The sequence below is a fragment of the Taudactylus pleione genome, unplaced genomic scaffold (assembly GCF_031769625.1).
Source record: "Taudactylus pleione unplaced genomic scaffold, aTauple2 ptg000085l, whole genome shotgun sequence".
NCBI classification, from domain to species: domain Eukaryota; kingdom Metazoa; phylum Chordata; class Amphibia; order Anura; family Myobatrachidae; genus Taudactylus; species Taudactylus pleione.
This window is the reverse complement of record NW_028284487.1, coordinates 14,576,755-14,648,843: the sequence shown is the minus strand read 5'-3', so window position 1 is coordinate 14,648,843 and position 72,089 is coordinate 14,576,755. Positions and strand designations below refer to the sequence as shown.

General features: G+C 44.4%; 1 protein-coding gene across 2 annotated transcripts; it reads left to right on the top strand.

The window, feature by feature from the left end:
• The first annotated feature begins 22,560 nt into the window (after nucleotides 1–22,560).
• LOC148532064 (uncharacterized) lies at nucleotides 22,561–46,484 on the top strand. 2 transcript variants are annotated; one of them, XM_088468439.1, is made up of 3 exons: nucleotides 22,561–23,043; nucleotides 27,801–27,946; nucleotides 46,016–46,484. In XM_088468439.1, exons 1-3 carry the CDS (start codon nucleotides 22,957–22,959, stop codon nucleotides 46,038–46,040), a joined length of 258 nt encoding a protein of 85 aa, XP_088324565.1. In that variant the 5' UTR covers nucleotides 22,561–22,956; the 3' UTR covers nucleotides 46,041–46,484. The 2 variants fall into 2 exon arrangements, with proteins under 2 accessions (XP_088324565.1, XP_088324564.1); XM_088468438.1 differs by lacking the exon at nucleotides 46,016–46,484 and adding an exon at nucleotides 35,819–35,952.
• Nucleotides 46,485–72,089: the final 25,605 nt, after the last annotated feature.

Genomic DNA, 72,089 nt, shown 5'->3' with positions numbered 1-72,089 from the left:
GTAAATATATTCAACTCCTACTCTCTTCCTGCACAGTCATCAACAAATAAAGTTGCAATATCTAAATATCCACTTACTCTCCTGATACTCCAGGAAAAGTTTACAACATAGAAAATCCTTTAAGGTGTAGTACACTATGTAGATGAAGCCCTGATAGACCATCACTTCATATGGGCATTGAATTATCCGCTACTGATAAAATGTTTAAAATAAAATATCGAAAAAAATATTAGTTCATTAATAATATAAATGTATTTTTAATAAATAGTTTCTTATATTGGGAACTGTGGTATATTATATTGGAACGGGGAAGTATGCATATATCTGTATATATATTTATATGTAATGTGTGTATATATTGTGCAGAAGTTAGTGCTGAAGCGCGAGCACCCAGGGTAGGGGCTCGTGCTCTATAGTCGCGGGAAGGACCGGGTCTCGAGGGGCGGGATCCGGTCTAAAGATCCACAGTAAAAAGTGTGTCAACCTTTTGTCCCTGTCGACCTATTGCCTGTCTAACGGAATCGGTATGTTATACCGCCGGATGTCAGCTCGGCGGATAAAATACCGACACCGGAAGGCCAGCAGATGAAGATCCCGACAGTAGAGGTAAGTATAAAGGCTATTCGTAACCCTCCTCCTTCCCCCCTAACCCTCCCTTAGGGGTACCTAACCATAACCTCCCCCCTAGTGCCTAACCCTAACCTCCCCCCAGGAGTGCCTAAACCTAACCCCCCCTCCCCGCACCCTAAACCTAACCCTGACCTCCCCCCCTTCCCTTAGCCTAACCTCCCAGGGGGATGCCTAACCCTAAGTCCCCCCAGGAGACCCTAAACCTAACCCTCCCCCACGGCTATCCGCTCCAGATGCCCGGCTTACCTATGATTGGTATGCCGGGCGTCGGGATTGTGACGTGGGCTAATGATATTTAGACGCCTATCATTAGTCCTATGTCTGGATTTTACTGTTGGGAAGCCGACGGTTGGCATTTCGACCTCCAGCTTGCTGACTACATACCTGTCTAATATCAGGGGCGGGATGCACCAAACGGAAAATGCGGTAAAACCCGTTTACCGCATTTTCCGTATGCAGCAATCTCCTGGCCGCTGGGCTGCGATGCAGAGGGTAACGCCAGCTATTGCTGGCGTTACCCTATAGAAGCCTGTGGGCTTCTACCGCATCGTGCTGGTATGAGGGATCCGATCGGATCCCTGCCAGCATGCCCCGCGGCCGTCCCGTCACTGCACATGCGCAGATGGACTCCCGGGTCATAAACCCGGAAGTCCACTGTGCAGGAGAGATCGCAAAGGACAGCTCTTATCGAAAGAGCTGTCCTTTGCTGTACAGATCGCATATGTTAGTGCATATGCGATCTGTACAATGGCGATGTTCGGTGGTAAGCATTACTGCATCCCGCCCCTGTTGTCTATCTAGACATTGTCTACCATTTTACTGTAGATCTTTCAATCCACATCCTTGAGGGGCTTAGGGAAGGTGCTAGATGTGGCACGAGAAGCTCTGAGGGAGCTCGTGCCACTGGCGGGAGAGGAGAGGGTCCCGAGGCAGGCAGGGGCTATATAAAGGGGGAGCTGCGGTGCTAACTCCAGTCTGCAGTTCCCCTCATCAGTGCCCAGGCTCGGACTGGTCTGCAGGGGATTCGAGTAATTCCCCAGTGAGCCCCTCTGTTTTGGTCACGCTCCTTTCTGTGAGGGGTGGGGCTTAGTTGGCTGCGAACCAGGGGGAAGTGGTTACACTGCCATCAACCTGGCCAGATTAACAATGGGGGCCGGTGGAGCATCACTGCTGCAGACCCCTGCCATTTAGCCCCTGGCCAAATGCCCATATATATATATTTGTCTATGTATATGTGTACATTTGTCTATATAAGTATATGCGTACACACCTACATACAGGGTCAGACTGGCACAATTGGTGGCTGATGTGGACCCTGCTATTTCAGAGCCCAGGCCGGCAACCAGGGATGTCAGTACGATTTTATGTTGGGGGAGCAACATAAAATTATTCCGATGCCCCCTCCCTTCTTCTCTCTTACCTTATCTGTGCGCACAGGGACTGTAGCAGCAACCTTGGACGGTCACGGACTGTGTTTTACAGCAACAGCACAGCCTTCATGCAGGGGCCGTGCAGCCTATTGCTATAAAGCACAGTCCCTGACCGTCCGCGGCCTGCCATGCCTATCAAACGTTCGGGGGGGCAAGCCACCTGCTTGCCTCCCCCATTCCGTCAACACTGACCACTTGTCCATTGCTCACAAAGTATGAATTTGTGCTACAAAGAGCACAGAACCAGCAACAGCCGGCTCTGTCTCTGAAGCGCTGAAAATTCCTGACTTGTGTGTTTGACTACTGTGCGTATTTATTAATTTTCAGGATTGGCTAAAGTTGTGGGATGAACACTTATAGCAATATGGCAATAAACAGTGAACAATTTTCGATTTTTTTCATATAATCTTTTCTAGCACTCAAGGAAAGGCAGACTATACAGTACATACCCGTTCACAAAAAAAAAACATTTTTTTTTTGTTATAGCTTCAGCATGAGGTATATTCAATCATCTGCGGGGTTTACCCTTCGGGTAAAGCTCCATACTGAGCTATTCATATAAGGCTCGCTATTCTGCACATTAAGCCCTGGAGGGTGCACTTAATGCACAAAAAACATGCGTTAAATGCACTCTCTGGGGTTTAACGTGAGGGGTAACCCATAGATTCCAGACACTTAACATGGAATCTATGGGTTAACAACACAAGCCAGCCGGAGGTTTACCTCGTAGGGAAAATGCATAATAATTGAATAGATCCGCCCATTAAATCTGGAGCCTTACCTGCTCTAAACACCGCAGTTAATTGTATCTGCCCTATACATTAAAGTAGTTGAAGGTAGGCGCTAGCTATACCCCCCATGGAACTAGCCACACCCCATGGCACAAACCACACACCCTGTGCTGACCACACCAACACATCACTTGTCACACCCCCTGTAGAGGCACACAATACCCTTAATGAATTTCAGCTCCAGGCCCATGTGGACCTTAATCTGTAAATGATCAGGACAACCCTTTCTCTGGCTTTTTGGTGGTCTATTGCTAGTTAACTCCTCCTTCATCTATTTGCATATATTATTGCCATGCCTTTCTATTCACCAGGTACACCCAATTTGGCAGATGGTTACACCCCTTCAGTGGACCCCTACTATTGCAATCCCCTGATGGACTCTACATGCCCCAGTCCGACACTGTCAGTGTCTGTCACTTGAACTCACCGGCGCTGCTCTAGAGCTACAGTATAGATGTGGCAGCTTCCAAGAGTCAGGTAGACAGAAGTCCACGTTATACAGTATGCGCTGACAGGGTTGGACTGGCCCACAGGGGTACAGGGGAAATCCCTGGTGGGTACCACTGCTTGGGGGCCCACCTCCTCCTCTAGGTGTCATGTTCCAGACTGTGCACTGAATTATACATTGTTACTGTATGAGGGGGTCAGTTACCTTGTGGAACAGAAACACTGATAAACTTTGTTTCTTTGTTTGCTGCTATAGAAACTGCATCAAGGTTTGCCTAATAGTTAGGCAAGCAACTGTGGTGGCTGGCCACACCCCCTCTGGTGGATGGCCAAAACCTTTATGCATGGGCCACTATCACTGCATTCCCCCGGTGGGCCCTTTATGGCTCAGTCCGACACGGGGCCTGATTCAGAGCCGCACGCTATTTGCGCTCGCTCGTTCAGAAAAAGGGGCCGGCTATTTAAATTGAGCGCTTGCTCTTTGCGGTCTGTTGACGCCTCTATGTCTGAGCGAGCGAACGAAACATGCGCTCGCTATTTTGTAAAGACGCCCCCTGGCCGCTCGCATCATACGTCATCTCCGCTATTTATTTGATTAATCGAGTACATCGAAAGGCGTCTGAACTGCTCGCAGTGCTTGTGGTAGGTAATGTATGACCGGCAGTGGCAATGTATGACCGGCAGTGGCGTAACTAGGGTATTTGGAGCCCAGGGCAAATTTGAAAAGGAAGCCCCCCCCCCCGATGTGTGGGAAAAAATGGGCGTGGTCACTTAAAAATGGGGCGTGTCAACATGACACACCCCTTTATTTTCACACTGAACATTCCTATCCATATGCACCTTAACCCCAGGAGTACCCCTTATACAGTACCCCCAGTATGGAGTTGTGGTCCCTCTTATGCAGGCCCATAGTAGTGCCCCTTATACAGTATCACCAGTAGTGGTCCCCCCAAATCCAGTGCCCCATGTAGTGTTCCCCCTTATGCAGTGCCCCCAGTAGCAGTCCCCACAATGCAGTGTGCCCAGTAGTGCCCCATGTAGTCCCCCCCCCTATGCAGTGCCCTTTATATAGTGCCCCCAGCAGTAGTCCCCCCCATGCAGTTTTCCCAGTAGTGGTCCCCTTATGCAGGCACCCAGTAGTGATCCCCCCTATCCAGTGCACCCTGTAGTGGCCCTTCCTATTATTGCCCCCAGTAGTGGTCCACCGAGTGCAGTGCCTCTACTAGTAGGTCCCTTTTATAATGCCCCCAGTGGTAGTTCCCCTCCAAGTAGTAGTCCCCAGTAGAGGTTCCCCCTCCCGATTAAGTGCCCCCAGTAGTAGCCCCCCCCAGTAGAGGTCCTCCCAATAATGGTGCCCCCACCCCCAGTATAGGTCCTCCCAGTAGTAGCCACCCCCCTCCCCCGTTCTGCAGATAGGTTAAAAAAAATAAATATATGTATATATATATATATATATATATATATATATATATAAAAACATACTTACCTGCTGCTCCAGTCCGCGCTGCCGCTCGCCAGTCCTCCCGGGCTGGCGCGCTCAGCATTATGGGACAGACGTCATGACGTCAGTCCCATTACCCACTGCAGGAGCCGGACGGAAGTCCGGCTCTTGCAGTGGGTGCTGCTGCAGTCAATGAGAGTCTATCTGACTCTCATTGGCTGCTGTTTAACACACGCATCGCTGCCAGCGCTGGCGGTGATGCGTGTGTTATGCACAGCCTGAGCCCGCCTCCTGGCGCTATTGGGCAAGCGCTCAGGGGGAGGGAACGGGCTCAGGTGTGCAGCACAGGACCGGTGCTGGAAGCCTAGCGCCGGTCCTGTGTAAATGTGTAGCGCCGACCGCAATCACTGCGGTCGGCGCTACACTTGTGGCTAACTAGGGCGGAGAAGACACGCTATTTGCGAGCGCACGCTCTGAATCAGGGCATTTTTCTTTAAACGGCCTCTAGCCCGCTCGCTAAGCTGTGAGTGACCACCCACAGCTTTAGCGGGCGGCCTGGCGATGGTCGCGATTATCGTGACCATCGGGCTTGCGAGGAGACCCTTGTGGTAGGGTCTCAGCTCTTGCAAGCCCGAGTGGACTTCCTGCTCTAATAGAGCAGGAAGTCCACTACTGACATCACTCGTGATGTCAGTAGGGCCACCCACAAATGGCAGGTGTTCCTTCGGGAACACCTCCGTTTGTCCAGCCACTCCCTCTACCCGCCTACAAAACGGGGCCACCCCGTCTTGTACCGAGCCCCGGAACGAGTGAAGTTCTCACTCGCTCTGGGGCTCGCACGTGCGCAATGGCCCAACATCGACCCACTTGCGAGCGCTATGCGCTTGCGAGCAGGTCTGAATCAGGCCCACAGTCTGTTGTGCACCAGACCAAGTTCAATAGATAATTGGAACTCCAGTGCGAAAATTAACATATATATATATTACTGGTTCGTCGGATTCACCAGCATACGGTTTTGTTTGTGATGATTTTGAGTGCATACAGTCCAAGTCGTCCAGAGCTAATCTCTAGTTGCGCTGTTGCCAATGACCACAGCTGGGCAATTTCAAAGGTGGACCAAGTCCCACACAGTAACGTCACGCCTTGAGGTGGTCCTTGGTGATGCTGTTCCCAGTACACACTGCTGGGTGATTTCAATAATGGACCAAGTCCCACTGTGTGAATCCATAGGTCCCAGACTTGGAGAGATGATTTAAAGATTCAAGCTGTAACCGGTATTCACAACTGGATGGTTTCAATCCCAGTTGTCGCACAAAGGTCAGCGGTGCTGCAATAGATGAGGTGCTGGTGCCTAAGTAGGGTGTCACACCCAGGGCTGGCAACAGAAATCTTGGGGCCCCATTACTTGGATATCTCTGGGGCCCCCACTCCCTTCCCCCCTCAACACGACCCACTCATCCCTCCCAATACATTATATATATATGTATATATATCAAAAAAGGAGATGAAAGGGCGCTCACACATATATATATATATATATATATATAATAATAATATATATATATTATTAGAAAGGTTTATAAAAAGCAAAAGACAAAATAACTAAATGAAGATGGCAATCTTAATAATCAATCAATCAGTCCAGAATGGAAAAGTGGATAACAGAGACTTCTTCAGGATAATTCTTTTGTTGATCTTTCTAGCTTGAAATGGAGTATGAAATGGTGACTACCACGATGTTCACTTATTCCTTGTAGTTTCACTGTAAAATACCCTAACACCAAGAAACACCCAGATATAACCAGGCCACAAGGGCCACTATTAATAATAGATAAAATACTTTAAGTTCACAATTTGTTTAAAAAATATTTATTACATATAAAAACAGTAAATTCTGTCAGAGATTGCTTACATCAAATGTTATTCATATACATTGATGAGACCCAACGTGTTTCGTCCAAAAGAGGACTTCATCAGGGGTACATCATTAGCTCGCTAAGACATAGAGGGCGTCCTTACGCGATGCAGTGCGAGCGCTTAATTTAAATATCCGACTCCTTTTTGCCAGCGAGCGACCGCATCATGCGAGCGGGTCTGAATGAGCTCCTATATGTATAACCCATAAACTAATAGCTGTATAAAATAGGAGTGGTCAGCAATAAAAAAAACAAAAGGAAAGTAGACAAATGTCAACTGGCACACTTTTAACGGAATAGGATGTCCGAAAGCTGTTTTAGCAGTGTTTCATCACATCAGCATCAGTAACAAAAAGGATCTATATAATTTACTGAAATCCTACAGTTATTAAAGTGAGAGGCATATATTAGTTGGAGTTACAATATACAACTTTCAGGAACTGCACTAAAGCCAGAGACTATTTGTCTTACATGTATGATATACTAAACTCATATGTATTTATGTAACAGATTGTATGCAATGTTCTTTTGATACTATGTATGATACCTGTTCCATAACCTTAAAGTATGAGAAGAATATATGTATTGCATGTTAAATTCACCCTATAAAACCTTTAACTGAATAAACCTCAGTGTAGCTTTTCCCAGGTGAGCCTATCACATTTATATATGTACTGTATATTAGATAACCTGGGTGGAGGCACTGTTAGTTAACTCTTTAATGGGGGGTTACCAGTGGTCGAAGTGGAAATTTTGAAGTGGGGGTATGGAGACATGCTGTGTGCGCACGCCGTGCGCAGAAAAATGGACGTGTCTGTGTCACGAGGGGCATTGCTACGTGTTATGAGGGGGCAGCGACCATTGCGACTGATGATTGCGATGGTGATCCAAGGCAGCATCTATGGACGCTACATTGGGATGGCAACTGCATGCAAGAGGAGTCTATTTCCTACAGACGCCTCTTGCTGCTTTTGCATTTTAGCTGGATGGTCCACATCTAAATCAGGCCCTTTGTAATCAGAACAAGCAGAACTTTTTAGAATGATGCTGCTGACCTCTACAGTGGACATCAGAGAAATCTCTTGCTCAGATGGTGAGGAGCTCCTCTTATTAGCTTTGCAAAAGTGGTTCCATGTGAAGGGGCCCCCATTGGTATCCAACCAGCACACCATCCCCTTTCTTCATGTGCAGTGGTGGCAAGGATGTGCTTGCCACTGCGCCGGTGATCTGTTCATCATCATGGATACTAATGGGGGGCCCTGGGAGTGCGGTACGTGTCTCCTGGGTCCTTAGACTACTCATTAATCTGGATTTAGCCATCTGCCTTGTGTGTCATATCAGGGCCAGTTCTAGACCTAGTAGAGCCCAGGGCGAAAATTCTTTTTTGCACCCCACTTAAAAGAACAATAAAATTTTATACTGTTTTGTGTGTACTAAATAAAAATTTACCTTACCTATATGGTAGTTTCTCGGCAATGGGGAACCTCTGAAGAAATTGATCCTCCGTGGGCAGACAGTGTCCTCAATCAGTAGTCATTATTCACGTTGAAGATCACATGGTCCGGAAGATACCTGTTTGTGTAAGAATATAACCAATGTCATCATCATACAATAGAAGTTCTACCAGAAGTGTGCCCCCTGTGTCCCCTCCAGCTTCCTGCCCGCTGTGGTCCCTCCAGCCCCCTGTCATTCCAGAGTCCAGCCCTCTGTGTCCCCTCCAGCCCCCTGTAATTCCAGTCTCCAGCACTCTGTGTCCCCTCCAGCCCCCTGTCATTCCAGAGTCCAGCCCTCTGTGTCCCCTCCAGCCCCCTGTCATTCCAGAGTCCAGCCCTGTGTCCCCTCCAGCCCCCTGTAGTTCCAGCCTCCAGCACTCTGTGTCCCCCCCAGCACCCTGTCATTCTAGCTAACTCTTTCCCCTCCAGTCCATCATTCCAGTCTCCAGCCCCCTGTCATTCCAGTCTTCAGCCCCATGTTCCCTCCAGCCCTCTGTGTACCCTTCAGTGCCCTGTCATTTCAGCCTTCAGCCCCATGTGTACCCTCCACATTCGAGTCCCCTATTTCCCCTCCAGCCCCATCATTTCAGCCTTCAGCACCCTGTGTCCCCTACAGACCAGTGTCATTCCAGCCTCCAGCTCTCTGTCATTCTAGCCTTTTGCCCCCTTTGTCCCCTCCAGCCCCGTCATTCCTGTGTCCCATCCAGCCCCCTGGCATTCCAGCATCCTTTGTTCCATCCAGCCCTGTCACTCATGCATTCTGCCCCCTGTGTCCCCTCCAGCCACCTTTCATTCCAGCCTGCAGCCCCCTGTGTCCCCTCCAGACCCCCAACATTCCATTCCTCCAGTGTCCCCTCCAGCCCCCTTCATTTCCAGCCTCCTGTCTCCCCTCCAGCCCCCCGTCATTCCAGCCCTGTGTCCCCTCATCATTCCCACCTCCTGTCTCCCCTCCAGCCCCCCGTCATTCCAGCCCTGTGTCCAATCAAGACCCTTATCATTCCAGTCTCCTGTCTCCCCTCCAACCCCCATCATTCCAGCCCTGTGTCCCCTCCAGCCCCCATCATTTCAGCCCTGTGTCCCCTCCAGACCCCTCATTCCAGCCTTATACCTCCCCTCCAGCCCCCTGTCATTCCAGCCTCCAGTACTCTGTATCCCATCCAGCCCCCTTCATTCCAGCCCCTTGTGTAACCTAAACAACCAACCCGCTCTCCGCTTTTGTATCCCGTCCAGCCTCCTGCCCAGTGTTTCCCTTTGAGCCACGCCATTCCAGCCTGCAGCCCCCTGTGTTGCCTCCAGACCTCTAACACTCTATTCCTCCTGTGTCTCCTCCAGCCCTGTGTCCCATCCAGCCCCCTTCATTCCAGCCTTCTGTCTTGCCTCCAGGCCCCCAACATTCCAGCCTCCTGTATCCCTTCCAGAACCCCTTAATTCCAGCCTTCTGTCACCCCTCCAGTCCTCCATCAGCCCATCCTCCTGTCTCCCCTCCAGCCCCCATCATTCCAGCCCCCTGTGTCCCCTCTAGCCCCATCATTCAAGCTGTCTCCCCTCCAGTCCCCTGTTATTCCAGCCTCCAGTCATCTGAGTCCCCTCCATGCTCCCTTCATTCCAGCCTCCTACCTCCACTTCAGCCCCACATCAATTTACCTTCATTTTTGCAGTCGGGCTGTTGCTTTCAATCAGGGGCGGATCTAGACTGTTCTTTTAGGGGGGGCGATTTAATAATTAATTATGACTCTTCCTCTTTCCTGTATTGGCACCTCCCCTTTCTGGTCCCAACGCCTGCCCTTTACAGGTTTTTTTTGTGGTCACATTGATTATTACAATGTATATGTTTATGTATTCACTATATGACTGTGAATACACAGTTTTAGCACCAGCAGGCAGCAGCCATCTCCCTGCTCCCCCCTCCCACCAGCCATTTTCCCGCACCCCCCTCCCTCTGACCAAGATCAGCAGAAGCCATGCCCCCTCGCCTGTGCAGGGGCAGAAGCAGCAGGGGCTGGCTGGCAACTTTTAGCCTGGCAGACATAAGTAAGTGGCCCGGTTTCTCCACCAGTGCATTGCAATGGGGAAAGACACATGATAATAGTCTCTGTAGGTAAGGTTTGCTTAATGTGGGTGTGCTTTAAATAGTCAATGAAATGTATAAAAAATTGTTATGTCAAAGAGCTATAAACAAGTACTACGACCAGCCCCATCCCAAACCAGAGGCTAGCAGATTATGCAGAGAAGTTTGCAGTGACAGCCAGATCAGAGAGCATTGCAGAAACTGCCATATAATACAGAGAGGCTTGCAGTGACCGTCAGATCAGGAAGCGTTGCAGAGATGTGCCATATAATAGAGAGGTTCACAGTGACAGTCAGATCAGGGAGTGTCACAGTGGCTGCCATATAATACAGAGAGGTTCGCAGTGACAGTCAGATGAGGGAGCGTTGCAGAGATGTGCCATATAATACAGAGAGGCTCACAGTGACCGTCAGATCAGGAAGCGTCGCAGAGATGTGCCATATAATACAGAGAGGCTCACAGTGACCGTCAGATCAGGGAGCGTCGCAAAGATGTGCCATATAATACAGAGAGGCTCACAGTGACAGTCAGATCAGGGAGCGTCACAGTGACTGCCATATAATACAGAGAGGTTCGCGGTGAAAGTCAGATCAGGGAGCGTCGCAGAGATGTGCCATATAATACAGAGAGGCTCACAGTGACCGTCAGATCAGGAAGCATCGCAGAGATGTGCGATATAATACAGAGAGGCTCACAGTGTTTGTCAGATCAGGAAGCGTCGCAGAGATGTGCCATATAATACAGAGAGGCTCGCAGTGACCGTCAGATCAGGGAGCGTCGCAGAAATGTGCCATATAATACAGAGAGGCTAACAGTGACAGTCAGATCAGGGAGCGTCACAGTGACTGCCATATAATACAGAGAGGTTCGCGGTGACAGTCAGATCAGGGAGCGTCGCAGAGATGTGCCATATAATATAGAGAGGTTCGCGGTGACAGTCAGATCAGGGAGCGTCGCAGAGATGTGCCATATAATACAGAGAGGCTCACCGTGTTCGTCAGATCAGGGAGCGTCACAGTGACTGCCATATAATACAGAGAGGTTCGCGGTGAAAGTCAGATCAGGGAGCGTCGCAGAGATGTGCCATATAATACAGAGAGGCTCACAGTGACCGTCAGATCAGGAAGCATCGCAGAGATGTGCGATATAATACAGAGAGGCTCACAGTGTTTGTCAGATCAGGAAGCGTCGCAGAGATGTGCCATATAATACAGAGAGGCTCGCAGTGACCGTCAGATCAGGGAGCGTCACAGTGACTGCCATATAATACAGAGAGGTTCGCGGTGACAGTCAGATCAGGGAGCGTCGCAGAGATGTGCCATATAATATAGAGAGGTTCGCGGTGACAGTCAGATCAGGGAGCGTCGCAGAGATGTGCCATATAATACAGAGAGGCTCACCGTGTTCGTCAGATCAGGAAGCGTCGCAGAGATGTGCCATATAATACAGAGAGGTTCGCGGTGACAGTCAGATCAGGGAGCGTCGCAGAGATGTGCCATATAATACAGAGAGGCTCACAGTGTTCGTCAGATCAGGAAGCGTCGCAGAGATGTGCCATATAATACAGAGAGGCTCGCAGTGATCGTCAGATCAGGGAGCGTCGCAGAGATGTGCCATATAATACAGAGAGGCTCACAGTGACAGTCAGATCAGGGAGAGTCACAGTGACTGCCATATAATACAGAGGTTCACAGTGAGAGTCAGATCAGGGAGCGTTGCAGTGGCTGTATATAATGCAGAGATGTGCGCAGTGACTGTCAGATCAGGGAGCATCGCAGTGGCTGTATATAATGCAGAGATGTGCGCAGTGACTGTATATAATGCAGAGATGTGCGCAGTGGCTGTATATCATGCAGAGATGTGCGCAGTGATGTGTGCAGTGATCAGGGAGCGTCGTAATGGGTGCCAAATAACTCAGTAATCGCCAAATAATGCAGAGACCATTAGTGACCCACATATAACACAGATATTATGTATACCCCACACACAATAATAATCCCCCCCCACATACACACTCATTATTACACCACCCTCAGCATCTACGCCCCAAAAGATAAACTACGCCCCCCCATTGCATGTATTCCAACCCCCCTACCCCCCCTCAAATATAATATAAACATTTTCACACCTCCCCTGGCACTTACCTGTCTGGAAGGCTGCTCTGTCTCTGGTCCCTGCGGAGCTCCAGGGTATAGGAAGAGATGGACACAGACAGGTTAGTGAAGGGGCGGAGACTCCGGGTGAGGGGGCGGGGTCTTCAGCAGGGACAGGAGAAGATAGATTAATACATTAATTTCAGACATGGTAGGAGAGGGGGCGGGATCTTAGCCAGGGACAGGAAGGAGCCCGAGGGAAGGGACAGACACAGAGAGGTAGGTAGTGTAAGTGCACCACACCAGTACAGCCCTACAGCAGAGCGGTCACTGAAGAAGCTCTGCTCAATGTGTAGCCACAAGCTGCATAGATGTGACAGGCAGCCCACTCCTCGATGACAGCATGTCACTGACACCCCCCCACGCTTTGCACAAGCTCCGATCACAGTACAGGCTGAGCACAGCCTGCTCAGCTGAGTGCATGATGCAGACTGTGCTAGGGGGGGGCGATCGCTCCAATCGTCCCATCCCTGGATCCGCCACTGCTTTCAATTCGGCAACCTGCTGTTCAAGTCACGGCAGCCGGGTTAATGTATGCTGCCTGCTCCTCAGGCTCTTCATCTTCTCCCCGAGCACTTGAATCAGACACGCCACACACAGAGCGGATGTGCAGCATGACGTCATCACGGGGAATGCCGAACTGACACTGCAGCTTCAGACCAGTCTGCCCCAGCGGTATGTCAATCCAGGTGCAGGCCACATTCCCTATCAACAGCAGCAGCCCATGTCATATAGCTGCACAGTGGGACAGAGCAGCGGCGGGGGCTAGGGTCTGGGGAAACTGGTGCGGTGTAACTCCGCCCTTGCTCCAGGAAAGTACAGCCTGACTGAGACTGCACCCCTTCAGCTGTCCCTGTGTCATATGAAGACACACACCAGTGTATGCCTGACTTCCCTCCCGCTCAGCCCGCCCCTGCTGCCGGACTTTGTAGCACACCAGCGTATGCCTGACTCCCCTTCTTCTCTCACCCCCGTTCAGCCCGACCTTGCTGCCGTGCTGAGTGGGGGTAAGTCCGCAGCGTCACTACAGAGCCAGCCACACAAACTGCGGCTGGCTTTAAGTACGAGTTGTGTTACGGGCTGTCCTCCTGTGACTGAGCCTTTGAGCAGAGTCAGGATGACGTGCGGAGGCCCACGCTCTGCTGTCCCTGCCGAACTTGCAAAAAAAAAAAATGAGTGCTGGAAGTGGCGGTATGCCATACCGTTGCATACCGCCACACTTCGAGCACTGGGGGTTACATAGACAAAAGTGATTGGACACTGACAGCAAATAGATCAACAAGATTGTATTGACGTCAGTACTTTGTAGGCCCACCATGTGCAGTGATTACTGCAGACACCCTTCTTGGCAAACTGTCCACAAGTTCCTGTACACCAGCAGGTGGTATGTTCTGCCATTCCGCCTTAAGTACAGTGACCAACTATGACACTAGAACGCACCTGTCGCTCCAATTTGTCCTAGAGGTTCTCAATGGGGTTAAGATCTGGACTCTGAGCTGGCCAGTCCATCCGGATTACCAAATTTTCTGTACACCAGTCCAGCATCGACCTGGAAACATGACTGGTGGCATTGTCATCCTGATAAAAACATTTGTTGTTTCTGTAGAACTGCAAGTGCATGAGCCTCCCTACCTAGTGTTCTTGTCGAAACCACCACATTAGTGGCTATTTGGAACTCGTGTGCAATGGTATGCACTTCGCTTGTGCGGGGGTGTCCAATCACTCCGTAATTAAGCAGCTTCTATACAATGGAACAGGGGGATATCCTGAATATATTCTTTGGTAAATAGGCCCCTCTGACTCACAGGTTGTAGCAAATGGCCAAGAAATAATCATCAGAAATTATATTTCCTGAACTTTGTGTGATGAAGCAACTGCATTTGATGCCCTATACCTGACCTAGGTTTGTGCTGCAGAGGGCTGATGGGTAAACTGAGGTTTATGACCCCTGAGTCATTTGAAGCCAACAAGGCCAGGACAGGAGGCCAGATAACCATCAATGTCCAGATTCACAAGATTTGTGAGATGCTAACATAGCTATGTCTTATCTCCTATGCAGACAGCTATGGACACTTTGAGCACCTTAGTAATATGTAATAAAACTGTTTTGTGTCATTTTAACAGAAGAATGTGTGTGATTAACAGTTGGCACTGGGAGAGTTAGCCAGAAAGGTGGGGGTTAGGAGAGCCCCTGCGCACCATAAACTATAAACCATAAACATAAACTGCGCACCATAACATCTGTGAGTACACACTATAGCGATATATCTGCAGATCGAGTGATCTGCTCATATATCTGCAGATGATGGTTGTTCTTCATACACACTGAACGACCATCATCTACATGCTGCAGCGGGTTGGGCCGGCCTGGGGGCGGGTAGGGGGAGTGGCCTAATTGTGGACCTCGTGGCCACGCCCCCTTAAAAACCCATTTGCGGTGCTGCACGCTGGGGAGGGGGGCGCTGTGTGCCCCTCAGCCTGGCGCACAGCCAATGGGGGGCGCGATCAGTGTGATCGCTATCCTCCTTTGGCATAGGAGACTCTCTGGCTGCTGCTTTAGCAGCCTCGGACAGTCTCCCAGTGCAGCCCACTGCTGTGATCTAAGTGGGATGGGGAGCGGTGCCGGACCCGGGTAATTAGTACCCGCTTGCGGCTCCCCCCCTTCACGCCACTGTATACGGGTGATTGACTGATCGCCTGTACTAACTTACCGATGGCAAGATATGTCCGTATCGTCTGTACACACTGGCCGATGGGGGTACGATATATTGGCCAATCAATTGATCGGCCAATATATCGGCCAGTGTGTACCCAGCATTAGAGTGCAACTCTCTCTACCCACGTTGTCCATTTCCGGGGAGAAGTCTTTAGACTGAGATGTACCAATAACTTTCTGTGATCTGCACAACAGAGATTAATGTCATACTTGTAAATTCGTATTCTCTGATTCCTCCCTTTTATTTGATTTCTGAAATTATTAGCATATATAGGGCCTAATTCAGACTCGCTAGCGATTGCTGAGTGCTTGCAAGCGGGTCGATGTTGGCCAAGTGCGCATGCGCACGAGGGAGCCGGCTCCATCATGTGCATGCGCAAGACTCGCATAGCGACGGGCAAGCCGTCGCTATGGGTCTCGCTACAAAGGGGGCGTGCTGTCGATGTTGAGTGACAGCACGCCCCCTTTGGTGGGCGTGCCGGGGGCGTGGCTGCCCAGACGGAGGCGTTCCCATGGGAACGCCTACCGTCTGGGGCCGGCCCCACTGACATCACAAGTGATGTCAGTGGGAGTGCTTTCGGCTCTGATAGAGGCTTGCGGCAACGAGACCCTACCTTAGGGTCTCGTCGCAAGCCCGATGATCGCGATGGTCAGGAGGCCGCTGTAAAAAAAGAGAGGGAGGGCACTGATTCAGAGCGAGTGCTCTGAAAGAGCGTCCGGCTCTGAATCAGGCCCATAATCTGTGTCATTTCTATTAATATTGTTTGTAACTAAGCCTTGAAAATATTTTTTTTATTCAACAGATTTAACCTAGCATATTCTCAGTGCTTCTTATTGAACTTGCAAGCCTGTGATGCCTATGCTACATACCTGTGTGTAACTGAAGGTGATTTATTACTAATTGTTCTGGGAACGTAAAGGGCTCATTAACCCTTTCATGGTGGCAATAAAATCGTGTATTTTGGTAAGTGACCGAGGTGCGCCGGCTTTACGACCAGCTGATCCAGATTGCTATATATGAGGGTCAGCCCGGGATTGTGACACAGGTCTGCATTTCTTTGCTCCCCTCTCATCTATGGGACTAGCAGTAGGCAGATGGAATTGTGAGACAGATGGACATGCTGAACACAACCTTCCAGTTCTCATCTGCTTATTCCTCTGTGCTGCTTTAGCACAGGCTCTCACACATGCCTCCTGCCTAGCAGCCGCTCTGCTAAATCTCCCACACCCACTGAAGCTATTGGCTCCTCCCCTTCTTTGTTTTACTCATTTACTATGGCCAAATTGCCTCTGCACTGACCCCTATTGTTTTAGGGTTTTATTATGGGGCTCTTTTGATGCCTCATCCTCTATCATTATTATGGCTTTGCCAATCCAGAATAGCCATACTGTCTTCATGCAGCTATCACCTTCTATGAGGCTGCTGCCTTTATGTGTGCAGACTCACCTCCTCTTTAGTAATATGTAGAGCTCTTACCCTTTCTTACTCAGGGTAAAGGTGAGTACGGGTTGGGTATGAGATCCCGGCGGTCGGGATGCCGCTGGTCAGAATACCGACAGCTCCATCCCAACAGTAAAGATCCCAACAGTAGGTAAGTATACTACAACTAGTCCCTGCCCTAACCCTCTCTCCCCAGTGACTAACCTAACCCTCCCTCCCCAGTGACTAAACATAACATTCCCCTTAGTGCCTAACCCTAACCCTCCCCCTATTGTCTAACCTTAACCCCCTAACCCTAAACCTAACCATCCCCTATCTCCCGATACTTACCTTCAGGATGTTGGCAGTCGGGACACTGATCTGCAGATATATCTGCAGTCTGTGCAGAACATATGTTTTGCACACAGACTGCCCGATTCATTGTGACTGATGTCACAACTGGCAAGGCATTTACATGCGCCCTTCAACTTGAGCTGTCAATCACCGCCGCCTCGTGTATGGGCGGTCAACTGTACACACAGCACGATGCCCCAATATAACTGCAGATGGCAGTGCAATGCAGCCGACGCAATAGGTCTGCGAACAACGTCATTCAGAGACTTATTGCTGGTACACACTGGCCGATGCACCCATGATATATCAGCCATTCAGTTGGCCAGTGTGTAACCAGCATAAGGTTGGTTTTATGGGGATGCTCCCCATCTTAAATTTATTAAGGAGCCAGAGGTTCCCTTCTTCACGTGGCCCTAAGTGTGCCCACTTTAGCCGTGATGCCCTCTCTTTTTTTACTGACAGGGGGCGTCACATTAACCACAACATCTTAGATGACTTGTAAATCTAAGCTGGGTCTTCGCCCTGAGAAAAAGAAAGCCCAGCTTCAACCCTGTTCTGGACACAACCAAAATATCATCATTGGATTAAACTCACACAAATGTTGTCAACCTTGTAACGTATATTGTAAAATTTGGACTGAACAGAAAGCAAATAATATACACAGCTTACAAATGCAAAGAACACCCACATTTATCACGTGCATCCATACATCTCGCAAAAAATATATATATAACATTTTCAGGTTTGCAACTAAATGCTGGGATAATGGGTTGAAAACAATCATACTCTGTAAATGAAACTTTTTAGTTGCAATAAACAATGTTACCACAAGATGTCAGCATAACTTCATGATACAAAGAGAATCTAGCAAACATGTTGAAAATAGGATAAAACCTGTTGGGAACACAATTTCTAAAAAAAAAAAAATAATAAAGTCTAAAAACATATAAATGGCATAAAAAGTAATTTTAATGACCTTTTCATTTTTCAAATAAAATTAAAAAAACAACCCTGTTCAGAATTTTACTTTAATTGTCATGTGACTTAACTGAAACTAGCCTCTAAATGCTGATATTGTAAGAAATTGTAAATCATCTGGAATGTTTTTCTCATCTGTATTGAGGAGCTATTACCACAAAGGTCAGTAAAAAATGTGGCCATCAAGCTCCTGTCTTTGCAGGACTGAACATGGATTTGTGTGACAAAAGTTTGTCCATAAGGAATATGTAATTCTTTCACGGAAGAATGAGAAAATGTTTCCCTGAGGTTCTCCCCTAGCTGGAGCCCCTGGCAGGGGTGTCTTTAGAGAGGGGGCCCGTGTACATCCCCTGACACTGGCCCCCTCCTCTCACCCCGGCGGCAGGCAGGCGACTGACGCAGCTGGCTGGCCACCGCAGAAATCAGTAGACCCTGGGCACGAGTGTGCCCAGGGTCTACTGCGCATGTTCAGATCGCCAGGGAAATAACCGCCATTTTGTTGGCTATTTCCTCACAGCGCACTCGCAAAACGCAGGAAAAATGGCTGCGGTGTCCATTTTCAGGCGTTTTGAGAAGCGCTGAGAGACCCGACGCGGTAGTTTTACATAATATGGGTGCAGAGTGTGCAATGCAGGCCCCCCTGGACCCGGGGGCCCGTGTGCACCGCGCACCCTGCACCCATTATAGATACGCCCCTGGTACTACTACTACATATTCCTGTGTCAATGATAGGTTGTTAGGTAACATTAAATGGCTATGGATTGGGGGATGAAGTGAGGGGACTAATCACAGTCATTGTGATTGGTCCTCTTGCTCACATCTCCCACCCTCACACCCCACCTCCAAATAAGGGGGAACAACTATCAAGAAAAATTTTCCAGCTGATAACGCAGGTTTGTTTTTTTTAATTTAGGATCCAAATGTGGGTAATAAGGAAGACAAAGCCCATAAGCTATGTTTTGTGTCAGCAGATTCAAATGACAACTTTTTGTTGCATTGGTCAGTGACTGGTATAGTGCTACATCATCTTTGTATTCACATTAATTATATCCCACTTATATCCCATGTAAATACAGTAGGCTGTCACAAAGCACTGATGTTGCAGGTGTCACCTTTGTACATTGACTTGCTATTACTAGACAAATGCATTGCACATGAAGGTAAGTATCGGGGGTTGGGAAGGTTTAGGGATTAGTGTTAGGCACTAGGGGGAGGTTTATGGTGCGGGGAGGTTAGGTTTAGGCACCGGGGAGGGAGCGTTAGGGGTAAGGGTTCGTGTTAGGGAGCTTACCTTCTAGTGTCGGGATTCTGACCAACGGATTCAATGTTGCTTTTAATTTGTGAATTACGTGTTATTTTTACTGCATGTATCAATTAATCATAAAACTATGTTAGGTCTAAGAGAATGGGGGCCGCAACTGCGCCCCAAATTGCAGGAGTAAAATTGGTTAATTTCTAAAGCTGTAATTTCCGCCATAAGCAAAGTTGCAGCTATCACAGGACAGGTGCAGGGCGACACCAGTAACAGTAATGTTATATACACTTATTCTGATTGTGCTTTTCAGTGCAGTAGAGTGGGAGTAGAAGAGCTGAAGCCACAGATAGTAGTGAAGAGGAGGTAGTTAGCCATGTAGGGCAGCAGGTAGCTGAAAAGGGGCAGAGCCATTAGGGAGCCAGGTAGCTATCCCAATAGGCACGACAAAATAAAATTAAACCATATATGTCTGTTTGTTTAAAAGCTTCTTCTTCCATTTCAGCTCATCTTATGCACCTGAATCCAGTTAAATATTTACATTCATCTTGATGGAAGCGCAATTAAGAATTGTTTACATATGTATTTCCACATGTGCTTAGCTTGAACAAATAACAACTTCCTGTTTGTTACAGATGTATGATTGAATAAAAAGCAGATGGAATGCATCTGTAAATGCCTATTAAAGATATGTTTATGTGTTTTTTTATCTATGTTTTACTTTTAACATGCAATAAAAATGAATTGTAAACGTAAGCATGGATGTAGCCTTAGGATATGGTAACATTATGTGTATTATAATGACTTATGGTGGCACAATGAGGCATGTGACTAACCTAATGGCCATAGAGCTGTGTATGGTGGGCATTGCTGTGCGGTGTGGATGCTCTATTGCAGGCTGCTAAGTTTATAGCTTTAAAAATAAGAAGAAACTTACACTAAAGAATTTGTGCTGCTTCAGTAAAGTCTATTCCTAGGTCTAAAGCCTGTGCTAAGGTTCTGAAATGCCTCCTTGCCTTTTAACAGCAATTGAAGTTGAAAAAACACCTAGGGCTTGATTTTGATATGGACATCAGGCAATTTGCACCATGTAAAAATGTGACTTATGTAAAATTTGTTATGTAATGCATGCGTTAAGCATATTTTATCCGTTTGCATTTTAAGAAGTGGGACAGAGACATTTATGTGTAAGTAAGTACAGTTTAGATACACAAGTAAACCTCTTCTCCAAGAGATGCATCTGATTTTGACTCTCATGATCTTTAGGATATGCCTTTTGGGGGAAGCAATCGGGAAGCCGACTGCCTATATACCGGCAGCCGGCTTCCCGACTGTCTTATCCCGGCATCGGTAAAATGCCAGGCGGCTAGATGTAGACGCCCGCATTTCCCCGACGCCGGGAGACCAGTGCCCGGCATCATGATCGTAGTGATGCCGGGCGCCGCGAGCGGACAGCCGCGGGGGGGAGGGTTAGGTTTAGGGCTCTCGGGGGGAACTTAGGGTTAGGCATCTCCCCGGGAGGGTTAGGGTTAGGCTAGGGGGAGGGAGGGTTATGGTTAGGCACCCCCGGGGGGGACTTAGGGTTAGGCACCCCCCCGGGGGACTTAGGTTTAGGTAGCGGGGAAGGGGGTGGTTAGGATTAGGCACTTAGAGGGGGGATTAGGGTTAGGCACTTGGGGGGAAGTTAGGGTTAGGCACCCCTAAGGAGGGTTAGGGGGGTTAGGTTAGTGGATACTTACCTATCCACGATCGGGATTTCCAGCGCTGTCGGGCTTCCGCTGCGTCGCACTCTGCTCCTGTCGGGCTGCCGCTGACGGGAATCGAACCACCGGCCTTGCGGCCCGCGGTATATCATACCCATTCCCCTTTTGCATGTGTATCAGTCATCTCTTGGCATTTCCGTCATGTAAACTATGGACTTAGTTATTGTAGTACATTATTCCTCCCTTATATAGTTTCTGACACTTTTTTTCTTTTGCCAGTATGCAATATATCACCCTGATACCAGAGTGCAATAATTTGTTCCTGGCAACTTGTTATCACAGTGCATTTCTGGGCTCTTGGTACTCTGTTATGCAAACACAATCCTGAGTTTCTGACACAGTGCTACGTAAGTGCATTTTGAGTTCCTGGCATTCTGCTACCAGTGCGCAATCCTGAGACCCTGACACTCTGCTACACATGTACAATCCTGAATTTCTGACAATCTGCTATCAAGTGCAATCTTGATGCTTAGCTACCCAGTGCAATGACGAGTTTCGATTACAATGTAATCCTACATTCCCGACACTCTGTTGCCAGTGTGCATCCACAATTCCTAACTCTCTGCTGCTAGCAGTATGTAAGACTGAGTTCCTTACAGTCTTCTACCCATATGCAATCCTTCCTGGAACTCTGCTTCTATTTGCAATATTGAGTTCTTGACAGTTTGCTACTAGTATGCAATACTGATGTAACAGTTTCTTACCTGCAGATATGTATTGGCAACCAGGTCACAAATTTTGTTTCTTCTTTGACTATGGCAGTGCATCCACCCAAGATTTATTCTTGTAATCAATAGAGCAGACTTGCAAAAACCCTTTACACAAACTTTAAATGACAACTATAATCAGAGTCATATTAGTTGACACAAAAAAATGAAAAAATTATTGAACTGGCACTTAGACTTCTCCAAACATATCCAGGAATAATAATTCCGGGAAATATGGTATTAGGTAATTGAAACTTATATGTAATAATAATTAATTCATATAGCAATTATTAGAACTATAAGACAACAAATCCAATGCTCTTCATATGATAATGTTTGGTAGTCTAGCGCTCTTACCTATCAAGTCTCTCTAAGGGGTATATTTATTAAATTGTGGGTTTTTAGAAGTGGAGTTGCTGCCCATAGCAACCAATCAGATTCTAGCTATTATCTTGTAGAAGGTGCTAGATAAATGATCGGTAGAATCTGATTGGTTGCTATTGGGAACAATTCCAATTCTAAAAACCTGCACTTCAGTAAATATACCCAGGGGCGGATTGGTCCACCGGGAAAGTCCCCGCTGGGCCGGTCCCATCTCCCCTCTAATGGGCCACTTTACACTGACCGCCAGCCGGCTGCTCTTATGGCCGTTACCGTGATCGGAGCTCAGCTCAGCTGCGATCGGGCAGCAGTTATGAATGAGCTTCTGCACATGCGCAGAAGCTCAATCAGCAGTACTATATGAAATGGGCACGGGAGGGCTGCTGCAGCAGCTCCTCCCATGGGCCATTGCGAAGCACATGAGTCCATCAGCCACCACGCCCACCAGCGCAGGAGCCGGGTATTTGGCTGAGCCTGTAACCAAGCCGAGAATGGGGAAGAGCAGCGACTGCAGGACTCGACTGGACCCGGAAGTGGCACTGTGAGTCATATACAATGTGCTACCTTGCTCTGGAGCCCTGTTGTGCTGTCCAGTGTCCACCCACCTGCCCCTGGCAATGCGGACACGTGGAGCTCTGCTGTGCCGCCCAAACCCAGCATTGCTGATGCTTTGGTTGAAACCTGTAGCTTCTTCCTGCTGCCAGTGTCTCTTAGTTGCTGGGACTCCCCCCAGGGCCGGTCCAACACACTAAGCAAAGCCTGCAACTCTGCATTGCAGGGAGGCGCCAGACTAGAGAGGCCCTCTCCCTGCCTGCTGCAGCTGACTTTAGTGTTGCTATTGCCGGCTGCCCTCCCACTGGCCGGGTCCATCCCCCTCCTCTTGTCGCCTTTCCTCCGCTCTCTTCCCTAGTCCCATCTCCTTCCCTCCCCTCTCTCCCCTCGCTCTCCTCTCTCCCCTCTCCTCAGAGGCAGGCAGGTCACAACACATATATTGCTGGCCCGCCCGTTCTCCAGATATGCAACTGAGCTGTCATTGCCAGTCCGCAGCTGTCATCGCCAGTACTCGCTGCCGATGTCAGTCCCTGCTGGGCAGGACCCTACAGGTAAGTTAGCTACTGGGGGCTGTGGTGTGAGGGGCTTTGTTGAGGAGGGTTATGAGGGGGGCTATGATGTGAGGAGGGCTGTGCTGAGTGAGGGGGCTATGATGTGAGCAGGGTTGTGCTTAGGGGGCTCTGATGTGATGAGGACTGTGCCAAGGGGACTAAGATGTGTGGAGTGCTCTGAGGGGACTATAATATGAGGAGGGTTGTGCTGAGTGGGGCTATAATGTGAGGGGAGTTTTGATGTGAGGAGGGTTGTGAGGGGGCTATAATGTGAGGAAGGCTGTGAGCGGTGCTATAATGTTAGCAGGGCTGTGAGGGGTGCTATGATGTGAGGAGGGCTATGATGTGAGGAGGGCTGTGCTGAGTGGGGCTATGATGTCAGGGGCTGTGCTGAGGGGGGCTTTGGTGTGATGGGGCTGTGCTGAAGAGATCTGTGATGTGTGGGGGCTGTAATGTGAGGAGGGCTGTGGTGTGAGGAGGACTGTGGTGTGAGGGGCTGTTCTGAGGGGGGCTGTGATGTGAAGTGCTGTGATGAGGAGGCTGTGCTATGAGGGGGCTATGTTATGAGAGGTGATGTGATGATTGGGCTGTACTGTGAGCGGCTGTGATAATTGGGCTGTGCTGTGAGGTGTTGTGATGATTGGGCTGTACTGTGAGGTGTTGTGATGAGGAGGCTGTGCTATGAGGGTGGCTATGTTATGAGAGCGGCTGTGATGATTTGGCTATAATGTGAGGTGCTGTGATGATTGGGCTGTACTGTGAGGTGCTGTGATGATTGGGCTGTACTGTGAGGTGTTGCGATGAGGCTGTGCTATGAGGGGGGCTATGTTATGAGAGTAGCTGTGATGATTGGGCTGTACTGTGAGCGGCTGTGATGATTGGGCTGTACTGTGAGGTACTGCAATGAGGAGTCTGTGCTATGAGGGGGGCTATGTTATGAGAGCGGCTGTGATGATTGAGCTGTACTGTGAGCGGCTGTGATGATTGGGCTGTACTGTGAGGTGTTGCAATGAGGAGGCTATTTTATGAGAGCGGCTGCGATGATTGGGCTGTACTGTGAGGTGCTGTGATGATTGGGCTGTACTGTGAGGTGCTGTGATGAGGGGGCTGTACTGTGAGGTACTGCAATGAGGAGGCTGTGCTGTGAGGGGGGCTATGTTATGAGAGTGGCTGTGATGATTGGGCTGTACTGTGAGCGGCTGTGATGATTGGGCTGTACTGTGAGGTGTTGTGATGAGGAGGCTGTGCTGTGAGGGGGGCTATGTTATGAGAGTGGCTGTGATGATTGGGCTGTACTGTGAGCGACTGTGATGATTGGGCTGTACTGTGAGGTGCTGTGATGATTGGGCTGTACTGTGAGGTGCTGTGATGAGGGGGCTGTACTGTGAGGTGCTGTGATGAGGGGGCTGTACTGTGAGGTACTGCAATGAGGAGGCTGTGCTATGAGGGGGCTATGTTATGAGAGTGGCTGTGATGATTGGGCTGTACTGTGAGCGGCTGTGATGATTGGGCTGTACTGTGAGGTGCTGTGATGATTGGGCTGTACTGTGAGGTGCTGTGATGAGGAGGCTGTGCTATGAGGGGGCTATGTTATGAGAGGTGATGTGATGAGGGGGCTGTACTGTGAGCGGCTGTGATAATTGGGCTGTGCTGTGAGGTGTTGTGATGATTGGGCTGTACTGTGAGGTGTTGTGATGAGGAGGCTGTGCTATGAGGGTGGCTATGTTATGAGAGTAGCTGTGATGATTGGGCTGTACTGTGAGCGGCTGTGATGATTGGGCTGTACTGTGAGGTGTTGCGATGAGGAGGCTGTGCTATGAGGGGGGCTATGTTATGAGAGTAGCTGTGATGATTGGGCTGTACTGTGAGCGGCTGTGATGATTGGGCTGTACTGTGAGGTACTGCAATGAGGAGGCTATGCTATGATGGGGCTATTTTATGAGAGCGGCTGCGATGATTGGGCTGTACTGTGAGGTGCTGTGATGATTGGGCTGTACTGTGAGGTGCTGTGATGAGGGGGCTGTACTGTGAGGTACTGCAATGAGGAGGCTGTGCTGTGAGGGGGGCTATGTTATGAGAGTGGCTGTGATGATTGGGCTGTACTGTGAGCGGCTGTGATGATTGGGCTGTACTGTGAGGTGTTGCGATGAGGAGGCTGTGCTGTGAGGGGGGCTATGTTATGAGAGTGGCTGTGATGATTGGGCTGTACTGTGAGCGACTGTGATGATTGGGCTGTACTGTGAGGTGCTGTGATGATTGGGCTGTACTGTGAGGTGCTGTGATGAGGGGGCTGTACTGTGAGGTGCTGTGATGAGGGGACTGTACTGTGAGGTGCTGTGATGAGGGGGCTTTACTGTGAGGTACTGCGATGAGGAGGCTGTGCTATGAGGGGGCTATGTTATGAGAGTGACTGTGATGATTGGGCTGTACTGTGAGCGGCTGTGATGATTGGGCTGTACTGTGAGGTGCTGTGATGAGGAGGCTGTGCTATGAGGGGGCTATGTTATGAGAGGTGCTGTGATGAGGGGGCTGTACTGTGAGCGGCTGTGATAATTGGGCTTTGCTGTGAGGTGTTGTGATGATTGGGCTGTACTGTGAGGTGTTGTGATGATTGGGCTGTACTGTGAGGTGCTGTGATAAGGAGGCTGTGCTATGAGGGGGGCTATGTTATGAGAGGTGCTGTGATGAGGGGGCTGTACTGTGAGTGGCTGTGATAATTGGGCTGTGCTGTGAGGTGTTGTGATGATTGGGCTGTACTGTGAGGTGTTGTGATGATTGGGCTGTGCTATGAGTGTGGCTATGTTATGAGAGCGGCTGTGATGATTGGGCTGTACTGTGAGCACTATGATGATTGGGCTGTACTGTGAGGTACTGCAATGAGGAGGCTGTGCTATGAGGGGGCTATGTTATGAGAGCGGCTGTGATGATTGGGCTGTACTGTGAGGTGCTGTGATGATTGGGCTGTACTGTGAGGTGTTGCAATGAGGAGACTGTGCTATGAGGGGGCTATGTTATTAGAGCGGCTGTGATGATTGGGCTGTACTGTGAGGTGCTGTGATGATTGGGCTGTACTGTGAGGTGCTGTGATGATTGGGCTGTACTGTGAGGTGTTGCGATGAGGAGGCTGTACTGTGAGGTGTTGCGATGAGGAGGCTGTGCTGTGAGGGGGGCTATGTTATGAGAGTGGCTGTGATGATTGGGCTGTACTGTGAGCGACTGTGATGATTGGGCTGTACTGTGAGGTGCTGTGATGATTGGGCTGTACTGTGAGGTGCTGTGATGAGGGGGCTGTACTGTGAGGTGCTGTGATGAGGGGACTGTACTGTGAGGTGCTGTGATGAGGAGGCTTTACTGTGAGGTACTGCGATGAGGAGGCTGTGCTATGAGGGGGCTATGTTATGAGAGTGACTGTGATGATTGGGCTGTACTGTGAGCGGCTGTGATGATTGGGCTGTACTGTGAGGTGCTGTGATGAGGAGGCTGTGCTATGAGGGGGCTATGTTATGAGAGGTGCTGTGATGAGGGGGCTGTACTGTGAGCGGCTGTGATAATTGGGCTTTGCTGTGAGGTGTTGTGATGATTGGGCTGTACTGTGAGGTGTTGTGATGATTGGGCTGTACTGTGAGGTGCTGTGATAAGGAGGCTGTGCTATGAGGGGGGCTATGTTATGAGAGGTGCTGTGATGAGGGGGCTGTACTGTGAGTGGCTGTGATAATTGGGCTGTGCTGTGAGGTGTTGTGATGATTGGGCTGTACTGTGAGGTGTTGTGATGATTGGGCTGTGCTATGAGGGGGGCTATGTTATGAGAGCGGCTGTGATGATTGGGCTGTACTGTGAGCGCTATGATGATTGGGCTGTACTGTGAGGTACTGCAATGAGGAGGCTGTGCTATGAGGGGGCTATGTTATGAGAGCGGCTGTGATGATTGGGCTGTACTGTGAGGTGCTGTGATGATTGGGCTGTACTGTGAGGTGTTGCAATGAGGAGACTGTGCTATGAGGGGGCTATGTTATTAGAGCGGCTGTGATGATTGGGCTGTACTGTGAGCGGCTGTGATGATTGGGCTGTACTGTGAGGTGCTGTGATGATTGGGCTGTACTGTGAGGTGTTGCGATGAGGAGGCTGTGCTATGAGGGGGCTATGTTATGAGATGTGCTGTGATGATTGGGCTGTACTGTGAGGTGCTGTGATGATTGGGCTGTACTGTGAGGTGCTGTGATGAGGGGGCTATACTGTGAGGTACTGCAATGAGGAGGCTGTGCTATGAGGGGGGCTATGTTATGTGAGCGGCTGTGATGATTGGGTTGTACTGTGAGCGGCTGTGATGATTGGGCTGTACTGTGAGGTGCTGTAATGATTGGGCTGTACTGTGAGGTGTTGCGATGAGGAGGCTGTGCTATGAGGGAGCTATGTTATGAGAGCAGCTATGATGATTGGGCTGTACTGTGAGGTGCTGTGATGAGGGGGCTGTACTGTGAGGTGCTGTGATGATTGGCTGTACTGTGAGGTGTTGCAATGAGGAGGCTGTGCTATGAGGGGGGCTATGTTATGAGAGGTGCTGTGATGAGGGGGCTGTACTGTGAGCGGCTGCGATGATTCGGCTGTACTGTGAGGTGCTGTGATGAGCGGGCTGTACTGTGAGGTGCTGTGATGAGGGGGCTGTGCTGTGAGGTGCTGTGATGAGGGGTGCTGTGACTCAGACCGACCCTGACTCCATCATTCCCTTTACCATAAACATAATGGGTTTTTGTGTGCAGGCTAGTCTAGTGTGCAGCACCCATGTCGCGCTGACCCGTCAGAAAGTAGAGGTTGGAGAAGGAGTCAGAGTGCACCACCTGACAGTGGATAAAGCAGCTGCCACCCTGACCCAGAACCTACTACATCCACAGAGAGCTCTTAGGAGGTGAGACTTTTTTTTTAGGAAAAACAGTGATTGGAGACAATAATAGGGTATTCGTTGTGATATGTGGGGAGGGTCAGTGTGGTATTTGTTGTAAGAGGGGGAGGTCACAGTTGCATGTGGTGGTCTGAGTGACTTGTGGAGGAATGTGCGGTCTCTGCACATGAAGTGGCGTGTGGAGACACATAAGGTGTCTAAGTGGTATAATTCTCCTCTATCTGTTCTTGCCTATGTCAGCCTCTCAACCCTTTTCTTGCCTATGCAAGCATACGGACTTTTTCCTCTCTGTGCCAACCTTTATACCCATCCTTTCTGCCAGTCTCTCTTCCCTTCCTCTGCACTAGCCTTCCTGTCCATCCTCTGTCTGCACCAGCCTTTCTGCCCATCCTGTCTGCACCAGCCTTTCTGCCCATCTTTTGTTTGCACCAGCCTCTCTTACCACTGCCTCTATCCATTACCCTTCCTTACCTGTCACCCTCAGCTGGTCGCCCACTGCCTCTCCCTGTAACCTCCTGCCTCTGCTGTCACTCTCTGGCCATCGCCAACTGCCTCTTCACATCGCCCTCTCCCCATCACCCTCTGCCTCTTTGCTTCTCATCACCCACTCCCTCTCCCTGTTTCACTCTCTGTCACCCTCTATTCCCTCACCAGTGTCACCCACTCCCTCTCCCTGTTTCCCTCTCTGTCACCCTCTATTCCCTCACCAGTGTCACCCACTGCTTCTCCCCAGCATCACCCACTTCCTGTCACCTATTGACTGTCACCCACTGCCTCTCCCCATTGTCACCCACTGTCTCTCCCCAGCATCATTCACTTCCTGATGCATTTATAGGAGGGTACAAATTTATAGTTTGCAGGGGGGCACCGAAAACCCTAGCACCAGCCCTGGCTCCCCCCTCCCTCCTCATCTCCTGTCACTGGCTTCCATACTGCTCCCAGGCTCATCATGCCTCCAGATCCCACTCCACCCAACCACTATTACTTGCTCAGTCAGACCAATGCAACTGATGAGTAAGACCATCAGTTATTATTCCTGCACACCCCACCACCTCCAATTACCCCACCAGTCCTGCCATTTGGGCACTCAAACCACAGACTTTTCACACATTTCTTCTCGCTACCTCAGGAGGCTGAGAAAAGAAATATGTCTCCCACAGCTAATAGGTGCCTGACAGATCAGCAAATGAATTGCCCCATGAGGTGCCCATTAGCTTTGATGCCGCACATAAGAATTGAATTTACCCTATGGGCGGGCTATACTAACCTTGCAGAGTACATCCTGCCAGACATCACATTGGTACTGATCACATATGCACTAACATATGCGATCAGTACCACAAAGGACAGCTCTTCTGATAAGAGCTGTCCTTTGCGATCTGTGCTGTGCCGTGGACTTCTGGGTTTATGACCCAAGAGGCCATCTGCACATGCGCAGAGTGACGCGGCATCTGCGGGGCATGCTGGGAGGAATCTAATCTGATCCCTCATACCAGCACTGGTCCACCAAGCTAAGGCACGCAGGGTGCCGTGGCACACAGTTTGGGAACCACTGGTATACAGCATTGTGGGCTTGGTTCTGAGTCAGACGCAGTGACAATGGTGGATGCAGTGGAGCAATGTTTTAATCTGATTTGCACCACATATACATCCTGATGGTGTTGGTACAGAGTCGCAGTACTTATTCACATGCACACACAAAGAAGTAAATTAGAAATGTGATTGGCAGTTACAGGTTTTAGGCTTAATAGATGCAGATGTAGCGCAGTATGGCCATGTTACTCTAGAGTCGCATGTGGGTTGCTGAAAGTGGCTGCGTACAGATGCTCTGAATTGTTCACATTGGAGGCCATACTCATACGGATGATCTGCACCGATGGTGGCATCTAAAGACACACAAAGCATGACTGCAGCATCTGTAGACACTAATAGTGGGCGTCTCAGTCCTTGCACATTCAGGGCCTCATTCAGAGGCGGTCATAGGATGCAAGCGGTCGCTCAGAAACAGGTCTGCCGCTTGCATCCTGAACGGCCGCCTCCATGTCAGTCGTTAGGCTGTGGGTTAACACCCACAGCTCTAACGACCACTAAGGGAGATGGTCGCGATGGTCAAGACCATCGCAACCATCGGGGCTTACGACGAGACCCTAGGGTAGGGTCTCGTCAACCTTAAGCCCCAGGGAGCTTCCTGCTCTGTTTGAGCAGGAAGCTCCCCACTGACATCACTGATGATGTCAGTGGGGACGCCCACTAAATGGCAAGCGTTCCAAAAGGAACGCCTCCGTTTTGCCGGGCACGCCTCCTGCCCGCCCAGCAAACGGAGCGAGCTGTCAATCAACATCAACAGCTCGCTCCGTCAGTCCGCTAATGACGGGTGATCCATCGTTAGCGGGGGCCCGTTCATGCACACGACGGAGCAGTCTCCGTCATGCGCATGCCCTGTGGACCAACATCGAGTCGGTTGCGAGCGCTCAGCGCTCGCGACCGACTCTGAATAAGGTCCTCAGACATATGGATGTACACAAGGGAGGGGCATTGTAGTTGCATTAGCATAAAGTCACAGACGGAACTGCAGCAAAAGACACAAGGAAGGCCGCAACTGTGTCCAACTCAGAATCAGGCCCTATGAGGAGTGATCCCGCCCCCTCATCAGACCACGCCCCAATTAGGGCTGCTCCCATAAATTTCCCGGGCTGGTTTTCCATCCCAAACCTGAATATACCAAGGGGTTGCCTCAGGCTGTCATTGGTACATTCTTTCCATATTCCACTATGATAGCAATGGAGCCGAGGCCCAATGTTTGGGAATCCCAAATCACATTACTAAACACTGAATAAAGTCCCTGTCTTCCCGCAATAGTCACTTCACAGGGTTCTACTGAACATAGGTTTTATTTCTCTCAAATTAACATTAGAATTTTATAAACCTAACATTTGTTAACATTATAATCATAACTGCAAACAGTACGTATCCTATTTAGACATTAACCAGGAGTTACACTGATATCCGAACACCCTGCTGCCGCTGTGGGATCCTGATATTTCCCTGCTTCCTAAGTACTCCCAAACCATTGACAAGTCTTGTATGGTTTCAAGAGTGATAAAGAATTCTGAACACTACCAGATCTCTGTCCCCACTTGTGACATAGTGAACAACAATCTTCACTGTACCGATGGGTTTCCGAGTTGAGAATGACAGGTGCTTTTTGTGCAGGATGTACCTAAATACATCCCAGCCATCCCGATTTCAGCGTGAAAGTCGCGCTTTTTAGGGCACTGTACCACCAGGGGGCCACAGTGTCCCGCTGGTGGGGGAAGTTGAGAGGACACTGTCTCACACTGCACTGCATAGCATGCACATATCATCCACACTGTTTAGAGAGAGGCTGGGGCTGCCCATCAACTCCCGGGGCACTGGGCAAGCCCCCAGCATGATGAGAAATGGGGATGTGACATGCACTCACGTGCCCAAAATGTCATACTCCACCGGGCGTGGCCTTGCCCCCTTGTAACGCCGACATGAGGAGTCCCATCGTGGGGAATTAAGCTATACATAGATTTAGAGTTGCACTTAGCTTCTAGCATAATACACATACCACTCACCCCCTCCCAAAGAAACATAATTGCCAATCAATACATAAAACTTGCAATTTTACATTTAACTCTATTATAGGTCCCTACAGTATTTTATTACTTTGCTAAATAATCTGTAATGGTGTGAAAAAAAATCATGATTTTTTTTTTTATTATTAATCAGATTTTTTTAATTTAAATTGGATTTTTATAAAAAATGATCAAGTAAACAAATAAACCAATAATAATACAAAGTTCTTTTAAAATACTGTAACTTTATTATATTTAAATTAAATGACTTGACAGTGTCACCATGAATCATGGCATGGCACAGCAAACTACACACAATTCACACAAACTGCAAAAGGAAAGAAACAGCAATGATGTTAAAAGTTACAATAGTTGGCAATTGCCTTGCCTGATTTCTACATCTGAATAAGTATACACAATAGGTTTATTGAAAGCCTTAAAAGAAACACAAGTTTTGCAGCTTTGTCAGTACACAAGCGGTTCCTCAGTTTTGATTGCACCAAACCAAATGTTGAAATTATTCTTTCTACTGAAGCTGATGATGCTGCAGCTGTTAGCAATTGCTCTACTGCTACCAGGATATTTTCATTACCAGCTCCAGCCATGGCCACAAGTCTTGAGAATGACACAAGTATTGGTTTTCACAAAGTTTCCGGCTTCAGTGTTTTTAGACCTTTGTCAGATGTTACTATGGTATCCTGAAGTAAAATTACAAGCATTTCATAAGTGTCAAAGGCTTTTATTGACAATTACATTAAATTTATGCAGAGAGTCAATATTTGCAGTGTTGACCCTTCTTTTTCAAGACCTCTACAATTCGCCCTGGCATGCTGTCAATCAACTTCTGGGCCACATACTGACTGATGGCTGCCCATTCTTGCCTAATCAATGCTTGGAGTTTGTCAGAATTTGTAGGTTTTTGTTTGACCACCCGCCTCTTGAGGATTGACCACAAATTCTCAATGGGATTAAGGTCTGGGGAGTTTCCTGGCCATTGACACAACATTTTAGTGTTTTGTTCCCTGAGCCACTTAGTTATCACTTTTGCCTTATGGCAAGGTGCTCCATCATGCTGGAAAAGGCATTGTTCGTCACCAAACCTAAATAATTGTGATTCATCAAGTTGATTTAAATCAGCACACCCTGATCTGAAATACTGGATAACAGATCAAATAAGTGATTGTGGGAAAGTAAGAGTTTAAAGACTTAAGGCCCCCATACATCAGACAGCCGTTTCACAGATTGGACCAGAACCGCTGATCCACCAGTCAGAAATGCCGACCGGCAGCCATCGATGACTGCCAAACTGTCAGAGAATCTGGAATTATTTTTGTTACAAAATCCCCGATTTGCTGAACCCAATCATATTTGGGCTGGGATTGGCAAATCAGGGATATCCAACATGTTGGACTTTACCGATACTCTGACCCTGGCGTCAGGGAATCTGTGAATTGGCCCAATACATGGCTGCTGTATGGGGGCCATTACCCATCTATAGGTATGATGTGCACTATAATGGCATCTGGCTTACTGGGAGCTTGGGAAGATTAGAGATAAGGGTATATGAGCCTGTTTGGCATGTCTGTGTGGCATGACAGACCGTGCTTAGAACAGATAGAAGTGTATAGGAGCAGAAGAAATCATCAGGGCATTGATAAATGCTGGAGAGAATGGGGATTGCTGATGCAGACTTGTGCTAAGCTGTACAAACAAATACTGTATTTATGGACATAAACACCCCCCCCCCCCCCGCCCCCATAAAAGCAGGAATATCTCTTCTCTTGTGTATGAATAGAAAAAAAAACTTGCAAAAATACAATAAATTCATCCAATATATACAATAGCTATGGCGGCAGCACATATCATGTATAGAGATTAATCCGTTATCAACCAATCAGAGAAAGCCAATAGTGTGTATGTGTACGGCTGACAGGAGTATTTGGGTCTATGTGTGGGTCTATACTGGTTCACTATTAGGTGAACACACTCTTACTGTATTCATATGTTAGTCTCCCCCTTCCTTCCCCTGCAACTCTGGGCACAAGAGTCAGATGTGAGCACATCACCTATGGATGGGGCCTGTAGTGTGGGCATGGGCAGAAGCAATTTGTGGATTTTACAATATATAAACTGGCATGTGTCCCAGCTCCATGGAGCAGAAAGGAGAGAACCACTGGAACGCCCTATCAGACTGACCTCTATATAGAAGCTTGGAGATACTCAGAAAAATGCAAACTGCTGCAAAACAAGACTAGTCACATTCGCATGCAGTTTTCACCTTATTCTGCCATGTTTGCAGATATCACAATGGATATGGCAATAGGAAAATCTAGTAGGAAAGTAAACTATGCTATTTATGGTTTTATGTCAGAGCAGGAATTTAGAGCAAAAATATGAAAGGGTGTAGAGTAGACTATTCATTAATGAAGCATAGAACAAAATAATATAGACCTGGCACAAAGTTTGATTTTTGTAGCCAAGTTAACTATAACCTTTTGCATGGGCTAATGTTGCATCATTAGATTCTCTGCAAGCTGAGATCCAGTGTCTGTGGTCCAGAATAGGATGATCGTTGACAGCTGGGACTCCAGAGCACATCTATGTCAAGCCAATGTGACCCAGTGACTTCCATATATCATAAGATATGCCTTATTTTTATGCACAAGACAAGATTTGCAAAGAAAATTCTGTCATTACATTTACATCTGCTTATTGTTTCCTAAGTTACATTAGACCAAAAAGACATTGGCCTACATTGTATTTTATGGACTTTTCATTTAAATTAATTCCAGGCAAAGCCTCTTGGCTGAGTTTCCCAAACACAATTTTCATCATCCTTAAAAAATCGAATACTCAATAAATAAAAGTGTAATGTCCATGTAGGTGTATGTTATGTGACACTTTCTGTGTTATAAAGTTATATATCTTTTTGGGATTTTGTGATGCTACTGAATTACTCTTTTTTTATATAAGATCCAATTATCGCTATTGATCAGTGTCACATCACATATTTCGCCTATTTTTCAGTATAAACTTTGATAACATTTACAGGACTACTTTCAAGACCGACTGTATGGAATTCCCCACTGAGGGGTGCAAGCTAGGATCTGGGCTAAGGAGGAAATCTGAGACATGGGGCCCAGTGGCGTATCTATAATGGATCCAGGGGGGCCCCGCACCGCACACACTGCACCCATATTTTTTTAAACTTACCTGTCCGTGGTCCCACGTCGGGTGTCGGCGCTGCTCAGAACACCAGAAAAATGGCCGCCGTGGCCATCTTCTGGTGTTCTGCGCAAGCGCAGTAGACTCCAGGCACACTCTAGTGCCTCGAGTCTACTAATGCTCCGGTGGCTGGCCAGCCACATCAGTCGGCTGCCAGCCACCAGGGAGAGAGGAGGGGGCCCCGCATGGGGAGTGCACATGGGCCCCCTCCTCTCTTAAGACTCCCCTGATAGGGCCTGTACACAAGGTCTCCTCGTCCACGAGTACCAGTTGTTGGCAAGACCTGACCAAAGGTGCGGAGTCTAACCAGCTTGGAGGTGTTCACCAGTGACCCCTCCAAGCGGGATATGGGTTTAGCTGCATCCAGCTGGCAGGTCCGCGGTCCTTTGATCAGGTAACTGGTACTCACGGGAATAGAGAACCTTGCTACTTTAATGTATACACCGGAGGATCTCAGAGGCACAATGGCACTGAGGATTGGTATGTGCAATGTACGCTAAAGAGAGGTTACGGATGCACCGTGGCACAGTGAGAATGCGAATGTTCGTCACACAGATGATATGTCAGAGGACGCTCTTTAGCACCGGGGAATTTACATTTGCTCCAAGCACAGGATAGAGGTATGCAATTGTGAAGCCGGCTGACATTATACCGACAGCCGGCTTCCCGACCGTAATATGACGGCATCTAGATGTAGACATCGGTCATTTTACCGACGCCGGGAGACCGGCGCCCGGCATCCCAATAGGAGTGATGCCGGACGCCGCTGCGGACAGCCACGGGAGGGGGGGAAGATTAGGTTTAGGGATCCCGGGGGGACTTAGGGTTAGGCACCCCCCGGGAGGTTAGGGTTAGACACCCCCGGGGGACTTAAGTTTAGGTGACGGGGAAGGGGGGGTTAGGTTTAGGCACTGGGGGGAAGGTTAGGGTTAGGCACCCCTAAGGAGGGTTAGGGGGGTTAGGTTAGGTTAGTTCATACTTACCTGGGGACAATCGGTATTTTCAGCCGTGTCAGCCTGCCGCTGTCAGCAGTAATTTGTATGTATTGCAGGAGAGATATTCAGAACACACTGGAGCACAATGCTTTGATAATTGCTGCAACACAGGAGAGATATTCTGAACACACTGGAGCCCAATGATTTGGTAATTGCTGCAACACAGGAGAGATATTCTGAACACACTGGAGCACAAGAGTCAGCAGTGGAAATCACAGAAGTAACACAAGGACACACCTGCAACAAAGCAGCATCAGCCGACCCTTAAAAACGACAACATTGCTCAGGCAACTTCCTGTGGTCCGCAGTCTGGCTTTATCCCCTGCAGTAGCAGATCATTGGTGGACAGCGTCAGCTGACCACATCATGCTACCTTTGGGTATAGAGTCGTCAGGTGATGCAGACTGTCATGGCCGCGTCCATGACGGCAACCACAGGAACCAGGCACGGAGCAGTCCAAGGCAGTTCAAATGGCACTAAGTATAATACTCAGCGCGTTAGCCTTTGCCGCACCTGACGTCTGACTCACGGGAGATCAGGGGAAGTCAGCGCACAGATGAGCAACGGCTGATCCTAGGCCGCAACCAGACAACTACTTACCCAATTTGAAAATTTTTATCTCTCTGTAGAGAATTTCATATATACATTCTCTCATTTATATGTCTTATATTACACACTGAGTGCCACACAGAAAAGAGTGCCCCAAAAAAGAGTCTTCTTTCTCCTCTTTGGAATATTGGACACACACTGCCTCAAGGGAGCACCACCAACTCACTGTAACCTTGCCTTCATATATGAAGCTAATCTACACTGCAGTGCCAAAAGTCATGGGCTAGATGCCTAGTATCGTACAGACTCTAGCCCAAAGAAATGCAGCAGCTTGACGTGGTATCGATTCCACAAGTGGACAGAAGACCTCTGGAGAGATATTGACCCATGTTGTCTGGATAGCTTCCCACTTGTAGGTGCAGGATCTTGGATGCGAATGGTCATCTCCACCACATCTCAATAAATGCTCACTTGGGTTCATGTCAGGCGATCGTGGTGGCCACACCATTTGTCATAACTCTCCAGAATGCTCCTCGAAACAACTTGGGACTAATAACATGGTGCATTATCCTGCTGGAATATTCCATAGTTGTGGGGCTACATGAAGGGCAGCAAATGGTCATCAAGCAATGCAATGTAGCGGTAACTGCTTAATTACGTGTTTAAGTGGACCAGCTGACCCAACGCAAGACACATGAATACACCCCAAACCATTATGGAACCACCACCAGCCTGCACAGTGATTTGTTGAAAAGTGGGATCTATGGGTTCTAAGCCAAACCCTACCATCAGCCTGAAACAACTGGAACCATGACTCATTAGGCCATGCCACATGTCACCAGTCCTCCTGGGTTCAATTAACAATGTCATAAGCCCTTTGAGGCGCTTTGTCCAGTGTCGTAGTGTTAACAGGGGCACTCTGGTGGGTCTTCTGCTCCCATATCCCATGGAAACTAAAACAGGCTGCACTGACCTGCTGGATATGCGTCTGGTACCTCCTTACCTGAAAGTAGATGTGATTTGAGCCAGTGTGGCTTGTCTGTTACCACGGAAAATTTTGGCCGCACACTGTTGGTGATGATCATTAAGCACCTGTGCTCAGCCACTGTAATGTAATGCGATCATAGTTTCCATGAGGTATTCCCGGTACACACGTGACACCAAAGATCAAGGAATGTTGAATGTCCGGCCAACTTCGGAAATAGAATGTCCCATCCGTCATGTACCCACTATCATGCCCCATTCGAACTCCAATAATTCACGTCACCTTGGCATGAGCAGCCTAGCCGGTATTCAAACTGACTCACGAGTTGTCAGATTACAACTGATGCAGGTCTGGGCATTTCTAAGTCGTCACAATACAGTTATGCAAAATACCATTAGCTTTACATACTGCTATCCTATGACTTTTGTCACTTCAGTGTAAAGACATGTTGGTCATACACAATATTTTTACAAATTTATTTCTAAGAGCCCTGTGCAGAGTCAAAATCTGTACCTTGCTACCGTGATTATGTGCAGAAACCATCATGAGTTATTAGATTTCCTATAACCATAATGTATATATAAAAGATGTCCTGTAATTATCAAACATGCAGCACTAGAAGTGACCTATTAGACCAACTGTAAAAGGGTGAGAGTTTAGAAAATGTGAGATTTTAGCAGTAATAGAGTCTGAGAACATGAAAACTTTTTAGACCCAAAAACCTCTCAAGATTTCTCAGATCCAGATGTTTTCCCATTTTGAAGATAAAACTCGACCAATGTAATAGTGTGAGAGATTACTGCTAAACTCTCACATTTTCTAATCTCTCACCCTATTACATTTGACCCATTACTTGCTGTCCAGATGCAGGGTAATTATTTGTCTAAACAATTTTATAGTCTTTGTCCTGTGACCTATCTGGGGGACATAAAGGGCCTTATTCAAAGATATAGGTTAACTTAATGGTAACGCACATCTCCGATGGTCTGAGATCTGTGCATGCATCAATGCCACACTGCGCATGTACAGATCTTATTCAGGAGCTCACCCAGCCAGCACTATGATGTCAGCATGCACACATTACTCAACACGCATGCTCAATAAGGCTTACAGGCAGGACACAGAGATCTCTCACTGCAGCATTAGGCTAGTTTCACACCTGACATATTTTTGCCGGGTGTGAAAAAAAGATAAACAGGGAAGCAGTTGGATCCTTTCACACGGCCCGGGCATGGCATGGCTGCCGTGTAACAGCTGGGATTATCCATTGAGCAGGACGGCTGCTGTGCCGTGCCCGTGCCATCCCTGCACGCCAGTGGTGTATAGGAAGCAATGTTTCCTTTCACACACACTGGCTTGTGCAGGCTGGGCTTGTGAAGCAGCAACTGCTGCTGCGCATGCCTAGTAGATAACAAAAAAATATATATATATATTAAAAGCGGCTCTAAGCCGCTGCTTGTGAAAGGCACTGAGTGCCTGAAAAGACCCGTACGGCTATCGTCTTGCCCAGCCATCCAAAACCGGCAGGTGTGAAACTAGCCTTAGGCTGCCATTGAAGGAACTTATTGCCGAGGTAGGGCTATTTCACTGAAATCTGCCAGGGTGGGCATCTGCAGCAACCGCACTGGGCATGTATTGTGGCCACACTGGGATTTTTATCGTAGAGTGAATGACAGGAAGGGACCATTTGTGGGAGGTAATGGGGAGTGGCAATAAAAATGCAGGTGTCATGGATGTTTTCACGGCGTGCATCTGTTGTCAGCTGCGATTGTGTATGTAGTGAAACATGGCAATTTACAAAAGAAAAAGGAAAGTGTAGCGCTAGTAGACAACAAAAACAACAATTTATTAAGCACACATTAACATACGTGCACATAAACATGTAATAATGAGCATGATAATTATATTGGTACGAGCTGCAAAAAGGTAGGGGTGGTATGAAAGTTCCTTCAATACAACTTCCCTAACATGTGTTAGTCCAAATGGAATTTGAAAAAAATGGAAGGATCTCACCCGGTATACACAAAATCGTCAATGTCCAATCCACTTTGTGAAGATGGAAAGTTCCAATAATCCACTATCTATGCGGCACAGGAGATTGTTAAAGATGCAGGTGAATAGAGTGCATAATTGGCCTGGAGGGTGCTGTGGTGTAATTTCCACTCTGGTCCAACCAGCTCACCTCAGCCTGAGACAGTGTCTTTAAGTATATTCTCCGTTAGGGTCTCCTGAGACTGCTCCTGTCATGTGAGGTGCCGGCAATATTCCAATTGCTGCGGTGGAAGGACCGAGGGTTAACCGCTGGTTCCACAGTGCTCCTCTGCGTCGGCAGTAAGCCTGTTTATCTCCGAATAGGGCTCCCGTGTATGAGCTGCAGTGCTTCAGTTATATTGGGAGCCAGCCACCAAGGTGTCTCTGTATGCGGCCACGGGATGTCCCGGCTGAATTTCTCCAAGGTGTCATGATGTATAGATTGGAAAGGTGCCAAAAGTAGACAATGCATCTTGGGTATAGCAGCAAAAAGGATCATAGCCCATACACCTTAACGCGTTTCTCCGGAATTTTCTCTCCCAGTTTCATCAGAAGGAGGGCATACAGAGACACCTTGGCGGCTGACTCCCAATATAACTGAACCACTGCAGCTCATACATGGGAGCCCTATTCGGAGATAAACAGGCTTACTGCCGACGCAGAGGGGGACTGTGGAACCAGCGGTTAACCCTTGGTCCTTTCCACCGCAGCAATTGGAATATTGCCGGCACCTCACATGACAGGAGCAGTCTCAGGAGACCCTAACGGAGAATATACTTAAAGACACTGTCTCAGGCTGAGGTGAGCTGGTTGGACCAGAGTGGAAATTACACCACAGCACCCTCCAGGCCAATTATGCACTCTATTCACCTGCATCTTTAACAATCTCCTGTGCCACATAGATAGTGGATTATTGGAACTTTCCATCTTCACAAAGTGGATTGGACATTGACGATTTTGTGTATACCGGGTGAGATCCTTCCATTTTTTTCAAATTCCATTTGGACTAACACATGTTAGGGAATTTGTATTGAAGGAACTTTCATACCACCCCTACCTTTTAGCAGCTCGTACCCAAATATAATTATCAGGCTCATTATTACATGTTTATGTGCACGTATGTTAATCTGTGTTTAATAAATTGTTGTTTTGTTGTTTACTAGTGCTACACTTTCCTTTTTCTTTTGTACATTGCTCATTTTAGTGGGTTGCAGGTCCCACGTAATGTGGCAGCTCAGTAGTACAACTTAATTCTCACGCAGGCTACATTGCGCACCAGTATTCCATTATTCATTAGTAGTGAAACATGGCGCCTGTGTCACCACTGTCACAGCCAGTCTGCATAGGCCTAGGACTTCCAGCAGGTTCTATACACAGTCAGGCACAGCACACAGGATAGGAGTGGTATTTACACGTTCCAGTGGATGCAGACTCTTTGGTGTAGAAGTGTGGGTAATAACAATCTACCCAAACACTAGCCAGCAAGGGACTGAGGGGTTGATTCAGAGATGGACGCTAATGTGATCACAGCTGTGTTTTCGTACCCACTGCTGTCTTAACTGCATGTGGCGATGCATATCTGCGTAAATATCGCTAACATAGACGCACATCGGTGGCCATCTTTGCAGCAGGTCTGACCTGCCTCGGCCTTGGGAGCAGCTCGGTGGTGCTGAGCTGCTGAGCCCCGGGCCATATGCTTATCGAAAGCACTAGCCCACCACGTCATCTATCGATGGTGAGAGAATTACAGTTGGAATTATACCTTTCCAATTATCTGTACTATTATTGTACTATATTGTTTTAATTTGTGTTCTAATGTTTTTATTGTTATATGATTCTATCTCAGTACAATTCTCTAATGAATGGTCATAATGTACACATTCTAAGTGACAAGAAACGCCAACCAAATAGCACGAACATCCATATTTCTTTTGTGTTTTCTGAAGATGGGGTTCCTTCAACTTTTGTTGTTTGGGGCAGCATTATTGCCAGTAATTTGTGCATTATATGGTAAAACTCACAACATTGTAAGATATAAATTAGATCGCAAATACATTATGTGTAATCCAAAACATCCGAGATCTGAGCTTTCCAGGAAAACTTTGATTTACTAGTCAAAATTACTGAAGAACCAAGTAAAATTTTCGCTGACTATCTACAATTAAAATATGTTTCAGCCATACTGTGCTATGATAATTATCTTAACTTGAGGTATACAAATTATTGCTGAAATTTGAAAGACATGGCCTTTGTGGGAGTAAAAATTGAAAAATGTTTTTGAAGTCACATACAGATTGTCTGATGTGTTTTTTGAATTTTCAATTAAAAAATTAGTATAGAAGTATCAATTGAACATGCTACACTATATAATTTCCATTTCTTTGTATGTCCATCTCATACAGCCAAGTATATTAGAGATATCCTGAACACGGGATGTAGTCGGGATCCAGATTGTCACAATCCCTACGGTGAGGATTAGGTTTAGGCACTAGGGGGAGGGTCATGCTGCGGGAGAGGATGGTTATGGTTAGGCTGCGGGAGAGTTAGGGTTAGAATACATACCAAACTCCGTCGGGATCCCGTATCAAACCTCCCGAACACAGTTATCAGATGAGCACTTTTTTCTGGTACATACACAGATATAGGGTTTTAAATATGTTTGATTTTTTTATAATTTGGCACTTCTGCATTTGTAATTTATGTAGGTGTAGTCACATTATTTCTGTGTAACAGCTGCTTGCAATGCATTATCTTGGTTCTGACCTCTGCTTTGAACTTGAAATAATTCCTAGATCACCACCTGTCCTGACCCTTAGGCCAGTTACACACCTGCCGGTTTTGGCCGGCAGGGTTTATTCAGTGTCTTTCACAAGCAGCGGCTTTGAGAAGCTTTTAATGTGTTTTTTTATTTATTTATTGGGCATGCGCAGCAGCAGCTACTGCACAAGCCCGGCCAGCACAAGCCAGTGTGTATGAAAGGAAACATTGTTCCCTATACACCCCTGGCATGCAGGGACGGGACGGACACGGCCCGGCAGGCGTCGTGCACAGTGGATATTCCCTGCTGTAACACGGCAACCGTGCCGTGCCAAAGAAGGCACCTGCTTTCAGCCACCACTATTTTTCACACCCGGCAAAAAACGGGCAGATTTTTGCTGCCCGGTCAAAACCGGCAAGTGTGAAACTAGCCTTACTTTAGGCCTGTCTACTTTCTGGATCACCATCTGTCCTGACCACTGAATTGGATTTGTGATACCCCCACAGGTATTGTACAAGTGTGGTGTGATGTGTTTCAATCTTACCAGGTTAGGATAGATTTCTTGGTTTCTCTTGGTTGCTCAGAGAGGTAAGGAGGGATGTACAGGCATAATAGTCACTAATTTTGCTTCAAATTAGTGTTTCAGTTTATTATAGAATAAATAGTGCAGATTTGATTCACAACAATCTATAATCCTAGCAATTATGCATTAACAAATAAATTACCCGTTCAACAAAATGGATATTTTATTATACTGGACACTGGAATGACTGAGTACTCTTTGCATCTAGATGAAGCAGCAAACTAATATGTTATTGCAAAAAAACATGCATATTGTAGCAGATTGCTATGCAACTGTTTACATTAAATATGGTGTTACCCATCATACCCCAATACGAACAAGATTACAACAACAATTTACCCTTAAAGTATATTCAGAACTTAATTTTCTTATTTACCCAAGTAAAGTTACTGCAGGCATGTAAATGACTGTTAGTAATAAAGTTCAGTGCTCTCTGTAGAGTCAGTGCACTTTCCGTTGCCCGGGTTAGTTTATTTGACAGATAACTATTCCTTCATGGCAATTGTTATTCATGCAATCTGATTCATAATTTTAGTATATTTGTGTCCTGCCTGCAAGGTTGTATAGTTTTAATGTGACTGGTACATACAGAGGCAATGTCATACTGGGACTTCCCTGTGAAAATAGCAGGGGCATGAAGATGTGGGACCTACCCAGCTGGTCGAGTCTCTCAATTACCAGTCCCTGACTGTAAGTATTATATGCAGTTCTGCAGCTGCCTTGGAAAGGGAAAGAATGAAGCAGCCTGGCCGGGGAGCATTAATACAGACTGTCACAATCAGAACTGATGGCTGAGCAGTGGGGATAGCGGGTGAGGCTGTGTTTGCATGTGTTTCATAGACCTCGCTCCTGTCAGCTGATTTCCATAAGGTAGTTGTAATAATGCTGTTTGGTTGTCCGTCTAGCCACTAACGGCTATCAGTCACTGGGAAGAACCGCTGAGAATCGGGTAACACACACACACCGTGCAGCTTTGCTCCCACTGGCAGTTACCTCACCTCAGTGCTGTCTCTAGTTCAAGCCTTGAGCCTGCCACAGTACTCACTGTCCCCTAATGCCCACCGCCACTGAGAAAGCCAGTGCAAAGAGTTCCTGAACCTCAATGAAAACAGTTATATAATGGCTTGTATTAGACAGTGGCAGGAAGCAGATTATTACTTAACATTTATGTAGGGTCTTGATGGGGTGCCACAGATTTTGAGGAGTCCATGGAGTTAAATATATTCTATGCAGACAATAAAGGTGCCCATCCACTAGCAGACATGAAAACGTCTGCACAATTACGACATTGTAATCGTGGAGTCGTTTGTCAGTCTGTGATGAGCCTGCACTGAACAAGCAGTCATTCAGTGTAGGCTCATCAATCATCTGCAAACATGCTCAAACTGACATTATCGTCAGTTTGACCAGCATGTTTGCACGATGATAGATGTCTAAACGACCAGCGGGCACGCACATCGCTGGTCGTTTTAGACATTTTTGCAACCGACTGAACGATCGTTATCGTTCCATTTAATCATCTAGTGGATGGGCACCTTTAGCCTGTGTGATTACCTGCACCTCACGGGTGTTTTCTATAAATCTGTGTTGGTTCTAGAATAAGATTTTCCATCTGCTGCTAAGGATTCATTGTATTAAAGGAACATCTAAACCAGAATTGTATTGTATTCTAATGTTTATTTAATATTTTATATATATATATATATATATATATATATATATATATATATATTTGTATCTGTGATAATATCCATTCTATGTCATGCATTGAAGCCTAAGTAGAGTCTCAACTTTGCATATTGTCTTCTAAAATATATCACTATTTTCTAGACCAGCTGCTGCTTCATATTAATGTTGGCGATTGGAAATGTTACCAAATATAAAAAAATGTCATAGTTCATTTAAAGAGGATTGTATAATATTGTTTTATCTCTGATTGTATTCATGGTTGAATCCAATAATATACTGGTAGGTTACTTGGCTCCAGCCAAAACTCTAGTGTATATGTGTGTACATGTGGTAGGGAATGTAGATTGTAAGCTCCGTTGGTGCAGCTACTGATGTGAATGGGCAAATATTCTCTGTAAAGCGCTGCGGGGTATGTGCACTATAGAAAGAGCTGGTAATAAGTAATGGTTGGTAAGGTTGCTGCGCAATTTCAGTCCCCAACCTGTCAAATGGCAGAAACAAGGTGTTTGAACCTTTAAACAGACAACTTCACGCATAAGTCCTACTATAGGCGTTATTCTACTAACATGTAGTATCCAGCATAAAGATTTTACTTAGCCAACATTAATTGTGATACTCTATTATAATTATTATGTTGTTACATAGATATTTTCCAGCACTGCTAAATATCTGAGTTTGTGGTACTAATACATCACAAAACAATAAGCTCAGCAGAAACAATAGATAAAGATGTGCTTGCTAAATAGAGCTTGGATAAGGAAATCTGTGCGTCAGGGGAAAGGAGGGGACTCGCTGAGAAGGAGAAGTTTCAGACAAAAAAAATAATAAGAGGCTGATGAGATAAAATATCTCCTCAGAGCACTAGCAGAGATAATAAGCTGCCAGACAGGTAAGAAAGATAAGACTTAATAAGGAGATGTAAGGTTGGCACCGTGGGGCACTTTTTATGCTGCATTTTTTTCCTTGTGTGCTTTTAGTTAAACATGCGGTCACTGTCAGTGGGAACTAGATGGGTTTTGCCCAGAGGGTGTCACACTGAGCAGATTTCTTGCTCCAACAGCTGTTAAAAAGAAATTAAATGCTTCATAAATTATATTTTCTGAGTTGTCACATGAGCATTTAAGCAGCTGCTAAAAAATTAAAAAATAAATAAATAAAAAAAAACTATCTATTTGGATACTGGGTTAAAAAATTTCAGGCAGCATTTTTCCCATCAGCAAAAATTCCCAAACCCTATAAAAAAAACCAAAACATGTAAAGCTAAAACATGAATAGTGTTACAGACAATAATAATAATAATAATAATAATAATAATAATAATAATAATAATAAACAATCTTCCTCAGTTGAATTCCTTTGTCAGATCTCTTTACATTCCATTAAACTTCTGTTAAACTCTGTTTGTTCCTGTGCCTCTTGATGGGACATAAATGGTAATATTACAGTAGGTGGAACAATACCAGCATCCCTAGAACATGTCTGCAAGATATAGGGACTTGGTTACAGGACAATATGATCATTAACTATAGCAGATGCCAAGGACTAGAAAACAATCAACCTTTTACCTTTAGCTCTTATAAAACCTATGGACACTCTCCCTATGGAGCATGCTGGGACTTGTGGTTCCATAATCTGCATCTCTTTGCTCTATTTTATAGTAACTTTTCAAGGAACAACATCTAACACAGAGGTTAAACTCAACAGTTTCAATGTCTGGACCATGAAAAACAAGCAGCAGCAGTGACATACTGACGTAACTCGCATCATCCGAAGACCTCTGCTCCAGAAAAGGATTTAGGAAGTTGTAAAAGTCAAATCATTCATTCTCTAAACTCAGATTATTTCCTTTGCATTTTTATCTTGGGAAATTTGAATTGCAAAGAGAGCGTCAATTATTATAAAACTTTCTGACATAGGAAAGAATAAATCACTTCCTTTGTTAGAGGAAATAGTCTCAGTCTACTTGTATCACACAGTAGGAATATGTAGGCAATTCTGCAGTGCAACATTCTACCATTAGTCATAAACAGCCCTGTTGTCTTCTTCCAAATGTAAATGTGATGTTAGACATTAACCTATGCCAAAGTGTGTGTTGCTGTACAAAATATATAATGGTGGCCGAATTATTGGCGCTCTAACTTTTTCAAATAACTCACAATTTCATAAATTGAAATGAAAAAAAAAAGTATTTGGTATCCACAATTCTTTTTCTGTTAATATTACAGAACCTTTGTTTAATGTAATACTGTATACTTATTAAATCAGGAAATGAAAACAAAATGGTATTCACAATTTATTTATTTTTTTTTTTTTGACGCTATAGATTTATTTCGTAGCACAGCTTTTTGGTCAATCTGCAATTTGTTAGACAGGACTGTGCTCCAGCGCTTTCCCCTGCACTGTATTGATGCTGGTCAGGCACCAGTTACTGCAAATGTGCATCCCCCACACCCCTGCTCTGTTATGTACTGCACAGATATGCAGCCCGTTCCTTCATGGTGCAAGTACCTATATACCATCACTGTCTCTGTCTCTGGTTACATAAACAGCTTATTCTGTGCTACCCCAGACATATCTATTACCACGGTTATCCTAATAAACCTGCAAAAAAATCCCAGCTTGGCGCTAATGAAAACTAATAATATATATATAGATAGCTGCATACACCAAAGAGTCTGTGTAAACCCCAGAGAGATTACCAAGGCAATCACAAAAACAAACAAAAGATATGTGTTGCGCTAATAAAAAATTAATTAATTAATAATGACTGGACATGGCAAAAATCAAGATCAAGACACCAGATGTAAAGTTAGAAATAGTTCTTTATATAATATGCATAAAAAGTAACAATGTACAATAATTAAAACTACTACTTAATAAGAAGTCTATGCAGACTAGTCTGATTATATTGTAAAAAAAAAACTGCTACAATAGCTAGTATGTGAATTCCCTGCTGTGGGGTGTGTATATACAGTCAGGTGCATAAATATTGGGACATTGACAGAATTTTCATATTTTGGCCTCTATTCACCACCACAATGGCTTTGAAATGAAACAAACAAGATGTGCTTTAACTGCAGACTTTCAGATTTAATTTGAGGGTAATTCCTTTCTAATCAGGTGAACGGTGTAGGAATTACAACGGTTTCTATATGTACCTCCCACTTTTTAAGGGGCCAAAAGTAATGGGACTATCAACTCATAAGCTATTTCATGGACAGGTGTGGGCTATTCCCTCGTTATTTCATTATCAGTTAAGCAGGTAAAAGTTCTGGAGTTGATTCTAGGTGTGACATTTGCATTTGGAATCAGTTGCTGTCGACTCTCATTATGAGATCCAAAGAGCTGTCACTATCAGTGAAGCAAGCTATCATTAGGCTGAAAAATCAAAACAAACCCATCAGAGAGATAGCAAAAACATTAGTTGGGGCCAAATCAACTGTTTGGAACATTCTTAAAAAGAAAGAACGCACCGGAGAGCTCAGCAACACCAAAAGACCCGGAAGACCACGGAAAACAACTGTGGTGGATGACAGAATAATTATTTCCCTGGTGAAGAAAAACCCCTTCACAACAGTTGGCCAAATCAAGAACACTCTCCAGGAGGTAGGTGTATATGTGTCAAACCACAAGATGTAAACCATTGGTGAGTTACAAAAACAGGAAGACCAGATTAGAGTTTGTCAAACAACATCTAAAAAAAGCCATTACAGTTCTGGAACAACATCCTATGGCAGATGAGAAAAAGATCAACTTGTACCAGAGTGATGGGAAGAGAAGAGTATGGAGAAGGAAAGGAACTGCTCATGATCCAAAACATACCACCTCATCAGTGAAGCATAGTGGTGGTAGTGTCATGGCGTGGGCATGTACGGCTGCCAATGGAACTAGTTCCCTTGTATTTATTGATGATGTGACTGCTGACAAAAGCAGCAGAATGAATTCTGAAGTGTTTCGGGCAATATTATATGCTCATATTCAGTCAAATGCTTCAGAACTCATTGGACGGTGCTTCACAGTGCAGATGGACAATGACCCGAAGCATACTCCAAAAGCAACCAAAGAGTTTTTTAAGGCTAAAAGTGGAATGTTATGTAATGGCCAAGTCAATCCCCTGACCTGAATCCGATTGAGCATGCATTTCACTTGATGAAGACAAAACTGAAGGGAAAATGCCCCAAGAACAAGCAGGAACTGAAGACATTTGCAGTAGAGGCCTGGCAGAGCATCACCAGGGATGAAACCCAGCGTCTGGTGATGTCTATGCGTTCCAGACTTCAGGCTGTAATTGCCTGCAAAGAATTTGCAACAAAGTATTAAAAAGTGAAAGTTAGATTTAGGATTGTTTAATTTGTCCCATTACTTTTGGCCCCTTAAAAAGTGGGAGGCACATATAGAAACCGTTGTAATTCCTACACCGTTCACCTGATTTGGATGTAATTACCCTCAAATTAAATCTGAAAGTCTGCAGTTAAAGCACATCTTGTTTGTTTCATTTCAAAGCCATTGTGGTGGTGAATAGAGGCCAAAATATGAAAATTCTGTCAATGTCCCAATATTTATGCACCTGACTGTATATTTGTCCAGAAAATATGCCAATCTCACTGGACATCCATACACGTAGTTAAAGTCTTAGTTCACCTTCTCTGACCTCCAGTAATGGTGAGGCATTTAAACAACTCTGTGTATTGGAGAACTGAGCCACCTATTTTGTGACCTCCAGGTCTGATAATAATCGCTCACTTACTGGGCTCAGTGGGTAGGGCTGCTGGGATAGTGTCTCCTGTTTGAAGACCGCTGGCAGGTGATCCAAGGACAAGAGCGTCCGGAAGCTATAATGAAGTCAACTCGTGACCGCCTTCACCTTACTCCACACACAGTCCAAGTGCAGCGTACTCACAGTGTGTATAGAAAGTAGCACTGGTGGCTCGCATGGATCAGAGAGACAATCCTTAGGCAAAGTCGAGCAGGTTTAAAAACAAAATAGTAGCAGTAAGTATCATCCACTGATGCATTTCGCTTCCAGTCCAGGAAGCTTTATCAAAGAGTATAGTGAGGTTGGACAAGGTCTCTCCTATTATACCAGTCCTCCTCTTTCTTAATTAGATAATTGGCTTCCACATGTGTCCTAATCATACCATTCTCTAAGTATTTGACCTTACAAGGAGCATAAAACATATGATATATACTTTAGTGTCTTGATCTTATAAGACATTAAAAACCTATAACCAACCATTTCCTATTGGCTTATAATTTTATATATGAATATTTCAGCTACACTGATGATGAAGCTGAACAAATTTTATTTAAGGAGCAACTCTCAAGTGAGGACGTAGCAAGTGCCAATGAGAATATTTTTCATCAATTATTGAAATTAAAAAGGCCGCTACAATCCCGACTTTTGTCGATGCTGGATAGGCATTCTTAACAAGTGTGGAATGGACTTGATGCTCCTCGTCATTGAGGAGGCAAGTAGAGAACTTAAAGTAACTAAAGAAAAAATTTCCCACTTGGAAACTACTCATAAAAGTGTTTTTGATAACATTGTAGCACAAGAATCATATCATAAAATCAAGAACCAGTGTGACGCCTATCGTAGGGATTTAATTAAATTTAAACAAAATAAATACCAGACGGTTAAGTCCAACTACGATGAGAATAAAGTTTATCGTTGGCTAATGGGAGGAGAACCGAGGAAACAACCGTTCTTTCGTTCGAAATAAAACTGGAGAAAACGTAGAGAAGTATTTGAAAGTGGTCAAGCTACATCAAATAGTGACAGTGATTTCACTGACCAGGATACAGAAGGATCTAATAGTAATGCACCACTCCCTTTAGATGTACCTACAGAAACAGAAACAGCACCCATAGGACGCCCACCCATCAGGGGGCCAAAATGAAAGGCTCCAGAGGACCAGGAACCAGAAAGAGGAATTAACATACAATCTGTCTTCAAGATCCTTTAGTGATATAGAAATGACAGTACTTAATAAGGGTTTATCGTTTGTGCCAACCAATGTGCATAATGGCAATATGATCTTCAGAAATTTTCAAGAAAACTGCGGTTACGAGAATATTTTCAACACAAACAGAATCCTTCAACTAATGAGAAATTTTCAACTTTCCTACAGAAAAGATCAACAACTAAATTTGATCCACAATCAAATAATCCATCGATAAAAACCTTCACCAGATTGTTGGATGATTGAGTACAACGATATAAAGCGGCAGACATACCTTTACATCATAATCTATCTAAAGCTGAACAAACCGCCCTGAGGGATCTCAGTAAATATCGCGATGTCATTTTTCGGCCAGCTGACAAAGGAGGAGCAGTCGTGATCCAAAATCTTGAGGATTATAAGAATGAATTACAAAGACAACTATCGGATGAGAAAGTGTACACCCGTCTGGCAACTGATCCTACTTTGGAATATAAAAATGAGTTGGATAACATTCTACCGGAGGCGACCAACGAGGGCCTTATCACAGAGAAATTACAATCAGCATTGATGCAGAACAATCCGATGGTACCCATTATATACAGTACCTAAGATCCACAAATGTTTAATTAACCCACCAGGTCACCCAATAATCTCTGCTATAAATTAAATTTTTCAACCTATATCTCAGTTCCTATATAGTGTGATACAACCATATTTATCCAATCACACCAGATTTTTAAAAGATACTTACGACATCCTTCCTTAATAATATCAACCGTGTGAAGACTGTTCCATATGGAACATTGTTATGCACTATGGATGTGTGCAACTTATATACGGTGATTCCTCATTCACAAGGATTAGAAGCTATGCGGTGCTTTTTGACTGTTGAAAAGATGCATGAACTGGTTTTGGATTTCCTTCTTAAGCTCTTGGAATTAACCCTGACAAGGAATTATTTTCTATATAATGGCACCTTCTTCTTACAAGCTGCGGGTTGTGTCATGGGTAGCAACATGGCACCAACCTATGCAAACATCTACATGCTACAAGAAGAGACACAGATGTTCTTCTCTAAACAAACAATCACTAAACACATACCGTACTTCTGTCGTTATATAGACGACCTCTTTATGTGCTGGACTGGTGGAGAGGACCTATTCTTAGAACTTATGCAGCAGATTAATGCGAGATCTTCACCTATCAAACTAACATTTCAATACAGTCAGAAAACAATTGACTACATGGATGTACAGATATCTGTAAGGGATGGTGAACTGATTACCAATGTTTATACTAAACCTACAGACAAGAACAATCTATTGCTGGCAGCAAGCCATCATCCACAATCTTTGAAGAAAAGTTTGCCCAAATCACAAATGATGAGGGTAGCACGTATCACTAGTGAGAGAGAGGAAGTGGAAAGAGCCATCGACCAGGTTATAACTAAATTTAGGAATAGGGGATATAATTATAACCTCCTGAAAAAACAGAAACAAGAAGTATTACAACTTCCACGGACAACATTGCTGCAAACTACTACTAACAAAGAAGAGAAAGTGATAACCTGGAAACACCAATATTCAACTATAAGTCCTGTATTACAACATGCCACTAAAGACTTGTGGCCCATCATTAATTCTGATAAAGAACTGTGAAAGACCAATGACATGCTTCACCAGAAGCCGGAATTTAAAGGACTATATTATGCACACTGATATTACGGGATTTAAACCAGCAGTGCAGGGAAATACAGTGATGTATAAATTACCAGGGTGCTACAAGTGCTTAAAATGCACCACTTGCAGCAACATGGTAACAGGATCAGAGTTTAAAAATCCACACAGTGGCAAGCTATACAAGATCAAACATATCGTTACCTGCACTACCCCATTCATCATATACATAATTATTTGCCCTTGCGGAATGTTGTATGTTGGCAAAACGGTAAGAACGATGCGTGAACGAATGGCACTGCACCGCTCCGCGATACATGCAGCCCTCTCAGGTAAACCTACAGATCAACCAGTTGCCAGACACTATGTTGAAAGACGACACAGTTTGTCGAATTTTCAACATCAAATAATTGACCATATATCTGAGTCAATAAGAAGAGGGGATAGAGCAGGACAGCTCTTAAGGCTTGAAGCAAGATGGATTATGACACTGGATACCATCAATCCTAAAGGATTAAATGACAAGATCTGTTGGAACATGTTATAATCATCATAACAGATGTTAAGACAATGATATACTAGTCATAACCTTTATTTATCCTCACCCTTTATAATTCGCTATGCCATATACCTCTAGTTACAGATGTTTAATACACATATTTATTCTTGACAGGTGTCTTATATGAATATAGCACATCATCATATACCAGCTCAGTTGGATATCTTATATTTATCATTTTGCAATGGCGATCTTGAATACTACATCTGTTTTTACAACATTAGTTAGCTCTATGTTTTCTTATCACTGCCATACTTATTACCCCCTGGTAGTGTTTTACTTGAAACTCCACGCACATGCTTTGTTTTTTTAATGGTGTTGGTGTTTCACTGTATGGTTATCTTTGTGCTACAGCCGTGAGACGGAAGGGAACTCTGTTGTGAATCCTGTTGCCATGGTAGCGGGACCATGCGGAGAACCTTGAGGTCATCATCGAGGGACGCGCCCTGCAGTGTGCGGACGCGCGGGTCCCACGAGGCTGCCAGTCACGTTTAAGTGGTGTGGTTACTTAAGGTAAGACTGAATATTGTATTGTTTGTTTTACCTTGACAAAAAGGCATTGTAGCCTTGAAACATTGGTGATAATATTTACAAGATTTAAGACCTTCAGTGCCACTGCTTCTTTCTTTTTGCTGTGTATCCACATTTGCAGAGGGCACGTGGGCCATATGTACATTTGATCGGAGTGCCGAACAATAGGACTTACATATATATATATATATATACATAATAAATATATATATATTTATTAACGATACTGACTTTGAACCTCTATACACTCCTGCCTATACCTTCTAATATCCTGCCTATAAACCTCTAAGGTTGACGCTATTTGCGTACGCAGTCATACATTAAATAAAGACTTTAGACCTTGAACCTGTGTTTCCAAAGCACAAAGTATTATTCAAGTAAAAGTACAGTCAGTTACACGCTATGATCTAAGTACAATTTAGCGCAAAGAAATTATACAGACCCAAGTACAGTTATACACATGCATGCGCTCTGGACCACATCCTGGCATCAGCAAGAAAGCTCCATCAATCAGCATTCAGCAAGAAGACTCCCGACTGGGGTCACTACACACACATTTATACCCTCACAGAAACAGACAACATAAAAGAGAGGCTGATGCCATTGGTTCCCAAGGGGGATGCATCTGTTACAGAGCATTTAAAAGGTTGATTCAAATAGACACAGTCCAGCCTCCGACAGCTGGTTGCCTCTGTTTCCCGCCTCATGCAAATCTAAACAGTTGGTCATATAATGTACATTTTGGTGCTTTAAGTCTCTGCGGTCCATAAGTTGCGAGTGCATGTTGCGATCTTCACACCGACGATACCAGGAAGCTGTGGAAAGGGTGCAGATCAGTATAATACCAAGCATGGCATACTTATGTATTAAACCTTAGCTACTAAATAACCTTTATTTCACAGCAATTATAATAAATGAACAAACTTGAATCTTATACTTTAAAGCTTATGGAACCTTGTATGTAAATATGTAATGTGTAAGTATGTGGGGTTTGATAGAAAGATGCTAGTTAACATGGGGCAGATGCGTGCGCATGAGGCTAATAAAGAGCATTTTCATACAGGATCTTATGCATTCGCTAATGTGCGACTAGTTAACAGCGCAATTGTGCGTATTAATGTGTGTATGAGAAATGGTGTAAGATGCAATCGCATGATGCTAATAGTAACATCGCCATATGTACTTAAGTGTGAGTTTAGCTAAAATGGCGCTGGGCGGCCATTCGCAAAAAGGCATCTTGCGATCTCATTTTCAAGATGGTGTCTTGCGGCCAGTCGCAAGATGGCGTCGTTATGATCTAATTTTAAGCTGATCTTGTCTCAGCCAATTATCCAGCTTCGACAGTCCACCCTTTGATAGCAAATAACATGCTATCACAATCTGATTTTAAAAATTAATTTAGGCTTACATTTATATATTATTTAATGATATTTTGGGATGACACAAGCTGGTTCTTAATCCATCAATAATGTATCTCTGATTGGGGACATAAAACTATCATTATATGCACAACGCAGATCTTGGAAGATCATGGGGGTGATGTGGGGATGCATCAATCCTATAAAGGCAGTCTTGAAGGGAAATTGAGACTTTACATTATCTGAGGTGTTTCAAAAGTAACATTTCAACAATACATTCTATGCATGTCTAAATATAATACATTAGATGATGGTATTTCCTAGTTCAGGGTTGTAATGCAGTTCTATATTTACCTCAGTATTCATATTGTCATTACTGACCACCATCATAATTTCATTCTTTCGTTTTACTCTATTTTTACATTTTCCACACTTCAACACAATAGGAACACAGCGGACACATAGGCAATCAGTATAAGGATCAAGAATTTGCCTGTGCTGGCGATCACTTCCTGGACCCATTGCCCTAGGCCTGAGAACCATTTCACTGGGTTCAACCATGAGACCCATCCTTCTATCTTCTCCCCTACTTCAGCCACTGAAGCATTATGGTTCTTACAAAACTCCCATTTTAGCTGCAGAATTTCATCCATCTTCCAGTCTATCACCTCTTTGGGGTCGCTGGTATCATTGGTGACATAGGTGCAACATTTTACTCCAAATTGGGTGGCCAAAGTTACGCAATACCCTCCAGTAACAGCAGTTGAAATAATTTAACACTAGTCTGTGTTGCACCAGTTCTTTCTTGTATGCTTGCAATTCTCTCCCTGTATACCTGAATGTGTAATCATACATCTCGGTAATATTATTTATCAATTTAGCAAGTTCCTGAATATATCTAAAATTTAATGTACCCTGAGCGATTCTGGTGGGATCCAGTGTGACTAAAACTTGGAAGCCAGTTGTCTCACTAATTAACTGAGTGGCTTTATGCACATCACCAGGTTTCATATTTCGTTTGCCTCTGTGTTCATACTGCGTGTGAAGATATGGTGATGGTGTGTTTTTATGGATACCAAGCATTTCAACATGTGTGAGTGTCATAACTTCTGGGACTACTCTTCCCAGGTAACACAAACCTTCGGAACTCGGGGAGAGCCACTTATACGCCTTTCATCCACATGAAAAAATTCACATTATCGGGGAGAACATAAGGAATAGTATGCATCATTATCATTAAACACATTTCCCTTGCAAACAATCCTATATCAGGGTCTTCCATCTGGTACATGCAAGTCTCTGGTTGTATTATTTTAGCACAATAACCATCTGGTACCTTACCAATAATTTCTTTGGTGGAACTCAATGTATACCGGTACCTAAAATGTCTCCCACTAGATTTAATTGAGCTCAACAGATCATGGTTTATGGACTCATTATCAGCTCTCTGTGAGAAGGTCATCGTCTGATTATTCCCCGTCACTTCCCAACTCCCGGGTTTATTGGGGTTAGTTATGTTTAAATACAAAAGTGATCTATCTACTTGGAATTGGTAGAGTTTGAAATGAGGTGGTTTGGATGAGAGGAATTTTCCATCCAATGTTTTTCCTTTTTGCAATTCTACAATTTCCGTGATATTCAGCGGAAATGGCACCAACCCCACATTATGCTGTCCCTGTGGCACATGTGAACACACCCAGCAATCAGTTTGATTTAATACTTTGCCTACCATGCTATGATAATCCTCTATAGGATACCCACCCCAGTACGGGTTATATTTAGGCTGGCACTGTTGAATACAGTTCTCATCAACTAGAGACCCACAAAGCTCACAAATACAGGAATCTTCAGACGATAAACCTCCACACCATCCCCAAGTATCCGGAATTACAGCTCTCTTAACAATACTAAGATTGGTCAGACACTCCCCTGATTGGCATTGCACTCCTCCTGACTCCACTCCATCAGTACTGCCATCAGCTCCCATCTCCTCAATTGGTCCCCCGTCACAGAAACCGGATATCCCCGAACCAAACAGAATGGTGAAAACTCTGGAAAAGAATATGAAAATTAACACAGCAGGCCAGTCCATTGTCACAACAAAGATCTGCAAATTTCTTTTAGTTCAGATATCTCACTACGACCTTTTCAATCCTCCCGGAACAAGCTCGCGATAGACAGGTCCACGTTATCAGCCTTGTCTCCGACTTGTTTCTCCACCGGTTGATTGACCTTTTTGCAGTGAGTGGAATGGACCCAGGTATCTCTCTCAGCCACCTTCAAAGATGTAGTACTTGTCAGCAGCACCTGGTACAGACCTTCCCACCGATCAGTCAAGCAACCTGAACGCAAGAAATTTCTGATCGTAACATATTCTCCTGGTTCAACATCATGACAGTTAGTTTCAGGCATATCATTGGACAACAATTTCAGTTTCTGCTGCTGTTGTTTTAACTGCTTACTCATTGATATAAGATACCTTACAGTTACCTCGTTGTTACCCTTCAAGTCTTCCTGTGGACTCATAATCAAATGAGGTTGTCTACCGAACAGTATTTCAAAGGGGGACAGATTTAGAGGGGGTCTAGGAGTGGTCCTTATACTATGCAGAACCAATGGTAACGCTTCTGGCCATCCTAGTCCAGTCTCTGCCATGATTTTACTTAACATATTTTTAATAGTCCTGTTCATCCTCTCTACCTTGGCACTGGATTGCGGTTGGTAGGGGTTGTGAAGTCAGCTATTAATACCCATCAGCTTACACATATTTTGAAAAACATCACCTGTGGAATGAGTACCCCTGTCACTCTCGATGATTTTAGGTATATCATACCTGCAAAGAAATTCCTGAACTATTTTCTTGGCAGTAAACGCAGAAGTATTAGTGGCTGCTGGGTAGGCCTTAACCCAGTTGGAAAATATGTCAGTGCACACTAATACATACTTAAGATTCCTGCAGGGTGGTAATTGGATGAAATCAATTTGTATTACCTGGAAAGGTCCATCAGTCGGTGGAATGTGGGACGGTTCGGTAGGGATCACTTTCCCTATGTTCTTCCTCAAGCAGGTCAGACAGGAAATTGCTCTCTTTTCTGCTTGGGAAGAAAAACCTGGTGCACACCAGTATGCCCTCACCAATTTACACATACCTTGCTTTCCCAGATGAGTCAGACCGTGGACTGCCTCAGCCAGGCTGGGGTAATATGCTTTGGGGGCTACTGGCTTACCTTGTCCGTCCCTCCAGAGCCCGGAGGACTCTTACCCACATCCCTTGGACTTCCAGATGGACTTTTCCTGGATTGAACACAAATTTTGCATCTCAATTAATTTCAGCATGTCAATTGTTTGAAAAGACATAATTTGTTCAGTTGGAGAAAACATTTTTAACCCTGCTGCCCATTTTGCAGCTTCATCGGCTCTGTTGTTGCCCAGTGACACGGGATCATCCTAGCATGTATGGGCTTTACATTTATTTACTGCCACTGTTTTGGGCAGTTGAATTGCTTTTAATAATTGTTTTATGTGTCTGGAGTGTGCAACTGGTGTGCCGGCTACTGTCATAAAATTTCTCAGACACCATAGAGCCCCGAAATCATGCACCACCCCGAACGCATACCTAGACTCAGTGTAAATGTTAGCAGACTTGCCTGCTGCCAGTTTACATGCTCTTGTTAGTGCTACTAACTCTACCACCTGGGCTGAGTGAGGAGGACCAAGAGGTTCAGCTTCTATGGTGTCTGTGTCATTTACAACAGCATAACCTGTACATAATTCACCTGTGTCTGTTTGTCTATGACAACTCCCATCCGTGTAAAAAGTCACATCTACATTCTCTAAAGGTGTGTCATGTATGTCAGGTCTAGCAGTGAAGGTCTGATTCAGATATTCCATACAATCGTGTGCATCATTATGTCCGCTGAACTCACTTCCCACCAGCAACTCGTCTCCTTCCACCCTTTGTACATCATGTTGTACATATGGTAAATACATTGCTGGTTTCAGCGTGCTGCAACGTTTAACAGTGATGTTTGCAGGTGCAATTAGAGCTAGTTCCCATTTGGTAAACCTAGCTGAAGAAACATGTCTGGTTTGGGCAGAGTTCAGCAGAGCAGATACAGCATGGGGAGTGTAGACAATCATATTATGGCCCAATTCTACGTCCTCAGTTTTACTCACCAATAGAGCAGTAGCTGCTACACTTCTCAAACAGGTGGGGAGTGATCTTGCCACAGTGTCCAATTGGGCACTGTAGTATGCTACGGGCCTACAGGCATCACCATGTTTTTGTGTGAGGACACCTGCAGCACAACCATCGGCTTCTGTACAATACAAATCAAAAGGTTTTTCATAATCAGGTATTCCCAATGCAGGTGCTTTTGTCAGACTCTCCTTAAGATTAAGGAAAGCCTGCTCTGATTCCTCTGTGTGTATGACACGATCGGGCTTTGAGGAAGAGACCTGTAAAGGCAAGGCCAAAATAGAAAAACCTGGGATCCACATTCTACAGTATCCACACATTCAATAGAAGGTACAAAATTGCTGCTGTTTCTTCGGCAGTGTCATGTTCTCTATGGCCTGGATTCTGTCATTTGTGAGATGTTGTAACCCTTGAGTTAGGCAGTGTCCCAAATATTTTACTCTGGACTGGCATGGCTGTAGTTTGTCCTTAGCAACCTTGTGTCCTGTATGCGAGAGATGAAGCAACAAAAGTTTAGTATCATTCAAACATGACATAAATGAATCAGAACATAGCAATAAATCATCCACATATTGAATTAGAACAGATCCATTGGCAGGTTGAAAAGATTGTAAACAGTCGTGCAAGGCCTGGGAGAAGATACTGGGGCTGTCTATGAAACCTTGGGGCAACCGTGTCCATGTATATTGTACACCTCTGTATGTAAATGCGAATAGAAACTGACAGTCAGGGTGGAGAGGCACAGAGAAGAAAGCAGAACAGAGGTCAATGACAGTGAAATGGGTTGCATTTGGTGGGATCTGCATAAGAATGACAGTTGGATTTGTCACTACGGGGAATTGGCTCTCTACTACCTTATTAACACCTCTAAGGTCTTGTACCAGCCTATAACCCCTCCCACCACTCTTCTTCACCGGAAAGATGGGACTGTTGGCTACACTAGCTGTACGAACTAAATTCCCTGTTGCAATAATCGCTCAATTATTGGAAAAACCCCTAATTCTACCTCCTGTTTTAGTGGGTACTGGGGAATTTTTGGAGCTTGCCTACCGCCTTTTAAATTTACCATTACGGGACTTAGGTTTGCCATTAATCCAGTGTCCTGTCCATCCTTAGTCCAAAGGGAATCTGGAATTTGGGACAACATTTGATCTACCTGAGATGGATTTTCATTTAAACTGGTAGAGTGATACATTATCCTTTGGGGAGTGTCCAACATATCCCGCACCTCGTAGAAAAAGGAGGGGGATTTAACCCCCTATTGTACCTCAGCACACTGAATAATACCTGCAACAATATATGAAGACTATATGGTCATAGAAATTCAGAGATATTAGTTGCATGCATTTGCAAATACATGGGAGGCTGCTGGGCCACGTCACGGCTTCTCTGTTACCAGCAGTCCCTAACACTAAGGGGTTCACGTCCGGGGTGCAGTGCACCCCAAAAAATGTCCAGCCCAAGACCCCCCCAGGGCATCACACGAAAATGGAAAAAGAGTGACAGTGCAGTGTAAAGTATAGCTGTGTGTAAGTGTGGAATGAGATGTTAAAATATATGTGAAAAAATACATGAATAATAAACAAACATAAAAGGTGATGTGAAAAGCAACTATGTGTATTAAGTGGTGAAGCCGCCCATGTATTTGCAAATGCATGCAACTAATATCTCTGAATTTCTATGACCATATAGTCTTCATATATTGTTGCAGGTATTATTCAGTGTGCTGAGGTACAATAGGGGGTTAAATCCCCCTCCTTTTACTACTTAGTGTGACCCCTCCCTTTCATGCACCTGATTAGTACTGCTGGATTGATTGAGCAGCTGACATTTTGTTTGTTTGTTATGAGTTGCATGAAGGAGCCAGCATTAGTAGGGCATGTTGGAGTTCCCAGGGGTGACTCCCAGGTAAGCTGGCTCTCAATTTGGATGCATTTATGTATGTGCCTTTATCATGAGGCCTTACATTTGACAAAATTATATATGTGCCTTTATCATGAGGCCTTATAATTGGTATATTTTACATTTGGGGTGAGCGTTTGGGCGTAGGGCCCCCGGGACTGGTCTGGCTGGGCCTCCTCAGGGCATCACCACTTAATACACATAGGTGCTTTTCACATCACCCTTTTATGTTTGTTTATTATTCATGTATTTTTTTTTCCCATGTATTTGCAAATGCATGCAACTAATATCTCTGAATTTCTATGACCATATAGTCTTCATATATTGTTGCAGGTATTATTCAGTGTGCTGAGGTACAATAGGGGGTTAAATCCCCCTCCTTTTTCTACTTAGTGTGACCCCTCCCTTTCATGCACCTGATTAGTACTGCTGAATTGATTGAGCAGCTGCCATTTTTGTTTATATCCCGCACCTCATTCGCAACTCTCTCTGGGATATCTAGAAATACACCATCAGGGGTGCAATATATGACACATCCCATCTTACGTAACAGATCTCTACCCAGCAGGTTAGTAGGAGCCGCTGCAGTTAGAAGAAAAGAATGCCTGGTATGCAACGGCCCGATAGTAACCTCTGTGGACTTTGTTAAAGGATAATGTTGCACTCTACCTGTTACACCCATTGTTGGTACGGTCTCGTTGGTCACCTGTAAATTAATGGGAGATTTTATCACTGACCTGGTCGTCCCTGTGTCTATAAAAAAAGAATATTTAGTACCAGCTACATCAACCATCATGACCGGTTCTTCCCTAGTACTTCCCGTTAACCTGACTATCTGTAGACTACAGGTATGACCTGACCCCTAGCGTTGGCTACCATTCTCCAATAATGCATTGATGGCCACAATTGGAGCTGGTGCCTGTTGGACATTTGCTGATCTCTGTGCATATCCTTGTGGGGGATATCCAGGTACTCTCTGGTTTGGGGATCCTACCCTTTTTACCGGACAGTTTCTATTTAAATGTCCTGTTTGTTTACAATTAAAACATGCTCGTGGATCAGATGAAGACACGGGTTGTTGTGAGATTTGAGCAGGGGGGAAAGGTGGTGGATATGGGTAGGGATATGGAGGATATGGGTATTGTGGGGGGCATGAAGTTTGTGGGTAGTCCCTGTGGTTGTATAGGGTATGTGGGATAGAGCTGTGTTTGCTGTTGCGTGGGATTAGTAAGGGCGTATAACTGTTCAGGTGTAAGTGTGTGGGTGCAAGTGTATCTGCTGGCTGTGATGTTACCGTCATTCCTTCCAGAGCTTGGATACTGACAGCCATTAGCTTTTCGCTCTGGGTCCCTCTCTTCTTTGAGATGTTTTTATCATGTTCTATGGCAGATTCTATGGGGTATCTATTGTGACTCCCCTCCAGCCAGGCTGTGAGGTCTGAACCCGGGTCTTTAGGTTCTCTTTAAGACTGTCCATGAGTATGGTGACTATAATTCCCCTGTGGTGAGTGCTATCTTTCATATCCTCTAACCCAGTGTACTGGGTGATAGCCTGCAGAGCCCGGTTGCAATAATCTTCTGCAGATTCACTCTCCTTTTGCTTTATGGTGAAAATTTTGTTCCAGTTAACTACTACTGGAAAATATATACCCAATTGAGATACAATGCAGGAATTGTTACCTTGGTTTACTTGGTCTGTTAAGGGAACGTCGCCATCCAATACACAATCCGTGATAAATTTTGTCATGCCGATATTGCATGGTAGACAGGCCCTTAACACCACTCGCCAATCTTTATTAGTTGGCTCATGAGAACTACCCAAATTCCTCAAAAATCTTTGACATTTGGCTAGTTCCTTTTTGGGATCGGGGAAATCATTTATGATGGAATTTAGTTCTGCCCTTGTCCAAGGACAACGGTGTAGTGCCCACTTCCCTTGTGGGCACTACACCGTTCGCATCTGCATTTCCATTCGGAACAGTTATTGTCCGAATGGGATGCAGACCGGCAGCGCTGCTACCTTTGACCTTGTTACCTGGCTGGGGGTTTAATCTGTTGCTGCTACGTATGGTATTAACAACCTCTTCTACGGGTGCAGAGTGTGTTAACACTTCCCTTGCTTTTACCGATGGAGATGGCGGCACCACTCGTGATTGTGGTGATACAGCATCTATCATTTGTACAGCATGGAAAATGGCAGATATTACAATAGGCTCATCACCCACATCATGAACATTTTCTTTATGGTTGCTTAAGAGAGGGTACAAATTGCTTGTTATATTTTTATGGGTTTTTTCAATAACTGAACTTGCACCCCCATCCACATAAGGTGGCAGTGGTGCGTGAGAGCTGCTGGCAATACCTTCCGCAATGCTACCTTGCTGCACGTGCGCACTATTTTGCGGCTCACACGCATTGCAATCCAGCGTTGCGGGTGTATATTCTGGCAATGCGTTCGCGACGCTAGTTTGTGTCGCTTGCACGTTTTTAAGCCACGCATCCCCTTCATACTGCCACAATTTTAAACATTCATAATATTTTACCTTCTTACCTCGAGACCGCATCAGACTGATGTGGTCCCAGACATTATTCAATACATCTTTATCAAAACTACCAATTCTGGGAAACGGTCTAGCACTCTTCATCGTTATCTTAAACCATACGTCACAATACCTTATTGCATAAGTACCGTACTTAGTATGCATAATACGATGGGCCGATCCAAGCGGTGCTTCCATTAGCAGTACATCACTGTCTAACATCTCTATTGAAAAATGTAGGAGTTGTCTCAAGATGGGAGCCACACAAACAATAAAGATTTAAACTGGTGAAAGACAGTCAAGATACTTTCACTTACCTGCGGACGCCTTTGAAAAAGGGTGTATCCACTAAACCCTATGAAGGACCTCTAGTTGCCTTCACTCACCTATGGAAGGAAGATGCTCCCATACAATAAATCCCTTTTTGACTACGTTTCAACTGCTAGGGGGCAGCAAAGTACCCTTTTTGTTCCAGTTCATTTCGTCCACCCTCTCACCAGCTCACAATCACAATCTAGCCAAGATTATGCGGTTCAATTATAATGTTCAAATAAGCCTAACAGATCACACACATTAATTACTGAACACTATAATCACGAGTGGGAGCCGAACCCTAACAAAAATAACAAACCATACACCTGCTCTATGTAACAGTAAATGGTATGCTACTACCGAGTCACTAGGCCACCTTCCTGCGCCTAGCACTTAAGGGTCCTATGATACCCTTAACATTTATCTCCAGAGATACGCCCAAAACAAACACTCACAGGTACACACTTTTTTTCCTGTGCAGAAAAATACACGTCAACCCAGTTATTGGCAACAATTGAAAAATATAAACCTCAACGGCTTTGTTCAAACACGTGGCAGCACAACCGGAAATACGTATACGCTATTGTGCGACTAGTCGCATAAACAATAATGCAACTACTACACAACCGTATGACTTACCCTTAGCTGCATACGCAAAAGTGCGTCTTTACGTGCGCGCAAAACTGCGACTCAGCCGTGTGCGCAATACTGCGGCGCCCCCTTTTAATGTAAAATACTATCAATAAAGGAAAAACAAAATTTTTCCTCTCTTGTCCCTGGATTCTAGTCAGCGTACCTTGATTCACACGATAACGGATAGCGATCTCTCAGCACCGAGTGGTTGCAGGGAAAACTGCGTGTGGCCACTATCCACCCTTTGGTGAGATATCGATATTGTGTATTTTATCGTGTGAGCAGGTAAGTGACCTCACACTACAAGCCCCCAACTAACGATACTGACTTTGAACCTTTATACACTCCTGCCTATACCTTCTAATATCCTGCCTATAAACCTCCAAGGTTGACGCTATTTGCGTACACAGTCATACATTAAATAAAGACTTTAGACCTTGAACCTGTGTTTCCAAAGCACAAAGTATTATTCAAGTAAAAGTACAGTCAGTTACATGCTATGATCTAAGTACAATTTAGCGCAAAGAAATTATACAGACCCAAGTACAGTTATACATAGGCATGCGCTCTGGACCACATCCTGGCATCAGCAAGAAAGCTCCGTCAATCAGCATTCAGCAAGAAGACTCCCGACTGGGGTCACTACACACACATTTATACCCTCACAGAAACAGACAACATAAAAGAGAGGCTGATGCCATTGGTTCCCAAGGGGGATGCATCTGTTACAGAGCATTTAAAAGGTTGATTCAAATAGACACAGTCCAGCCTCCGACAGCTGGTTGCCTCTGTTTCCCGCCTCATGCAAATCTAAACAGTTGGTCATATAATGTACATTTTGGTGCTTTAAGTCTCTGCGGTCCATAAGTTGCGAATGCATGTTGCGATCTTCACACCGACGATACCAGGAAGCTGTGGAAAGGGTGCAGATCAGTATAATACCAAGCATGGCATACTTATGTATTAAACCTTAGCTACTAAATAACCTTTATTTCACAGCAATTATAATAAATGAACAAACTTGAATCTTATACTTTAAAGCTTATGGAACCTTGTATGTAAATATGTAATGTGTAAGTATGTGGGGTTTGATATAAGGACGCTAGTTAACTTGGGGCAGATGCGTGTGCATGAGGCTAATAAACAGCATTTTCATACAGGATCTTATGCATTCGCTAATGTGCGACTAGTTAACAGCGCAATTGTGCGTATTTATGTGTGTATGAGAAATGGTGTAAGATGCAATCGCATGATGCTAATAGTAACATCGCCATATGTACTTAAGTGTGAGTTTAGCAAAAATGGCGCTGGGCGGCCATTCGCAAAAGGCGTCTTGCGATCTCATTTTCAAGATGGCGTCTTGCGGCCAGTCGCAAGATGGCGTTGTTACGATCTAATTTTAAGCTGATCTTGTCTCAGCCAATTATCCAGCTTCGACAATATATATAAATATATATGTGTCTTAATAAAAAGTCATGAAAATAAGATTACAGTTAAAAAACAGATGCAAAAATGAACAGATAGAAAAATCCTATTTTATCCATCTGGCATGGATTTGAACTTGCTTAGTCCTATTTGTATTATCAGCAATCCATGTCATTACCACTACACCACTAGATCTGGTCATGGGACATAGTGAACAAACCTTCCTCTATAATCTAGAGAATTAAACACAACATAAATCTGTGGATACTCATTACTTAATGATGTTAAGGACTAAACTGTTAGAACTACACCAAAGATATTCATCTTGTTATAATAAAAATTATAGAACAAATGCAGAAATTAAAAAGTCCTACTTTGTCCATCTGACTCAGATTAGAACTTGTTTAGCCTTATTTGTATTAACAGCAATCTATATCATTACCTCTACACCACTGAGACTTGGTCATATGACAAGGTGAACAAACCTTCCTCTGTAGAATAAATAAATGAGAAAGGAAACCTCATGGATCTGTGGATAATCATTACAAATTGTTAAAAACTAAAATGTTGGAACTGCACCAAAAATTACCACTATCTTATTTGTGTATAAAAAAGATGTAGAATGAATATGTGAGAGAACATAGAAAAAGAGATGATGCTCCGGGATCGGAACTGTTGACCACCTCTACCCATAACTCTCCACCCTCCAAATCAGCCCCACTGTATCTTCTCCACCATAGGACTCATGCAAAGAGGGAATGTAACACTAGACATGTGGTAGACATCCTCTGCTGTCAAGGATATGAATTGAATTGTGAATAACAGACCCCCATAGAACTGCTGGTCTTTCAGTGAGATCTAATGATAAATTGCAAAAGACTATCCTAAAAAGAAGGATAAAGGAAGCAAGGGACCCCTTATTTGTCTTAATCAACATCCACCGTAACATAACCTCAGAGTACAAACCCAAAGAGTGTAGAATCTATAACTCTACCAAAACACTGCTAAGCAAGAAGCTCTGTGGATGTTCAAACTACAGACTACTTCCAGCAGGGTTAAACGACAGTATAGATTTTGAATAATTTGCCAATTAACAACATCATCTAATGGTATCAATCAATCATGTATGTTTTTTTAGGTTTAGATTTTATTCACAATTCAGTTCATATCCTTGACAGCAGAGGATGTCTACCACATGTCTAGTGTTACATTCCCTCTTTACATGAGTCCTATGGTGGAGAAGATACAGTGGGGCTGATTTGGAGGGTGGAGAGTTATAGGTAGAGGTGGTCAACAGTTCCGATCCTGGAACATCATCTCCTTTTCTATGTTCTCTCACATATTCATTCTACATCTTTTTTATACACAAATAAAATAGTGGTTAGTTTTGGTGCAGTTCCAACATTTTAGTTTTTAACAATTTGTAATGATTATCCACAGATCCATGAGGTTTCCTTTCTCATTTATTTATTCTACAGAGGAAGGTTTGTTCACCTTGTCATATGACCAAGTCTCAGTGGTGTAGAGGTAATGATATAGATTGCTGTTAATACAAATAAGGCTAAACAAGTTCTAATCTGAGTCAGATGGACAAAGTAGGACTTTTTCATTTCTGCATTTGTTTTATAATTTTTATTATAACAAGATGAATATCTTTGGTGTAGTTCTAACAGTTTAGTCCTTAACATCATTAAGTAATGAGTATCCATAGACTTATGTTGTGTTTAATTCTCTAGATTATAGAGGAAGGTTTGTTCACCATGTGCCATGAGCATATCTAGTGGTGTAGAGGTAATGACATGGATTGCTGACAATACAAATAGGACTAAGAAAGTTCAAATCTGAGCCAGAAGGATAAAATAGGATTTTTCTATCTGTTCATTTTTGCATCTGTTTTTTAATTGTAATCTTATTGTCATGATTTTTTTTAATAAGATATATTAAATTATAAGCCAATAGGAAATGGTTGGTTATAGGTTTTTAATGTCTCATAAGATCAAGATACTAAAGTATATATCATGTTTTATGCTCCTTGTAAAGTCAAATACTTAGAGAATGGTATGATTAGGACACATGTGGAAGCCAATTATCTAATTAGGAAAGAGCAAGACTAGTATAATAGGAGAGACCTTGTCCAACCTCACTATACTTTTTGATAAAGCTTCCTGGACTGGAAGCAAAACACATCAGTTGATTGATAGTTACGGCTACTATTTTGCTTTTAAACCTGCTCGACATTGCCTAAGGATTGTCTCTCTGATCCATGAGAGCCACCAGCGCTACTTTCTATACACACTGTGAGTACGCTGCACTTGCACTGTGTGTAGAGTAAGGTGTAGGTGGTCACGAGTTGACTTCATTATAGCTTCCAGATGCTCTTGTCCTTGGATCACCTGCCAGCGGTCTTCAAACAGGAGACACTATACCAGCAGCACTATCTACTCAGCCCAGTAAGTGAGAGATTATTATCAGACCTGGAGGTCACAAAACGGGTGGCTCAGTTCTCCAATACACAGAGTTGTTTAAATGCCTCAACATTACTGGACCTGGAGGTCAGAGAAGGTGAACTAAGACTTTAACTATGTGTATGGATGTCCGGTGAGATTGTCATATTTTCTGGACAGATTATTTCATACATATATATATATATATATATATATATATATATTACAGTCCAATGAGGAATTTAAAAAGAAAACAAGAAGTACTAGGCGAGGTAAAAGAGGTGGAAAGAGGACACAAGCTAAGGAGAGGAATGCACCAATAGTAAGCGGTATTTTCAATCTTTCTAAGTATGAATTAAGTCCAAGTGAAAATAATTTACTATCAAAGGGTTTATCGTTTGCTCCAAATAGTGGACCTAATGGTTTTGAACTATTTTGTGGATGCGAATAAATTAATTAGATCTTTAACGTTAAAGAGACATTTTGTGAGAAATAATTTAAGATCTGAGGAATCTTTATCAAATAATATACAGAATAGCACTGGATTAAGAGCCAAATCCAATTTCTATCCAATAGAATCGAGGGGTAGTTTTATTGATACTTATTTTAATCTCATTAAAAAAGATTTTGAGAAACTAGCCAATAGTCAAGGGAAAGGTAAAGATAACATTAAAAGAGATGAAAGATTAGCCATTAAAAACTTGGAGAAAAACAATAATATTGTAATAAAAAATGCTGATAAGGGGGGGGGATTGTTATCTTAGATATAGAAGATTATTTAGAAGAGTCCTATCGACTACTGAATGATCGTATAACCTATTCTAAAGTAGAAGCTGATCCAACTAATAGGATTGTTGATGATGGACTTCACAAAGAATTGATTACGAAAGATGAATTTAACTATATTTTTAATCTGCACCCAAGAGTGGCAATTTTTTATTTTTTACCCAAGATACATAAACGGCTGGAAAAGCCACCAGGTCGCCCAATCATTGCGGGCATAGATTCGGCAACCTCTCGATTATCGGAGTTTGTGGATATATATATTAGGAAGTATGTTGTGGAACTTGACTCATATGTTAAAGATTCCACACAAATTTTGGATTGTTTTAAGGACTTTATTCGGGAAGATGATTTTTACTGGTGTACAGTGGATGTAGAAGCCCTGTACACCAGTATACCGCATGATACAGGCATAGATGCTGTTAAATTCTTTCTAGATAAAGATAGTAATATGAAACCTGATATGAGCCAGTTTATTTTAGATTGTATTAAGTATGTGTTAAAGAATAATTATTTTAAATTTCAAGGTGAATTTTTTGTTCAGGAGTGCGGGACGGTGATGGGAACGCCGTATGCACCAAGCTTCGCGAATTTATATCTTGGAAAATGGGAAATAAATGAGCCATTTACTGATAATATATTTAGGAAGCATATTAAGCTTTATAAGCACTATATAGATGATGTACTCATTGTATGGCAGGGTAGTGAGATGGATTGGGAAAATTTTATGGTCTCATTAAACATTAATAATTATAACCTGAGATTTACCTCTGAGATTAGAAAAAACCAGATCGAATTTTTAGATCTGGTATTGGATTCTAATGAGTTAAAAAAGGAGGGTAAAGTGGTGACTTATACACACTTGAAGAAAGTAGATAGTAACAGTTATGTTCATTATGAAAGTTGTCATCTGAGGAAATGGGTTTCGAATATTCCTTACTCGCAATTTATTAGGTTGAGGAGGAATTGTTATGATGATTTGAAATATGAAGAACAAGCAGAAATATATAGTAAAAGATTTTTAGAAAAAAAGTATCCCATGTCTTTGATAGATAGATGTAAGAAGCGGGCTAAAAAAGTGAATAGAGAATCTCTTTTATGTTATAAAGAAAGAACTAAGCCCACAAGAGATATGTTTATCCCCTTTGTAACTAAGTTTAATACAGAAAGTTATAAAATTAAGGAAATTTTGGAGAAACACTGGGATGTACTGTCTTTAGATCCGGTGTTGAAGGATATATTACCCGAAAGACCACAAATAGTTTTTAAAAGAGCCCGTACTTTAAAAACTAGGTTAGCTCCGAGTAACCTATGTAAGATAAATACTAATGATAATTGGTTAGGGCGGGTGAATGGATTCTTTCCGTGTAATAAATGTAAAATATGTAAATTTGCTAGTAGAGAAAGGAACAAAATTTGGAATTATAACAAAAGTTAATCGTGGGAAGTAAAAAGTCGTATGAATTGTATGACTACTCACGTTATATATATGTTGGAGTGTAAATGCGGCAAATGTTATATTGGAAAAACAAAACGTCAGTTGAAAATTAGAATTTTGGAGCATACTAGAAGCATTATAAATAACATTCAAAATCATAGTGTACCAAGACATTTTTCTACGTGTTGTAATTCCAAGTTAGATCATTTTACATTTAAAGCTATTGAGCATGTTAGGTTAGATGAAAGAGGAGGGGATATTTTAAGACTACTATCGAAGAGAGAGACTTTCTGGATATACTCTCTAAATACACTGGCTCCGTTTGGACTTAATGAAACTTATGACATTACGCCTTTTCTGCATTGAGTCTGTACGGCTGATTGTTTTCCCTATGACACATTGTTGTTGGGCTATTAGCTCCAATGTTGTCATTTTGGAAAGGGTTAATAATTTTTCCTACAGTGAACTGATTGTTGTTTTTTGTATGGATATCTATTTTATCATATGTATTAACTGAAGGTAGTTGCGATTTTGAGATAGGGATTTGATGTAGTGGGTTTAGTGATAGTTTATGTGTTGGTTTTTTATCAAATTATTTAATTTAATTAATTTTTTAAATATTTATATAGAGTTAGATATTTTTAATACGATCATTTTAATGCATACTGAATTAGAATGTTGTAAAACAATGAGCACCTGCTACTATCGTGTTTTGCAATTTATTATATATAATTATGTACTGTATTGGTTTCTTATGTATGTTCTCATTTTGTGTAATATGATGTTGGAAACACAAATTGGATTATATGATTCATCTGTATGACTAATGAAAATTAACTAATATTGACTGTAATTAGAGCACTTGTAACTATTTATGTATCATTATGTATTATATAGGTTTTTCTAGATTGTGTGTAATATGGTGCTATAAGCGCTTGTTTTATTATATGAACTTTTATGAATATTAGGAATCAAGCAATGCCGATTAGTGATTAAGAGTTGAGTATAAAAGTTGATCGGTTCTCAGAATAAGCCACACCCCTTGATGAAGTCCCTGTAGTGCCGAAACGCATTGGGCGTGGCTTGCGGAGGACGTGGTGACATCGAACGCTGGTCCCAGCGAGGATTTCCCTGCCTGATATCCGTGTGGCAGCATGGCGTGGATCTATCGACTAGCCCCGTGGTAGACGCTGTATGTCGTGGAGACAAAGGCGGATCGAGGAGGCTGAGTGACATGCCGCTCTATTCAGTTTTAAATGTATGTGAGCTATGCTTTTTTTGATTAAAGTGTTACCATATTTACTTATATGTGCGCTCTCCCTTTCTCTTTTGCATATATATATATATATATATATATATATATATATATATATATATATATACACACTCCACACAGCATTGAATTCACGTACTAGCTATTGTAGCGGTTTTCTTTTTACAATATAATCAGACTAGTCTGCATAGACTTATTAAGTAGTTTTAATTATAGTACATAGTTCTTTATATAATATGCATAAAAAGTAACAATTTCTAACTATACATCTGGTGTCTTGATCTTTGCCATGTCCAGTCATTATTAATTTTGTATTAGTGCAACACCTATATCTTTTGTGCATCCTAATAAACCTGCAAGCCTAGTTACAAACTGTATGGCCTAAACTCCATTTTACAGTTATGCTGCTGCCTATTGTACTACTCTAATTGGACATGTCAATGCAACCACACACTATAGCCACAGTGGCGCTTCCTGGACCTCTTTATTGGCAGGGTAGTCTTCTTCTGCAAACTTGTCCAATTCTCCCAATTGCTGTTGAAAGATCTCTCAATGGGTTTTATATATGATTTAGCGCTGACCTCATTGCTGGTCTTCAACCAATTCTGGATATGGTCTTGCCGGAAATCCCATGCCTTCCTCTGGAGACCTAGCTTTCTGACACTATGGTGTATGAATATAAGGTCTCCTTTAAACCAGTGTTCCTGTGCTTAATA

Excerpts from the sequence above, each read along its gene's own strand:
- LOC148532064 (XM_088468438.1), top strand. The coding sequence starts at position 22,957 with ATGCAACTGAGCTGTCATTGCCAGTCCGCAGCTGTCATCGCCAGTACT. Across the intron at positions 23,044-27,800 it reads TGCTGGGCAGGACCCTACAG|GCTAGTCTAGTGTGCAGCAC; the intron begins GTAAGTTAGCTA and ends TTTTGTGTGCAG. Across the intron at positions 27,947-35,818 it reads CCACAGAGAGCTCTTAGGAG|GAGAGATATTCAGAACACAC; the intron begins GTGAGACTTTTT and ends TATGTATTGCAG.